The sequence below is a fragment of the Dendropsophus ebraccatus genome, chromosome 15 (assembly GCF_027789765.1).
Source record: "Dendropsophus ebraccatus isolate aDenEbr1 chromosome 15, aDenEbr1.pat, whole genome shotgun sequence".
NCBI lineage: Eukaryota > Metazoa > Chordata > Amphibia > Anura > Hylidae > Dendropsophus > Dendropsophus ebraccatus.
The window spans coordinates 37,264,222-37,336,310 of NC_091468.1; the positions used below are offsets into that span (position 1 = coordinate 37,264,222).

Sequence of the window (72,089 nt, forward strand, 5' to 3'; positions counted from 1 at the left end):
ATGGCGCCCGGCATTACTGCACCGCTACAAAGGAGTAGGTAAAGTATAAGATACAGACTGCAAAGGCAGTCTGTATCTTTATAAGTAGACCTTATGGAGATACAGACTGCCTTTGCAGTCTGTATCTTATACTTTACCTACTCCTATGTAGCGGTGCAGTAATGCCGGGCGCCATCTTGATGACGTCATTTGCGTTCCAGCGGTGCGTTCCAGTCATCAAGATGGCGCCCGGCTTACTACACTGCTACATAGGATTAGGTAAAGTATAAGATACAGACTGCAAATGCAGTCTGTATCTTCATGAGAAAACTAATAGGTTTAATTAGGACAGATATACACAGCGATCTCGCGCTGTATAGCGCGAGATCGCTGTGTATTTACAGAGCGGCGGGCAAAGGCTCATGGGAGCTCTTCCTGCCGCTCTGCATGCCGGGAGCTTCCTGTCACGCGCCGGCTCTTTTGAAAAGAGCCGGCGCGTGACAGTGAAGAGAGACATGAATAAATTAAAAACGCGGACAGAAAATTCCTTAATTCTATTTACAAATATTAATAAAAAAGTAATTTAAATAGAATTAAGGAATAAAAAAAAAAAAAATCTTCCTTGATTGGTTCTCTTTAAGGCCCGTTCACACTGAGCAATTCTTTGAGTGGAGAGCGGAGGCGCACGAGAAATCCCAATAAACAATGGGACAAAATTCTGCCTCTTTTTCTCATTGTGAACAGGCCCTTAATGTGTATGGACTAAGGGTAATAATAATAATAATAATAATAATAATAATAATAATAATAATAATCCTCCCCCCCCCAAATCCATTTTTAAAGGGAAAAAGAGGACATAAAAGCTGAGTTCTCTATTTTACAGGCAATAAAGATATATATGAGTGTGTGTTTGTGTAGGTATATGGTATAATGCATTATAATAAAGTAAAACTTTATTGGTTAGACCTTCTGTAACAATTTCCTTTCACTAATGTCTATTTTATTGCATCTCGGATCAAACACATGGCACACATACATATGACATAGAAAATCTAATGAAACTTGTTTATGGCACATTGTACATATATACATTGTACACAATATCGGCAAATGTCAGGAGCTTCTTCTTTCAGCTCTCGTCAGAGTTTAAAATACCATTTACAAATACTGCACACAGTTCTTTCTCGGTACACGCAGCTTTTTATAATGAGCCTTTAAGGCGATCTCTTCCATCGTATTAGTGAGGCCACAGCGTGGATCACATAAACCAATGTGGCAAGAAAGGCAAACACCTGCAAAGTACACGAAAATGCAATTTAAAAAAAATAAATAATAATAAATAGAATAAATGCAAATACAGATTAAGGCGAAAGGTATAATTTATGCTGCTTTTACTCTTTTCTACAAGTTAAGCTCTATAGGGTAAGTGATAGTTTATTGCCATACACCAGGGGTGGGGAACCTTTTCCATGTCGAGGCCCGGTCGGGCATTAATAAAATCATTCGAGGGCCGCATACTGTGTGCGGCAGTTAGTAGCACCCGGGCAAGGAAAAGTATTGTTCCCCTAGTGCCCCTGCTATTGTAGTTAACCCCCCAGTGGTGCCCCGTGTAGTCTAGTTAACCCCCAAGTCATGCCCCTTGTAGTGTATTTATCCCCCCAGTGATGCCTTTTGGTAGGCCTAGTTAACCCCTCCAGTGATGTTCCTGGTAGCCTAGATAACCCCCCAGTCAAGGTCCTGGTAGCCTAGTTAACCCCCCCCAGTCATGTCCCTGGTAGCCTAGTTAACCCCCATTCATGTCCCTGGTAGCCTAGTTATCCCCCCCCCCCCAAGTGATGTCCCTGGTAGCCTAGTCACCCAACCCCCCCCCCCCCGGTAGCCTTGTTAACCCCCCCCCCCAGTCATGTCCCTGGTAACCTAGTTACCCAACCCCCCCAGTCATGTCCCTGGTAGCCTAGTTAACACCCCCCCCCCCCCTCCCGCAGTCATGTCCCTGGTAGCCTAGTTAACCCCCCCCCCCAGTCATGTCCCTGGTAGCCTAGTTACCCCCCCCCCCCCCCAGTCATGTCCTTGGTAGCCTAGTTAACCCCCAGTGCCTGTCCCAAATAAAAAAAAATAAACATCCCACTAACCTTTTCCTCTTCTCTCCCCTCTAGCCCGTGCCGGTCTTCTCCTGCAGGCGGTGTGCGATGAAATGATGTCATCGCGCGCGGCCCGCAGGAGAAGGAAGACATGTGTCGCTCTGGTGGGGAAGGGGGCGGTACTCACAGCATCCCCCTGTGTCACAGACACAGGAAGATGCTGTGAATGCTGGCTCCTGCCCCACCAGAGCGGCGCACACATCACAGGGGAACCGCGGGCCAGAGGTTCCCACCACTGCCATACACTTTGCCATGCTGGGGGAGTAGGGAGACTAGCCACTGCTGTGGACATCATGACATGCTGCTATACAGAAGTAGACAGATGACAGAGAAGATCAAAGGTGGGACGACTTGTTGGTATCAGTCAAGTAGTCAGTAATGCTCAGCCAATCGCGGCTGAGCACAGTTATGACGCGGCAGAGGGGGGCCGGCATGAGGGACAGCAGGAGCGGGTCGGCCGGCCTCCCGAAGATTACATCCCTGTCAGAAGACGGCGGACCGGGGTTGACACGAATCAGGTACAATATGTATAATGCACTACGCTTCCGGGTCCACGGGCGGGGGTCGGGGAACATGGGGAAGGGGGCCATTCACATACATAACATACATTACAAAGTTGTATAACTTTGTAATGTGTGTTATTTTGTGAATAACTTCTTAGCGCCGCACTACCCCTTTAAGCTTGAGCTAGCCCTGTTGGGAGCTATACATCCAAGACCTCTATATAACTTTACACAATAGGTATACTTACCACTGCAGCAATGTTCTCTTGATACTGTTGTAATGTGAAGCTTCCATTACCTACTAAAACTGTAGTGGCGGCCTGGAGCACCGCTGCACTGAGGTACATAAGAGACGCAGTATAGTGATAAAAAGCATCCTGTAAGAGGTAAAAAAATATATATATTTATATTGAATTAGTTTACAATTCCTATACATTTCACAAAGGGTCATACAGCTTTATTAAAAGAGCATGCTAAAAACCCCTTAATCTTCCAAGCAAGTCATACTCTATAACCATGCAGAATCTCTGACATTCACCATTGTATACTGCCTATACCACAGAAGAACACTATATATATATTCAAGGTTTAAAAAAAAATAAAAAAAAAAATATATATATATATATATATACAGTATATTATATAATATATATATATATATATATATATATATATATATATATATATATATATATATATATATACACACACACAACCAAAGCAAATTTTCCAATTAGAAATCACTGATATGCAGACACTTGGTTCTACACCCCAAAAATAATGATTTATTATTCTGAATAACATGTAAAACAGATGGAACAAACATTTAGAAACAGCAGAATATGTGATATTATAAGTTACTGTACAGTAATGGAGAGGATGGGAAACACAAGGGCTGACAGAGACTGCAGGGAGCATGAAGGAATAAGCAAGGCACATGTGGGCACAGTATAGCAGCACTCTCTGTCTGTGGAGAGGGGGGTTACAGCTATGAAGAGATTACCTCCACAGTCCTGTCCTCTGATGCAAGCCCCAGCCTGAAGTGGATCTGCTATGATTTGGAAGCTGAGGGAGACTTCCTGGGTCAGAGTACAGTACTGTAGACCCCGCTATGCAGACCATGTCCCTCCCCCACTTGCGCTCCCACCCAGTACAGGGAGCTCTTAAACCAAAGCAATGCTCTTAAACCAATTCACAATTTTTAAAAACTGTGAGCTCTTAAACAAAAACGCTCTTAAACCAAGTTACTCTTAAACCAAGGTATCACTGTATATAAATACACACACACACACACAGTGGTACCTTGGTTTAAAAGTAACTTGGATTAGGAGCGTTTTGCAAGAAGTTTTTCAAAATTGTAACTTGGTTTAAGAGCATTGCTTTGGTTTAAGAGCTCCCTGTACTGGGTGGGAGTGGGGGAGGGGCATAGCCTGCACAGGGTGGTCTACAGCACTGTACTCTAACCCAGGAAGTCTCCCTCACCTTCCAAATCATAGCAGATCTATTTCAGGCTCGGGCTTGCATCAGGAAACAGGACTGTGGAGGTAATCTCTCCATAGCTGTAATCGCTCTCTCCCCGGACAGAGTGCTGCTATACTGTGCCTACATATGTCCTGCTCATTCCTTCATGCTTCCTGCAATCTGTCAGCCCTTGTGTTTCCCATCCTCTCCATTTCTGCTATAATGTGCCTGCACTTACAATGAGCTATACACACTGCTGCTATAATATATCTGCACTTACACTCAGCTATACACACTGCTGCTATAATGTGCCTACACTTACACTCAGCCATTCACACTGCTGTATATAGCTTCTGTCACTGTCCTCCTGCAAAGCTCTGTGATTGTCACTTCCTAATTGGTCCATGCTGATCACACACCCCTTCCCCATTTCTTTCATGTGACCACACAGACCTCTGACAGCAGCCCTGCTTCTCTATTCTAGCCTATTGTATCACACTACTGCATTATGGGGATTTTCATCTCCATTCTGTATCTACAAACTGCTTCTGTGTTTTCAGGTTTATGCACTTACTATACATTATACATTTGTTTCATCTGTTCTACAAGTTATTCAGAATCATTACAAGTGACTTCTGAAATAATGGTTTGGTAAGCTCTACAAAAATACAATTTTAGGAAATCACTACCAATGCTACTGTTTGAGGAACCCACCAAAAACTCCCTAAATCTTAGTTTTCTTGAACTGTGGATATAATACAGGACATAGTGAGCGTTTACACACATTCATTTTCAGGTTTTAAGAGGGCGCTAGTCACTTCTTCTACATGCATATACGATTTATACACATGAATGGTGTGGACTGATGTCATGCAAAAAACTACTGTAGACGCAGTCTATTGTGTATATCCAGCTGAGAGGAAGGGCTGACCAAACCTACCTGTCAGGTGACATTATAGTCACTGATTCTTTGTACCACTGTCTTCTTTATGAAGTGCACATTGTTTACAGCTAAGTCAGAGCCAAACCAACTTAATTCGCTGTTTAAGGTGTGTTGAACATAAGAAGCTCTTTTGGTGCGTTCCAGACATCCTTCTTAGTCTAAAAAAGCCTCACCCTTTAGTTGCATGTTTGTAGTCTACTAGTGTTCCACAATACGCACAGTCAAAAAACACACTTTGATTTTAAGATATAAGATAAAGAAAAACTGGTCTACTTAAAACCTGCAGTACAGCTAATAAATAGTAACCTGCTCACCGCTGGTAAGGGGAGGCACAAATGTCTCCTAATAAGTAATAAAACTTGGCTTTCTTGACAGGTACAGTATCTTAAAGCAGACTAATGCAAAATCCACAGAGGTTGAGGTGCTTGGGGCACTTTCTGCACTTAGTAAGGGGCTAGACATGAACAAAACTTATCAGCATCAGTTCATACTGTTCTTGTCCTCTACGGAGTGATTTTTAATGATTAACGACTAACGATAAACGATTGCAAACGAGATTGTTTATCATTAACCTGAAATCGTTCGCCATATTACACAGAACGATGGTCGTTAGATACGATCGTTATTCCTTCTGATCTAAGGAAAACAATGGGCAATGTGCCCATGGGACACAGGGCACTGGAGGGACACTGAGCATCCCTCTGCCATCATCCTCTCCCGCAGCCACAGCCCGCACAGCTCTGGGAGTCTCAACACTACTGGAGAGGATGATGGCAGGGGGACACTGAGGGACACAGGGCACTGGAGGGACACTGAGCATCCCCCTGCCATCATCCTCTCCAGCAGCCACAGCCCGCACAGCTCTGGGAGTCGGGTCGTGACATCACCATGTTATCCAGGAAGTGACATCACCATGTTATCCAGGAAGTGAAGCCTTGATGCAGTAGTAAGTGCAGGGAAAAAATGACTTTATAAGCATTTCCTGTAATAATTGTATATTGGGGATTTGTATAACTTTTGGGGGGCAATACAATAATAAAAAAATTTCACCGAACTTCTCCTTTAACTCTCATAAGGCAAATATCTTGGAATTCCCATGAAAAGTTTGCTCTTGCATATGTATATATCTGCAGTCAAAAAATGTAAGTACAGAGCCACAGATAAGATTCAACTATTGGGGTAGGTTTACACTGAGGAAAAGGTCAGGAATATGTGAGGAATTGAAGAGGAATCCGCTCTAATTTCAGCTTGAAACTCCTCCCGTAAAATATGAACAGAGCAATGTCCCATTGTGTTTAATGGGATTTCCATTCTGTCGTTAACACTGCAGAATTTCCTAGCAGAATTTTCTGCCGCAGATCAGCTCATCGCCCAAAGAATTGATATATCAATTCTTAGGGTAGGTTCACAGTGAGGAATAGGTGAGGAATTAGGTGAAAAATTGAATCTGCTCTTATTTAGCTTAAAATTACTCCCGTAAAATATGTACAGAGCAATGTCCCATTGTGTTCAATGGGATTTCTGCTCTGTTGTTCACAATGCAGAAATTCCGAGCAGAATTTTCTGCCGCTGATCCGCTTTCTGCCCAGATAATTGACATGTCAATTCTTTGGGCGGATTCTGCTAGAGGAATCCTATAGAAGTCTATGGAGGCTTAAATTCTGATTGTATTCTGCTTTAATTCCGCCTGCATTCTGCTCAAATTCTACTCGAATTTTGCTCAAATTCTGCTCCTATTCTGCCAGAGCTGAATAGACGAGGAATTTCAAGCAGAAAAATTTCCTCTACAATTCTTTGAGAATTCCTCATGTTTGAACCTACCCTTTGGCTTCGTTCACACTGAGCAAGAATGGCGGAAATCTGTGGCGGAGAATCCCACCATGCTCAGTGTGCTGCTTTGAGTGAATGAAAGGGAACGCGCTCCTCTGCTGCCGCCGCTCTCCGCTTAGGGAAATGACATGTCACTTCTTTGAGCGGAGAGTGGCACAGTGGAGGAGCGTTCGCCCTCTCATTCACTCAAAACAGGACATTGAGCATGGTGGGATTCCACCGTTCTTTCTCAGTGTGAAGGAGGCCTTTGAGTGGATTCTGCTAGAGGAATTCTATAGAAGTCAATGGGGTTTTAAATTCTGCTTGAATTAGGCTCGAATTCTGCTCAAATTCTGCCAGAGCTGAATAGATGAGGAATTTCAAGCAGAAAACTTTCCCCTGCAATTCCTTAGTGTGAACCCACCCTTGGGCAGAAAAGGTAACAGAGAAAGCTTAAAGTGTACCTGTCATTATGCAAAAAAAACTTTTGACATGTCATGTCTCTCTGACATACCATCAAACAAGTGATCTAACAACACCAAGTGTAGAGAGTAGCCTTTTTGTCTGTAGGTGTGGGACACCCCAGAGGGTCTCCAATCCCAAATGAAGACCATGTAATATCCCAAAATGAAGTTAACCGACAGCATCCAGTATTACAAATTAGATAAAATTTATTCAAGCAACATACACTATGGCAACGTTTTGACCACTGTGAGTCTTTCTCAAGCCATAAGAAAGACCCTCAAGGCTTGAGAAAGACCCACAGAGGTTGAAACGTTGCCATTGTGAATGTTTCTTGAATAAATTTCATCTCATTTGCACTGTTTGATGCTGCCGAATAACTTCATTTCTGGATGTCTCTATGACATGTCAAAAGTTTTTCTTATAATGATACTTTTTAAGGGACGTCTCCAGGCAGCTCAGCCATTCGGTGGCCGTAGCGGAGTCCCGCCTCAGCCGCTGAATGGCTGAGCTGCCTTGAGACGTCACGTCTCGTGAGGCAGCTCAGACCAGGAAGCGTCTGCGGGACGGGGGTACAGAGCGACGCTATCCGGGACCCAGCACTGGAACCGGGGAGGTAAGTGACCTCCGGCATCCATAACCACCCCCTCCCCTATCTGAAAAATATGGCCAGGCCGGAGAACCCCGTTAAGAGAAGAGAAGTGGAATTGGTAACAGGGATTGAAAAAACTTTAACCCTATTAACTGATTAGTAGATGTAAAAAATTACACTTTTCTCTTAATTTTTTACAGCCTGACAGGTCTGGTAATGGGCAGGAGATGCCCAAGAAAACATGTCAGAAAGACACTGTTCTCTATACGTACCTATACTATCAGTCACATCCTGTTGGATTTTAGGGAATTCCCTTGATGGAGTAGCTCCGTTATCTGTGTTGATGGTTCATTTGATTTACAACCATTGGTTTACAGGTTACTTACAGCTCATTTATCTGTCATATACTACACAACCAGCAGGTTCCTTTTTAAGAGATGTCAGATGTTGTGTCCCTGTCAATTGATTGTGAGATTGTCCCACCAGAATCGTAACGGTCGTCAAGAATGTGAACATCAACTGGAGCCTACACTGGATATAACTACATAAGAACAGCTATATTATTTGTTCAGTAGTTCTTCACATATCTTACCAGAGTTGTCCATGAAGATCTTCCTTTATGAACTCCCGCAATGTACAAGAACAGAAGGACGGTTGTAAACGCGAATAACGTAACAGAAACAAACATGACCCATCCTTGCAGTAGTGAAGTAAGAAACAATCTGGTCGAGGCTACCAAAATCCATACTAGACCACCAAAAACCTTTAATGAAATAAAACAAAAAATTAAAAAAACATTTCAGTAGCTTGCAATTCACAGTACATAGGAAGTTCTGATAATATGAATGCATCATATCCGGTATGCAACCACTTTGTAACACAGCTGTATTGCAATTCATGATTGAGCAAAGCATTATTGTGCATGGTAAAGGATCCACACAATGTTAAGTAATCTGTTTACAAAATAAGATAGGATTCTGGTCTTAAAAGAAACCTATCACCGGGGACCCGGGCACAGAGCTTTGGGCGCTGATATCTTCGTCCCGGGACCGGCTCCAGGAACGGGACTCGTTGGAAAGGGTAAGTATCCGGGGGCTGCACCAGGGAGTCGGGCGGGTCTGTATCCACGTCCCTGGTGACAGGTTCCCTTTAAATATGGCCACAAAGGCATATTTAAGGGGTACTCCAGCAAAAATAAATAAATTTTTTAAATCAACTGGTGTCAAAAAGTACCAGAGATTTGTAAATTACTTCTATAAAAAAACAAATCTCAAGTCTTCTAGTATTTATCAGTTGCTGTATGTTCTGCAGGAAGAGTTGTATTGTTTCCACACAGTGCTCTCCACTGCCACCTCTGTCCTTGACAGGTACTGCCCAGAGCAAGAGCAAATCCCCGTAGAAAACCTCTCCTGCTCTGGACAGTTTTTGGACAGTTTTACTGTACATGCACGGGGAAGGGGATATATATAGGCTATATAGGAGACTATAGCTCTATTTTTATTATTTTTTTAAATAACCTATTCCTGGACAATTTCATTAAGAGAAGGTAGCTATGGTGGATAGACGGTTATCATGAGCAGAGTGAATTAATATTTACTATATATATATAAATATATATATCAGTGTACATATATTTACAACAGTCCATACTACATATATTTACACAGTTTAGCCTTGGTCTGCTTATTTCTGACCAACCTTAACATCTAAATGTGTAGTCAAGAATGCAAAATCAAGGGTTCCCTTAAGATATGCACCAATACCTGCTAGTGTATAAAACAATTTGAAATGAAATCTCTGTTGAAGACTTTTTGTCCGGTAATAAAGAAACTATTATGGAAGTGCCCTGTGAAATGTTAGCAAATGCAAATACTCTTGGTCAATCATTAACCTTTAACCCGAAACTGGATTCTGGTTTTAATAGGATACAAGTTACTCTTTAACAAGTTACAGGATCTGCCGCCATGAAGTTAGGGTTTCAAGTCTGTACTGCTGATTTTTCAAAGGGAGCCAATAGAATTGTATGTTAATAGTATTTATCCTAAAAGAAATAGAAATGCTATTTATTTTAAAGGGGTTATCCATCCTTAGAAAAAATGGCCACTTTCTTCCAGAGACAACCTCGCCCTTGTCTCCAGTTTGGGTGTGGTTTACAATTACACTTCATGCACTTCAATGAAACGGAGTTGCAAAACCCCATCCAAACTGGAGACAAGAGGCGTGTTTTCTCTTGAAGAAAGTGACCAGGCATGTAACTACCACTATAGCAGCCATAGTGGCTACTATGGGGCCCACTGCATCAAGGGGCCCGTCCCTGCAATACACTGGGCCTCCTGAGCTGTCATCATACTACCCAGGGAGATGCCTATGATGGGGGACAGTAAGTTCTGGGAGGTAGGATACTAGGGGAGATGCCTATTTTGGGGAACACTATCTTCGGGGGGATAGCAGGGGAGATGCCTACCATGGTGGACACTAGGGGAGGTGTCTACCATAGGGGAAATATCTACTGGGGGGATACCAGGTGAGACGCCTAACATATTCTATCTACTGGGCGGAGGGCTAACAAACAGGGGGATTGCCTACAGTGGAATAGGCAGGAAGAAGGGTGCCCAATCATTGATTTGCTATGGGGCCTAGCCTTTTCTAGTTACGTCCCTGAAAGTGGCCATGTTTTTCTATTGCTGGATAACCCCTTTAAAGTTGTGGCAATTGAGTACAGTTTAATTTCCTAGAATATACTTCAATTCAATAAAAACTGAATAATTATAGAATGTTTTGCCAAAGTATAGTTGTTATTATGATTCTTTTATAATGTATGCTTAGATGCCCCTTCATTAGCTTGTGTATACAGTACATTGCATATGCAATAAACTAATACTAAAGCATATAAGGGCTTGACCATATAGAGAAACTCCGATGATTTTGTCAACAGAGAGAATGAGGGGGGGGGGCGGAATATTTCAACAAATGAATGGTCCTTTGATCTTTATTATTAAGAAAGAAAAGCTACCAATGAAAATACTTCCTGATTGGGTGTTTTCCATTATTGCACAATAACAGTGTAGCAGTTTTTATAGCTGTTCTAAGATAGATTTACGACGGAAGAAATGACAAATGTAGCTCATAAAGTTGGGTCTTATTTACCAATGGTATCTTCAGCATCTATTAGTTATTTAAACTATGTAACACTTTGATAGTGTTCGGTCGGTGCCGCTGTGCTGATTCCACTGGTGTGGTCAATTTTTCTCACCGTGGAGTTGGGCCAACACCCCCACTGCATCTATATTTCCTAGTTGAGTAGATATGGGTAGACTCAATACACTGAGCCCGACTCCAGTGCACCAATCAACCTCTTTAACATAAATAGAACATATATAGAAAACGGTGCAGATCGCAGGAACAGGGTGGCGGTGTGAAAAATGGATCACACCAGTCATAGAAAAGTATTTATTTACTAATCAACGTGGTACATTTGTTTTAATTAAGAGAAAACCTTTTTGTCAAGTATTTAATAAAGACGATGAAGACCCGTCACCTCTTCTGATGTGTCTATTTTAATACATGCTTATATTCCATAAAATTCTAGTTCTTTTTTTATCTCTGTATTTTGTCATGGAGGTGTATCCATGCACACTCCAAAACAATCGCTACAGGTACCTCAGTGTCATTGTAGGGAAACACTCCATTGGTAAGGGAAATGATAATAGAGGTGACAATAGCAATGCTATAACAACTGGAATATAACCATATATAAAGATATAACAATTGTGGATGTTGCCAATGAAACATTAGTTTGGCAAAACATATTTAGATTTCATTAGTGTTTAGCGGCCTTAAGGGAACTGGACAGGTTCGGCAATTTTCCGAACCCAAACTCTCTGCATTTGATTCCCAGCATCTGGAGACCTTGAATGCCACCCTAGGGAGTCTTGGAAAACATGGATACAGCCTATGGCCGGTTCGGAGAAGTTGCAGTATCCAGACAGTTTCCTCAGGTCTGCTAAACACTAGATTTAGTTAATCTCTGAAAAACAACCTGATACTTAAAGCAAAAAAACCACTGGTGCCACATGGCGTAGTTTAGTAGCGGCATTCAAATTTTCAATTGGGATTTCAGTATTCCTTAAAGCGAAAGCAAGTGGGACAACTGGTGCCTCTGGGGTGTTCCAAGAAGTCTGGGGTGTCCCACAGTACTAAAGCTTTAATTCAGGGCCCGATAGTACCCAACTTATAGTTCCACACTGCAGAAGCTAACCAATTCTACTTTTGTTTTTGTTTTTTTGGCTTTGTTGAGAAAATGTAGCTAGACATTACTCCTTTTTCCTCTTCAAGGCATGACTGCATGAGTTTGAATGTAGAGGTGGTCAATAATACTTACTGCCAATGTCCATCAGTCATATACAGTAGATAATAAATGTACAATGAGTTTTCTGAAGATGAGGCATAGACATTAGAGTCCAAAGACACTTGACTGGTACCTCACAGCAAGGTCAGGGTGCTACCAAAGAAAGTTGGTGACCTCCTTAAGAGAACTCTCTGGATTACTATATCTAATAGTCTAAATGAGATTACAGACCATAAATGCAGAGAAAACATGGGCTGTGTGTGCATCCTGAGAGAAGCCATATCTGGGATAGAGAGGGCTATGTGAGAGTTTATTATGTAAGCAGTCGTAGCTGGGTCATCGTGGGCCATTTGAGACTTTAGTCTCGAGAGAGGGCAACTGACCAGCAAAAAGGGAAAGGTTGGCTGCTATGTGGACTACAAAGTATCATGTAATTCCAGTCCTGAGGTTGTTATGCCAAAGGATAGGTTTTTACAATATCATGTACTGCATATGTTGTAAGTTGGAGTCAACCTGTCTTAAAGTGACTCTGTACCCACAATCTGTCCCCCCCAAACCACTTGTACCTTTGCATAGCTGCTTTTAATACAAGATCTGTCCTGGGGTCCGTTCGGCAGGTGATGCAGTTATTGTTTAAAAAATGACTTTTAATCCTACAGCGCTGTGTCTCATGGCCGGGGCTTACATTAGTATATGCATTAGGCTGGCACCACCTCTCTGTCCTTCCTTCCCACCCACCCCATCATTAGGAATGCTCCAGGCAGATTGCTTCCTATTCCTCTTCTGTGTGCATAATGAACATGGGCTGGATCATTAAGACACCTGTGCAAAGCTCAAACAGCAGTAAATTTTCCTGGATCATTCCTAATGCTGAGGAGGGCAGGGAGGCGGGAAGGAGAGGGTGTGCCAGCCTAATGCATATACAAATGTAAGCCCCAGCCGTTAGATACAGCGCTGTAGGATTAAAAGTTGTATTTAGAACAATAACTGCATCACCTGCCAAACTGACCCCAGGACAGATCTTGGATTAAAAGCAGCTATCTGAAGGTACAAGCGGTTTGGGGGGGGGTCAGATTGTGGGTACAGAGTCGCTTTAAGTTCAAGTGATCTATGTAAAAAAAAACTGATACCTTTAACAAGATGAATTCAGTGATGTATTGTTGTTTATTGGTCACTGCAAGTTACATTGAGCTGTTTTAGAAGTGGGGCCATTTAACCAACATGTACTTGGAGCAAGACTGTGTGACCACTTCATGTAGGGCCATATTCATGTTGCACTGAGAGCTTGTCAATGTGCAGATTGAAAAATTTTGAACCCGCGGTGGTTGGGAGTTTGCTAGACTGTGCCTAGAGATCACAGAAACCCATAGAGGTGAAGAACAGACCTATACAAAGCCGCTCGTGAAACTAGGAGAAATGCCTTAGCAAAACAGTCTGTGGCCTCAAAGAGATCCACAGTAATACTGTTGGGTGGGTGAAAGTTGACAACTACTTTGCATGCAACTTGACTATTGAGAGACTTGTAGACTATGGAATGGTCCCACAGCCTCTGTAGAAGCACTACCCAAAAGTGAACAAAGCAAGTTCTGCAATTGTTTTGTACAACTAAACATGACCTGTAACCATCAAGCATCTGTTCCACTAAGAAGGAAATAAAATCTTCTGTTTAGTATTGTTTTTAGGTCATTTCTTAAGGGAAGCCCACTAACCAGCCCTTTCGTCCATCTTCATGGGCAATGATAACCAGCCATGTTCTCATTCCTAGGATCTTACTTGCAGACCTCAGTGATGAGACTTTTTCTTTCCAAGTTTAAATGCTATAAAAGTCTATGATGGTAAAACAGACTGCTCATATGTTGATGAGGTGCAATATGGTTAATAGATGTGTACAGTGTTAATATAATGCACAGATAGGAGAATTAAAAAACAACTATTATCACACATTCACAGTCTGTTAGTACACAGTATAACCTTTGCCCTAGAAAAAAATATTAGTGGTGTTTTGTTTTTTTAATCTATGTCACACCTTAAAGAATGCAAATGACTGAAATTGTATTGTCCAAAAGGCTGGTGCAGCAGATAAACATATAAAAGGTCTAACCAGGCAACATAGTTTTAAAAAAAAAAAGGAACTTGGCAGACGATGAACGTTCAAAATTAAAATCTAAGAAAGGTTACACATCTAAGTTACACGTCCTCTCCTCGAGGCTATCATTAGGCAGAAGCTGCCAGAACAGTACAGCATGCTTTCCTATCCTGCCCAATTACAGCAGAAACCTGACAAACTGAGCAAGTAGAATCTGTCAGATCAGTAATGGCTCCAAAAGGAAGCAGTCTTTGTATGTAAAGCTCCCAAATGTCATTTTTTTCTGGTTAGCAGGAGCGTAACTACCACTGTAGCAGCTATGGGGCCCATTGCATCAGGGGGCCCCATGGCCCACTCCTGCAATACACTGGGCCCCTTGAGCTGTCATCATTTGCAAGCACCAGGTGGCTAAGTGGGCCTCACAGGTTCTGAAAATGTCCCTTTAACTGCAAGCAGTCCTGACCGGTGCTAGCAGTTATGCAGTTATGACTACACTTCACAGCTTAGTGGTCGGGGAGGGGGAAGTGACAGTCAAAAGTTTGCTATGGGGCTCAGCTATTTCTGGTTATGCCCCTGCTGGTTAGCCAATGTCGGTATTATTTCTAATATAGCTTGGTCCTTTTTGACAAGCTACATTTCCTGCATTAGGAGGAACTCAGTGTGAACAGAGTCACTGAGTGTAAGGCAGTCGGGCACCATTTAGAAATAAGTATTGATAAGCGAATAGTGAAATATTCGAATATTTGATATTCGTACGAATATCTCCCGAATATTCGATCGAATATTCAATCCCATTAAAGTCTATGGAAACAAGTATTCGATTATTGAAAAACATCTATTCGACCACTTGGAGGTAAAAAACGGAAGTAGGGGGATTTGAACACTTATCGAATATTTATCGAATATTCGGCGAACTATTCAATAATATTCGATAGATCGAATACCTTACTATTCAGTCGAATATCTATTTGATCGAACAGTATTCGCTCATCACTAGAAATAAGTTATATTTCTAATGTGTTTTCAATAGATTTCCACAAAGGGGGAACATGGCTTGACAAAAGGGAATAATTACTGTAGAGTACAAAAGGGGGCATGGCTTAAAGAGGAAGTCCCACCAAACTTAGAAATGACCGACAGGGGAGTGCAGGAACATAATAACGTGTTTCCATGCCCCCATAGCGCCGCTTTCTTGTCTCTCTGACAGCCACCCAATGCAGTTTTTGGCTAGCATTTGGGTATGTCACATACCCAGCTCTTGCTGTTGAAAAATCACTGCCCTGCTGATGGTTTTCCCATTAAACCATTCTGTGACTGCACCTGTGTTCCATCCTAGTCACTGACTGGCTGAGTGGGTAATCCATCAGTCGGATATGTGACGTTACAGCAGCAGGAGCTACAGGAGGCCGCCGGTTGTCAAAAATCTCTAAGCCAGGCGATTGGGCGTATTAGACGATCCCTGACTCTTAAGATTGCCAGGGGTTTGCCATATATGCTGGAAAATGTTCGGGAGAGCCTCGGGGATCCCTGGCGCAGACAGTGTATGTCACACTAGGAACGGGCCAGGAGACACGGGGAGGCCGAGAACGGGCTCCAGGTGAGTTAACAGTTTTTTTTTTTTATAGTGGTCGCCCCATACAGAGTAGGTGTGGCCATTATTTAGCTTCCCCACCGTATGGGGCGACCATACCCGGTGTATAAGACGACCCCCGACTATGAATATTTTTCGGGGGTTAAAAAGTCGTCTTATATGCCAGAAAATACAGTAAGTATATTTTTTTTTATTATGATCCCATACCCGCCCATTACCTGAGACTTCTTTAAGCCTTTAAGATGCAACACTGTGTCTGGTGCCAAAACCAGAATTCTGGCACAGTTCAAGCCAACTATTAGTTCAGTACAGTAGAATGCAGGGCATTGATATAATGTGACTTCTTTTATTTCACACTGTGTAGTATTCCATGTCGATACATACACTAAGGCAGGGATGCCAGACACACATTCATAGTAACAGCTGTTTTGCACATGTATCCACTGCTGCAGCTCATACACGCGCAAAACAGCTGTCACTTCATGTATCAGGGGTCCCTGTCCAAGTGTACAGTATTTATCAACATTGGATACTTATTTTGATGTCCACGCAGATAACATCTGTCATTTTATACATTGTGTGCATTGGACATCCGTCATTCCATAGACTTCAATGCATTGTAAGTTAAATTGTGGCAATAACGGAGGTCTTTATAAAGGAAATCTATTACCCCCCCGTGTCGGGGCCAAACCCAGCCGACCCCCCGCTAGAGACCCTTATACTTACCCCGGTACACCAAGTCCCGCTCCTGGAGCCGATCACGCCGCCAAGATATCACCGTCGGAAGCCTGGCGCGCATCAGGGATGAGTCCGACGATCATAGAGAATGACGGCTCCAGTCATTCTCTATGGGCATCGGACTCGCCTAAGGGTGGATTAACACACAGAACTTTGGGCATTATTTTGGTCAAAAGTTTTAACAAAGTCAAGAGTGGAAAAAGTATAATGCGAATATTTTGAAATTACTGACCTAAAAACATTTAAAAAATGACTGAAAGAAGGAAATTGAAAACAAAAAAAAAGAGGACTGTAATGAAGAATAATTGCCGGAATTATAAACTAATAGGAGCACAAGAACTAAGCAGAGAAGTAACCCGAGCAGGATAAAGGCTTTGGAATAGGGGGGCTCTATCCTTACTACACTGCACTATAGTCATATGCAGTAAAGTAGACTCATGAGAAATAGGTCTTGAAAACCAATATGAGGCACTTTAATGATTACAAGGCACAAAGCCCATAGATGAGAGAAGGAGCAATTGAGATAAGGGTGGAGGCAGACCATTAATAATGAGACAACCAGCCCAAGGGCAAGGCTGTCAACATTGTAACAAGGAAGGAAAGCAGAAGCTTACACCAAAGTGCAAGCCTGCAGCAGCATTATAGACTTTACAGAAAAAGAAACTTTGTATATACCTTGCTTTACTTACAGTATTAGGCTATGTTCACACAACATAGGTTCCGTAGTAATCACGGTCGTTATTGAAAATCGGCAACAACGGCCGTGATTACTACTCAACTTACATTGCGCTGCAGCTGAGGGAATCCCGGGATCCCTCGCGACGCCACAAAAAAATGACATGTCCCCTGTCAGTGCACACAACCTGTCAGCGTACACAATGGTGCGTGCGGCTCTGGCCGCACACTCCATTGCGTGCAGCAGGGAATTCGGGTGCGGGCACACACTGATCACACCTGCATCCAAATTCAGCAGCAGTGAAGATCATCTGGCCTGTACTGCCATGCGTTTGCGCGTTGTTAGGTGTGATAAGACGTCGTTCGGTCGTTCTCAGTAGCAACGACGGGAAAATCACTAGAACGATCATAAGTTACGATCATCTGTGTAAGGTCGTTCACCATAGCGGTCGTTTGACTTGTTGATTTTTAATCATCAAAAAATTGCTTTGTGGAATAGGACCCTAAGGCCACCTGCAAAAACAATCCTATCTGTATCTTAGTTGATGGTGCTGCCATATACATAGACAGTTATGTCTTGGGCTTGTAAAATATCTTTATGTTACAATGCTGTATACTATGGTAAAATTCACTATGTTATATTACTATACGACCAGCAGCATAAGGCTATTATTAGGTTATTAGAAGGTAACAGGTCTTGTTATAGATCCAACTTTATAGCAGCTGATAATTAGCACCTGACAATGTTAATTTTATGTTATTATATTTAGCTTAAATATTATATAAATACCATTTATGGGATGAATAATGGAGGTGTAAAAATGTTTTATAGGTGTTGTAAACATGAAAAGTCACGAGTTATAACATAGGTTTCCTTGAATTTCCAAGGACATTAAAAATATTTTCATAAAGGGTTAAAACATAATTTTAGAAATTATTTCAGGTAAACCCTAACAACAGGTGCTAGCCATGTTCCCATAAAGACAACCAAAGGGCTTCTATTAAAGTCAGAGCTGTTTCCTCCATGAAGCCTATACCATCAGGTAGGGGGTTATATAGAATTAATAACCACACCTAGGTTGTGCAACTATTGTGTCTGGAATGAGGAAATCACTTAATACTGTAAGTGCAAATGGGGTGGGACAGATCACTCCCAACAGACCCCTGGTCCCTGCCCAACAAATCCCTTTGACTTGATTGACAACACCTGTCCTGCTTGCCACTGATCTAACTAGTGACATAAATCAAGTCACAGGTCTGGGAGAGGGAAGGGAGGGTGTGAGCTCCTTGAGGCAATCCGGCTCTCCCTTTGACATATCCTTTAACCGATGGGTGAAATAATAAGCAGTAAGCAATATGCCCCCTATTATTAACGGCAGCGCTTTATTTATAAGTCCAAAACTCTATGTTGTTTAATATTATGTTATTATATGGGTTAAATTTCCATTTCTCCTTCTTTTCTTCATATAACCTCCAAGACTGAATGATAACATTCTGCCTGCCTCTATGTGCCATATGGGGGAGCTTACTGTATTTAGATGTATACAAGTCTCCTTAAAGTCATTGGGAGCTACAACATATATACATGCAGTAGGCTCCACCTAACAGCAGTAAGCAACTTTTTAGAGGTTGTGCCTTTAAACATTAGTGTAGTGAGGTGAAGTCTGTGCCTAGTGTATCGATGAACGTTTGGCCAAACATAATTGGAGAAAGCTGAGAGCAATGGAGATTTAGGGCTTTCGAGGTCAGATCATCAAATTCTTCACATATCATTGCCTATGTTACCAATTCAAACCAATTTACAAAAATTTACTAAACAAACTGAAATGGTATTGACCATGGGAATTCAGACTGCAGAAAACATAACACACCTGGCCCACTTGCCAGCTTCCAAGTGGGTGTCTCTACTGCTGCCCTTTACTTTACTTCTTTTCAAGATAAGAATAGATCAGCTGCTTAGCAGGCATTTCCAGTCCACACTGAACATCAGCAAAATTAGTAAAAACAAAACCAAGCCAGACTAGAGACGAGAAACTTGGGAAACTGGCCGCAGCAGACTGGGTATGTATACCTGTGGGCTATGTTCCCTGTAGCTCCAGCAACATATAAAAAAGATGCCCCTAAAATGTCATAGCTTAGACCCCACCCAATAATTAAGCCCCATCAAACACAGCAATACCAGAAAGTAAACCTGCAACTCATGCCCAGATCCTAGGATTCTTTCTAATCATGGTCTTTTTTACCTAAATTTCCCTATTAATTATTCTAAATTATGACTGATAACATAGTAGCAGTCTTACAGCTCCCATTTCTTATATAGATCTCTTACTCTCCAGATCCATACCTGACAGAACACAAGTTTATAGAGAGTCAGATATGTGTGCAAATTCACACTCCCCCAGAAAGCAGAACCATCCAGAAAAATATTTTCCTGGCCAAACCAAAGTCTCCTCCAAAAGGAACAATCCCCATTCTGTAGAGATATCCTAAAGTGTTCTTGCCCCTCGATAGTACAGAGTTGGATACTTACTGGTTGGCTAGACAGATCAAGAATAGTTGGGTACTTACTGGTTGGCTAGACAGCTGAGGGGTAGTACTATCAATAAAAACATCACAGGTAGGGAGACTTGCTTTTCAGGACTGGGTCAAATAGTAACTAGTTTTCACTGACAAAGTGTTGACTATCCAGACAGACCAAAATTATTACCAGACAGACCTGATGGGAAAGAGCTTTCCAAACAAACCCAAACCCTCACTCTAGTATAACCCATGGGTTTATCGTTATTACCAATTTTCTAACAATGAATGATGGGAAGTGTAGTTCAGTAGGCACCAACAAGAGAGTAAGTAGTCACTTACCCTTCCTATTGGGGTTTCTAATAGTGTCCAACATAGCTGGCAGCCCAACTAGACAAAATAATCTAAGACATGGGACTTGTTACAAAAACATGTGGGCGATTATATAATAAATAGAGAGAAATATACACTTAAAGTGGTTATGCAGGCTTAGAAAAACATGGCCACTTTCTTTCAGAAACAAAACAACTCTTGTCTCCTGTTTAGGTGGGATATTGCAACTCAATTCCACTGAAGTCATTGGAGCTTAATTGCAAACCCACTCCCAAATTAGGGACATGACTTGTACTGTTTCGGAAAGAATGCCACCATGTTTTTCTGATCCTCGATAACCCCTCAAATAGTAATTTTACTAACGCTATACACAAGCAGTTGACTTCTTTTTGTGGGGAAAAACTATTTACACTACAGTAATATGACGCCTTTAAAAACTTTGAAGACTCTCCCTAGATGTATATGCTCTGTTTATTTACATCTTGCGATATATGCCACAAGGCAACTTTGGATGACACAACTGGGACACCCCCTAAACACATATGTACACTGGACTGGTTTTAAGAGCCATAGGGGAAGAAGCAAGCGAGGCCTCGGTTCCCCTGCAAGTTTCAGTGAACATGTGACAATGCACAGTCCCCATCTGCTTTCTGTTTAATGCACAGGCGTTTGGTCACTCAGAGTGCACCCTCTCAGCATTGGCTAATAGGGACAAGGTTACAAGTGTGGGGGGCTTGTTCTAGCATAATTGGGATATAGAATATAGGAGTTGTCTAATACAAAGATTCTTGTAAGATTAAAATTATTTTGCTTACACCCATACCAATTTATGCATGCACGTCTCTCATTAAATCATAATGACAGATCTTCAAAAACAGGATTTAAAGTCATAAACAGCCAGTTATAAAAACTCAGTTTCTGAACTGTAGATCATTAAAAGGGATAGGGACACAATGTAACTATACACCCCCTCCCCAACCCCTTCCATCCTGCCAGGACATGAGATTAGTCATAATCCAAAGAGGTGTTTAGCAGTCACCCAGCACTGATCCGATAAGTGCAAAATGACACCAGAAAACATGGGTAGTAGCTAAATAAAAACAAAAAAAACTAATAAAAAAGAAAACAGTTTAGTCACCTGAATGTTACAATCTTACAATATAAAGAAATGCCATTGTCCTATTCTTAATACTTACAAATTCAAGTATCATAAGGAAATCTGGGAAAGTTGTCAGAGTCCTAATTCCTGATGGTAGTGGAGAGGTATCGCTGTACACAGGTGGTGTAGTAGTGGATGCCATTGTGTAGAGTCTGGGGACAATTAGGCCGTGTAATACTGGAGGAGAGGCAGCCTGTGCAATACTGAGACTTCTTCAGGATGAAAAGCAACTTATTCTCTCCCTACTCCACCTTAGAGGGATGGTAAAGGTATAATACCACTCCCTTAGCAATTTGGTGCTCACCTGTGAAAGGTGTTGCTAGCTGGCTAGGTATAAAAGCTTGGAATTTCACAGAAAATCTCACAGTGAGTTTGAAGGATTGCAGGTGTATATATAGTTGGAGTAGGGGTAGGGAGATTTGGAGGTACTAACCAATATAAAACTCTATTGCATGACACAACTATTGACATACTGATACTTTACTATTGTACTGTTAGACTACCTCTATTGGGATACTCTAGTACTCTAGCTTTTCACCCCTTTTTATTACCGTTCTTGTTGTTTTATCTTGTTCTATATAAAGGCATATGATTTCTTTATGGGTTAAAAAAAAGTTTTTAAGGAATCTTGCTGAAACTTTTGCCACATGTGAATATACCCTTAGGCTATGCCCACACAGTGTTTTTTAACATGAATTTCTGTATTATTTCATTGACTTCAAGATCGATCAAAAAGTTCACAAATTAAAAAATGTGAAGTAACCCTTACAAAATTATAGAAGGTGGTATAGTAATCTTTCAAAGTACATGTCTCAGACCCATTCATAGCGTTGATAATTTCGTAGTAATTTTACGGGTTTCTGGTGGACAAAAAAATGAATACTTTACGTTATTCTTAATTATTTTAAAAGCCATTAAAAAGGTAGTTCACAAAAAATTCAGGTGTCAGAAAGTGCCAGAGATTTGTAATTTACTTCTCAGCTGCTGTAGTTCCAGGAAGTGGTTTATTCTTTTCAGTCTGGAGAGCAGGAGAGGTTTTCTATGGGGATTTGCTGCTGCTCCGGACAGTTCCTGACATAGACAGAGGTGGCAGCAGAGAGCACTGTGTTCATAAAAGTGAATTACAAATCTCTGGTGCTTTCTGACACCAGTTGATTTGAAAGAAAAAAAAAATTGGTGAACTATCCTTAGTGCTATACTCTTCTATCTGCAAGGGCTTTGATAGAAATTAAATAGAGCATTGCTGATGTGCACACTGCAACACTGGGGGAGACACGGGGATTCCCGTTCTGGAAATTGTGGGGATCCCAACGATGTCAGCTGATCCTTGTCTTTCAACTTGTTAAAAAAATTTCCAACACTAACGATGGTCTGCCTGCCGTCGCTCCGTGTAACAGGAGTGGTAGCAGCAGACCAACGCTATCTCCTACGGGCTCTAAAGATCATTTGGGTAGCCCCACCCCCGTTCTTACCCCCCAGCAAGCGGGGAACGAGGAGCAAGCGAGAGCTGATCTGACAGGTCGGAACTTGCTTGCTCCTCCAGATCAGCCCGTGTAATAGGGCCTTTACTATGCATGAAAGGGGTGGCCACAGCGAGGCTTCTATGGAGTGCCAATCCCTGCCAGTTACATGTAGTGCACCATGCTCGCTTAGAGCCAAATGCCCATGCCCATACATCAGATCAAAATTGCCCAGCACCTTTAGGCTGGATTCACACTACGTATATTTTAGTCAGTATTGTGGTCCTCATATTGCAACCAAAACCAGGAGTGGATTAAAAACGCAGAAAGACTCTGTGCACACAAAGCTGAAATTGAGTGGATGGCCGCCATATAGCAGTAAATAACTGCCATTATTTCAATATAACAGCTGTTGTTTTAAAATAACTGCAAATATTTGCCATTAAATGGCGGCCATCCACTCAATTACACCATTGTGTGAACAGATCCTTTCTGTGTTTTTAATCCACTCCTGGTTTTAGTTGCAATATGAGGACCACAATACTGACTGAAATATACGTAGTGTGAACCCAGCCTCAAAGTCGACTACACAAAGAACTGATACTGCATGATGGAGGTTTGGGTGGCACCCTATCTGAGGCTTTTCTGAGGCATGAGATAGGTGTGCACACACAGCAATAATGTCACGTTCAGGGCCAGTTGTCTCCAGCAGTTTACAGCATCATGTTCTCAAAGCCTAGCAACACCCATCCTCATTGTCGTCACTGTTACTCCAGCAGGTGTTTTCCCAGGCCAAAGGCTCAGGATCTCTAGTCTGTCACAGTACAGCTTCCCTTTAGCTTTAGACTTGCGTTACAGGTTGGCAAGTCACATGTCTAATACTATGGCGGGTGTGGATCTCAGTGTCGCTTTGTCAAACTAGAGGGTACCAAGTCATTACCCTGGTATACACTACCGTTCAAAAGTTTGGGGTCACCCAAACAATTAAGTGTTTTCCATGAAAAGTCACACTTATTCACCACCATACAGTGTAAAATGAATAGAAAATAGAGTCAAGACATTGACAAGGTTAGAAATAATGATTTGTATTTGAAATAACATTGTTCTTACATCACACTTTGCTTTCGTCAAAGAATCCACCTTTTGCAGCAATTACAACATTGCGCACCTTTGGCATTCTAGCTATTAATCTGTTGAGGTAAGATGGAGAAATTACACCCCACGCTTCTAGAAGCAGCTCCCACAAGTTGGATTGGTTGGATGGGCACTTCTGGCGTACCATATGGTCAAGCTGCTCCCACAAAAGCTCAATGGGGTTCAGATCTGGTGACTGCGCTGGCCACTCCATTACCGATAGAAAACCAGCTGCCTGCTTCTGCTGTAAATAGTTCTTGCACAATTTGGAGGTGTGTTTAGGGTCATTGTCCTGTTTTAGGATGAAATTGGCTCCAATCAAGCGCTGTCCACTGGGTATGGCATGGCGTTGCAGAGTGATAGCCTTCCTTATTCAGAATCCCTTTTACCCTGTACAAATCTCCCACCTTACCAGCACCAAAGCAACCCCAGACCATCACATTACCTCCACCATTCTTAACAGATGGCGTCAGGCATTCTTCCAGCATCTTTTCATTTGTTCTGCGTCTCACAAACGTTCTTCTTTGTGATCCAAACACCTCAAACTTGGATTCATCCGTCCACAACACTTTTTTCCAGTCTTCCTCTGTCCAATGTCTGTGTTCTTTTGCCCATCTTAATCTTTTTCTTTTATTGGCCAGTCTAAGATATGGCTTTTTCTTTGCCACTTTGCCCTGAAGCTCAAAATCCCGCAGCCGCCCCTTCACTGTAGATGTTGACACTGGTGTTTTGCGGGTACTATTTAACGAAGATGCCAGTTGGGGACCTGTGAGGCGTCTGTTTCTCAAACTAGAGACTTTAATGTGCTTATCTTCTTGCTTAGTTGTGCAACGCGGCCTCCCACTTCTTTTTCTACTCTGGTTAGAGCCTGTTTGTGCTGTCCTCTGAAGGGAGTAGTACACACCGTTGTAGGAAATCTTCAATTTCTTAGCAATTTCTCGCATGGAATAGCCTTCATTTCTAAGAACAAGAATAGACTGTCGAGTTTCAGATGAAAGTTCTCTTTTTCTGAGCGTTTAATTGACCCCACAAATGTGATGCTCCAGAAACACAATCTGCTCAAAGGAAGGTCAGTTTTGTAGCTTCTGTAACGAGCTAGACTGTTTTACAGATGTGTGAACATGATTGCACAAGGGTTTTCTAATCAATTAGCCTTCTGAGCCAATGAGCAAACACATTGTACCATTAGAACACTGGAGTGATAGTTGCTGGAAATGGGCCTCTATACACCTATGTAGATATTGCACCAAAAACCAGACATTTGCAGCTAGAATAGTCATTTACCACATTAGCAATGTATAGAGTGTATTTGTTTAAAGTTAGGACTAGTTTAAAGTTATCTTCATTGAAAAGTACAGTGCTTTTCCTTCAAAAATAAGGACATTTCAATGTGACCCCAAACTTTTGAACGGCAGTGTAGGTAGTGGTTGACCAGGCAGCCCTAATCCCAGGAGACCCAGAACAGTCCAGTATGGGACACAAGGGTCAGGCAAAGGCAACATCACGTAAACAGGCACAGGTCAGACACAGGATAGCAGATCAGGAAAACGCACCTTCACTATGGAAAAAATCACAATATTGGTCAGCAACAGATGAATGGGTAGAGTGTCCTTAAATAGGTAACACCAGGCAGGAGTTAAGTGGAGGACATATTAGAGATATGTGCACTGGCCCCTTAAGTTACACCCAGATCACGGGTGCAACCCCTATGGGGCAGATCAGGAACTGCAGACATGATGGAGAAAGCGTGATGAAAGCAGAAATGTAACATCTGCTAACAATGTTGGCAGCATAGAATGATGTTTCAGAGATGAGCCTGGCCAAGTGGCCAGGACTAAATTCTGAAATTCCAGGGCTGTTGCTGCTTAATGGCCTCACAGCCAGGGGTGAAAGGTGAACCTTTATAGGGAGCCCATGCAGACCAAGCCTTACTATAAGGGTTTACTAAGAGGCGCTTTTACTTTAAAGGTTAGTGCAGCTAGAGTGGTATTAGAGGGGTACTTTTTCTGTGTGACACTGTTACTTTGAGAAGGGCACTATAGGAGTCATCCAGTCAGCCCTCCTCCCCCCCCCCCCCTCAAAGGGCTAGAACTCAGTAGTGAATGTATACAATTCTATGCATTTCAGCACTGAACAGTGTGTTCCCAATTTCTTTCTGACCAACTGACCATTGTAGTACTAGTAGGGAAGAAATTTGTTGAACAGATATATTAGACAGGTTGGCAACTATCAAAGTACCATGTTACAAGTCTGTAAGTTTTTCATTATGACTTAGTTTACTGCTAATAGTCACTATAGAGATTAAATCACCAGTTTTTAATGCATGCAGTTACCGTCAATAGGTGTGGCTGGAATGACTGAAACCACTTATTTACAGGAATGTCCATAGAATACAATAGTGTGCAGTGACTACAGTGACGATTGGCAATCTAGTACTGTACAAATTGTATCTGGTTCTAACATGATGTATCCATGAAGATAGATAGATAGATAGATAGATAGATAGATAGATAGATAGATAGATAGATATGAGATAGATAGATAGATAGAGATAGATGGGTCATACAATGTCAAAAGGTTAAAGATACCGTGTGTATTGATTTCTTATGTCTGTCATCCAAAGACAGATAGATTAGAAGCTATAAAGGAAACAATTGTCGCACCATGAGACAATCGGTATAGGATAATGGGGGTAGTAGTAAAATGGGGATTACACTCAATTGAGAGCACAACACCTATTAGAGCGTGTATAGCAGGGCCCTTGGTGCTAGCCAATCCACATCAAACGTTCAGGGGTAGAAAGCTTACCTAGTTCCTGGGTAGGATAGTTGTAGAAGAAGTGCTAGGAAGTTTAATCTTTTTTACTGCCAGAAAGGATGGAGACTGTGGGCGCACCAGAGGTTCAAGGAAAAGACGTCAATATTAAGAGAAGATACTATTATTGCCTCATAGGCAACACATTTTGAGGTGCTTAGACCTCTTTATAAAGCCAAAAGAAGAATACATTTTGTACATCTTGTATGACGTATAATGTACATCTTCTTTTCATGTACGTCTGGTGTGCCTACAGTATCCATCCTTTCTGGCAGTGGCAAAATTTCACTTCCTAGCAGTTCCTTTACAATTACCCATAGGCAGATCTCAGGGGGAAAAGGTCTTGGACATGTTGGATTTCAACATGCTTTGTACATACATTGGCCATAGGTTCCCACTGTGAATACTATGCATTTTACTTGCAGAACACCTGTCAAAATGATGGGTGTTCTGCTCCTCAGTGGAGTAATGGCACTTAGCCACTCACTCCTGGCAGTGTCTTCCTCTGTCCTGCAGTCTCTAGTGATGGTCACGGGGTTAAGTGGCAAAGCTGTGCATCACCACTTAACCCCTTTCTTGCTGGGCTAAGGGGTTAAATGAGAAGTCTGGCCATTTAAAAAAAAAATTCAAATGACAGGGTTAGGGGGGAACATAACAATCACTACTCACCTCTCCCCGTGACTTTGCAGCCCTGGATTACCACTCTGGGACTCTCATCAGGCTTCAGGATCTCCTTCACAGCCAATGCTACGACCTGGTTGATGGACTGCCCACTCAGCCAGTCAGTGACTGGGATGGGACACCACTGCAGTCTCTGATTGGCTGAGCAGGGAATCCATCAACTGGGTCAGACATTTTCCCCAGAGTTGTGATGTCATCAGAAAATGCCAGGCAGGGGAAAATGACTTCCGGCAGGGATCCTGGATGCAGCATCCCCACATAACCCGTGCCTGGCAAACTGAGCAGCAGGCATACAGCGTATGCCTCCGGATCAGTGGCAGTACAAACACTGCACTGGCCCACTTTCTGTTCTTGAGTGGGAAACCCTATTCAGAGCAGTGGTTCCCATCATTATGGCAGGAGTCCCTACTTCTGTAAACGTGAAAATCTTCAACAACTCTAGTTTAACTTCAGTAACTATAGTTCAGCTGGCAGTTATTTCCTCAGGCTCCAGAACTGAGGTAACATTGTATATTGTCTATGTTCCTATTCTGCTCCTAATCTTCTTTAATGATACCCATTTATTTCAATGGCCCAAACGTAGTCAGCTAGCGACCACATTCAGCAATTTCCCACGGCAATACAGCAGCGACTAGCCGACAACCTTCAGGCCATCAATGAATAGCGCCGATGGCAATATGCCAGAGTACATATACGTCCACATCCCTTTCTTGGCAGGATACAGACATATACAGACACATACAGGATACAGACATATACATGATGACTAAACGCAGTGTGAACCTGGCTTAACAGAGTAACATTTCTTTTTTAGCACAATAGCAGAGAACAGATTAGATGTTACAGTGGTTATCTTACCATTGGTTACCTTTCTGTTATTGTGGAATTCAATGAATTTTCCTACTGCCCTGATGTAGCATAGCATTGTAGCTATGGTATGCAAAGTTGGTTTAAGATTATCAGTATTCTCTAATAAATACCTTTACTTTTAATGTATTCCTGGTTGGCAGCTTTGCTTTTTAGCCTTTGCATGGAACATAAGGCAAACTATTTTCTTCACATTCCTTTTAGACAAGTTTCTCTGGGTGAAGATTAAACTGCACTTGACCCTTCATATACAACAAGGTGACATTTGTTCTAAAACTTGGGCTTACTACATATTCATGTATAACAATTCAATTGATAAGACAGCCACTGTACACTGGCCATGCCTAATAATCTCCTGCGTAGTTCTGTTCGCTACAATGATCAATGGCAGAAGAAGCAATAATCCAACGTCTCCAGAGTACCCCTTTAAATGTTGGCATTCAAAAGGCAACTAATCACACAAATAACAAGCCCTCATACAGCTATGGTGATGGAATGATGAAAAAGTGATGGCTCTTGGAAGGCAACAATAAAAAAATTATTCTTGGTCATTAAAGGGACTTTTTCACCTCCAAAACACACGCTAAACTTAAAGTGACACTGTCACCCCCTTTGTTCATTTTGACATCTCTACACAGGTGTAAAGGGTAAATTTAGTGTTTTTCATACCTTATTTCATATCATATGTCATGGTGCTTGTTCAAGTAAAAAGTGTCCTTTTATCAACTGCAGATTGTATTAAGTGGGCGTGGCCTCGCGGCATTAGCGCCACATAACCCCGCCCACAACGGCACAGTTGGCCCCGCCCCCTCGCCGGCCGTTGGAACAGGCTGGCCGAAAGGTCTAGACCCCACCCCCTTTACGTTGGACAACCAATGGGCGTCAAGGGGGCGGGGCCAGCCGGGCCATTGTGGGCGGGGTTAAGTGGCGCTAATGCCGCGAGGCCACGCCCACTTAATACAATCTGCAGTTGATAAAAGGACACTTTTTACTTGAACAAGCACCATGACATATGATATGAAATAAGGTAAGAAAAACACTAAATTTACCCTTTACACCTGTGTAGAGATGTCAGAATGCACAAAGGGGGTGACAGTGTCACTTTAAGTAATCAGTAGATTATACATCAGTATACAACGCTAATTCTATATCTGCAATTTTTATCTTTCTATGTACTTGCATTCCTCTGCTATAAGCCACAAATGAAGGGGTCTTAGTAGTCCTCTCCATTATAGTCTTCAGCTAAGTAGTCCTCTCTATGCATCAACATGCCAAGTTTGTAGGCTTATAACGGTGAAATATAAAAGAATAGAAAGCTGCAAATTACAGATCTGGAATCAGCATCCTTTATCCTTATAAATTACTTTAGTTTAGGGTTTTGAAGAGGGTGGGTTGGAGGCGACAGGGTCCCTTTAAGGTTCACAATAGACCTAAGTCTCTAAGAGGAGGGTTAGATGATTTACAAATAACTAAGAATGTTATTATAGAATGCATGTCTTAAAGTCCTCATAAAAATTGTGGTCTTTATCACTGTGTGTCAGACTCGGTAGGCAGAAACAGTAAGAGACAGTGAGCCCTGAAGCTAGACCCACCTTCTGACCCTACCTGCTTGCTGCAACGACCCTAAACGGTCGCGGACAACCACGGTGCCGGTCCCTATACTGATATAAGTCTAAACATGAAACAAGGACAGACGAACGAACACAATAGAGCGAAGTCAACAAGCCAAGTCAGCAACACACAGGCAGCGAGGTACAAAATCTGAAGTCAAGCGGGAAGTCGGTAACAGGCAGAAGGTCAGAAAACGCAGCAACAATAGAGGAAGGATAGGGCAGGGAAGGCAGAACAAGGATCAGGGGAGCTGGGACTAGAACAATCTAATAGCCAGCAAAGGAGTGTGATACTGGCTGAATCTTATACTGGATCAGGAGTCCAGACCAGCCTCTCATTGGTCCGGCCTCCTGAATCCAAAGCTTGTGCAGGTGAGACACTGCAGGCTGAATGGCAGAGCGATCTGCCCCTCAGCCTGAGTGCGACCGCACTCAGCTGTGAGAGCTGGGTGGAACCCGGCCGTGACACGGCTGATGCGGCACTGTGTCCTAGCGCCGTCAGACGGGGCTGAGGCCGACGAGGACGCCGCTGGATCCAAGGCAGGTGAGTTGCTTACACTGTGTATTGGTAAAACTGACTAATTCATGATATTCTAGTACTGAGTATTAGCCACATATAGAGATTTCCCTAAGGTATGTGTCTCGTATGGCCGCTTTAATGTTTGTTTTACACACGCACTTACACACATAGTCAGTGGACAGGTTATTAGGTATACATGTCTAGGGTGCCCCCTCCCCCTTTGCCCTCAGAAAACCCTACATGCTTCTTTACATGGATTAAACACAGTTTTGAAAAAACAAAGCAGCGGCTAAATATTTCCTGCCTGCATGTTCATTATAAAAGAAGTTAAAGGCTCCATAGTAATTTGAATTTCTGCATATTAAAAAGAAAGGCGTAAAAAATTATATATGAAAAATGATATAGTGACTTCCTGGCGCGCTTCGAATCCACTGGATTCAGAATGCATTGGGGGGGTCGCTATTAGAATGCAGTAATAGAGATAAGTATTTCTACATATGCTGAAGCTGTGGACCTGTAGACTTAAAGAGATTGTCCAGGAAAAATTCATTTTACCCCTATCCACCACAATTGATGTGTTTTGCTCTCTCGCAAAAAAAAAAAAAAAAGAGCAATCAAAAAATCATACGTACCCCAAAAAGGTGTCGTTAGACAGTACAACATGTCCCCACCCCCCAAGAAAATAAAATGTGTCAATAGAAAAATAATCTACAAAAAAAGGTGATATTTTTGAATTTTAAGTTGTGACTGAAGATCACGGTCATATTTGTATATATTTTTTTATACAAGTCCATTGAAATCAAGGAAATGTAAATGGTATGCGAATGTTTTCAGATGTTATGCAATATAATTTTCTTACTAATCTATTACTTCATAACATTTCCCATAAATGTTGGATTACACAATGGAAATTTTTTTGTCATCACAAATCTGGAAGACGGTTCCCCAGTTTATTATTTGATACCATGTCATCATATTTCTGGGAATGCAACAAAATGTAAAGAGGTAAAGTGTTTCTCTAATGTGTAAAAAGATTGCAAGTTATTCAGTTTTCTTTTCAAATATTTAAAGGGAATTTGTAATCTGTAATTCACATTCCACACTGCTGGCACTGTTATATAACTGTTAGGTCCAGTAGACACATGATACCTTTCATATATCTGTCTGGACTCCCCCTTCCATACTTTATCCTACTTGGAACCCAGCTTCCAGCATCTTGGGAAGGGGAGCACTTTAACAGCTATCTAATAATGTCAGCAGTTTGAAACGTAATTGCACTTGACAGATTCCTTTTAACCCCTTCCTGTCAGCAACCTGTATATATACGTTCCTACTGCACATACCCCGTCCAGTAAGAATGTATATACAGTATATGTCCCTGCTCTGACAAGGCTCCCTGATGTGAGAGGGATCGCTGCAGTTAGAGCGTTCCCGCTCACATTAGTGTCTGGGGCCGGAGGTGATGATAGTCAGCTGCGTACTGCATGGCATAGCGTAGATCAGTATATGCAATCTAATAATTGCATATTTTACAGTGAATAAAAGTGTAAAAAAAAAAAAGTGTAATAAAAAAAGTTTTTAAAAGTATTTAAAAAAAACCTTATAAATCCCCTCCCAATAAAAGTTTAAAAGACCCCCTTGCCCATTATAAAAATAAAAAAATAAAAAAATAAAAAATAAACATATTACATATCGTAGCGTGCGGAATTGTACGATCTATTAAAATATAACATTATTTATGTTATGTTATTTATGTTTATTATGTTTTCCAGACAACCTTAGAGCTTTATCCAAGTTCAGCAGCCCCAGCTAATCAAATACCGAACGTTCGGGTTCGGATGGACTCGAACCCGAACCTGGTTCGCTCATCTCTACTGTACACCTTTGGTTTTTAAGGCCCTATTACATCAAGTGATTGTCGACTGCATCTGGCTGATTATCGGCCGTTACAGCTGATAATCACTTGGTGTAATAGCTCCTCCTAAAAGGCAATGATCAGCCGACATGCACAATATTAGCTGATCCTTGTCTTTCAATATGTTGAAAAGAACTAGGACGATAGTGACGGTCTGCTGGCCGCCGCTCCGTGTGATCGCCGCTATTACTTATAGGCTCCCCAAAGGAGCCTATTGTCTGGGGAGCCCCTCCCGCAGCTCTTTATGCCCCCCCCCCCCTCCCTATACTCTTACCTGCTCGCAGGCGGCTTGTGCAATAGCGCTGGCAGCGAGCTGGGAACGAAAAGTAAGCACTGATCTGAAAGGCTCTTTAGGAGCCTTTTATACCCTTTAGTCTTGGTTTGTGGTATCTGGAGGCACCACCATGTCCTGTCATGACAGCTAACAGCGAAGTTGGGGGAGGAGGGGGCTGAATAGCAAAAACATTGTACAACCGATCATCTGACATCCTTTCTGGGGACCCTTAGCAATAATTATCATCCCAACATTGTAACGCGTTTCCTCCAGAGAGTCAATGAGGGCAGCTGGTGATCTGACCTGGGTTGTCATTGGATTGGATTGGAATAGTATAGCTGTGAAAATGAACAGCTTTCAGAATCCTTAGTAGCCTGCTAAGTGGTTAGATCTTTGGTGTGCTGGATCAGTGAGGTGGGTTGGTTGATGTTAGACTCTTTGGGGGACATCAGCCTGAGAGGTGTTGGTGCACAGCAGGCAGTGTGAATGAAGTTGGCTGCTCAAGTGCTGTAGAATGGGCTGGTTAATTTATAGCAGAAGAACACTTAGAGATTGGGCCAGAGCCATAGCTCACCCTATCCCTGTGTATGTTCTTTTATAATGCTGAACAGGAGTTAGTAATTATTGCTATATAATATAAGTTCTGAGAAGGTGTTTGAAAGACCCTGTGAATAAAACAGTGACCAGTAAGAGAAGATGTGTATCCTATAGATTGTTACATTGTTTTTTGGAACATTCAAGCTATAGCATTACCTGGAGTGTACAGCAAAAACAAGCTTCTGTGCTTTTTATACCTTTATGCCTTTATAATATAAGGAAAGTTAAATTCTTATGTTTAAACCAACACCTGAACAACAAATCCACATCACACAGAGCCATCGACATTGCAGAACCGAAATGTTGCTGGACCGAGAAGGGAGTCGCTTGCTTGCCTGCCAGCTAGGAGAGATTGCAGACAGCTGCTTGTTTGCCCTGGATTACAGAACTTATCCAGGACTTATACTATGAAAAGGAAAAAGAAGCTTTCCAAGAAATTCCAATCAGGCTCCAGAGTCTGTTGGATAAATTGTCTTAAAGCGACCAAGATAGTTGGGCAGTAGAGATGAGCGAACCTCGAGCAGTTGATTAGCGGTGGCCGCTGAAGTTGGATAAAGCCCTAAGGCTATGTGGAAAACATGGATATAGTCATTGGCTGTATCCGTGTTTTCCAGACAACCCTAGAGCTTTATCCAAGTTCAGCAGCCCCAGCTAATCAAATGCCGAACGTTCGGGTTCGGATGGACTCGAACCTGAACCCGGTTCGCTCATCTCTATTGGGCAGTGATACCAAATGCAGAAAGGATTGTTAGAGATCCCTTCACAGCTGTTGCCATGATGCTTTGGATATGTGGGCAGCTCGTATACTTAGCCCAGGAGTGTTCTGCAAGATAGAAATGTCCTTTAAACTAGGGTCGGGTTATAACAACGAGAGTGTCTATGTGGTGTAAGAGATTTAAGGAGACACGGAGACAATTTGTAAGATCTCCAATTGCCAGCTATTGTGATGCGTTGCAGATAATACTTGTGCATAGTTTCCATTCCATTTACATGAATAAAAGGAACGTCATAGGTAATGTAAAAAAATTTCAATTGTATAAAAGATGAGCGACCTTAGGCCCCAAGATTGCTCGGCCTTTGAAACTCAGTGCCTAGAAAAGATGTTATGCATCCATAGGGCTGCATGGAAGATATGGATACAGTCATAGGTCTCTAAGGGATGTGTCCATGTTTTCCAATCAGCCCTAAGGCTGCATTTATTTTTTGCAGGCATCGGGAGTCAATGGGCGAGCAATTAGGTTCAGGTTCAACCCAACTCTGAACTTTGTATTAAATGGGCAACTCATCAAAATGTTAAATAATAATAATATTTATTTGTATAGCGCCAACAGATTCCGTAGTGCTTTTTTTATATATATAAGTCCAGAACAGGTAATATTTATAATACATTATACAATAAATAAGTAAAATAAAATAGAATAGAATATGATACAGAAAATGGCAAAAAAAAATAACCATAGTGTATCTAAAATATGAAAGGTAAAATTCGGAAATTGTCTTACCTCATTTGAGGTGTGGCCTACAGGAAGTACATTACACTCCATAGGAACGTCCATCCTCGTAATTATTAGTCAGCAGGCAGCATCACCACATTACATAACAGGTCATTACACTAAGAAACATGTCACTGTCCACATTACTCATATATTACAAACATTATATTGCAGCCACTGGGATTTTTGGAGAAAAAAAATAAAGGTGGTTAGTAAAGGGTTGTCCAGCACTAACATAAAGGGGTATTCCCATCATAACTAATATAGTTAAACATTTAAGGCATGTGAAGTTAATTATTTTTGTAAATACTGTGGTGCCTTGGATTACGAGCATAATTCGTTCCGTGACTGCGCTTGTAATACAAATCCACTCTTAAACCAAAGCAAATTTTCCTATAAGAAATTATAGAAATTCAGATAATTGGTTCCAAACCCCCCAAAAAATTATTCTGAATAACATGTAGACAGATGAAACAAATATTTAGAAACAGCAGAATATGTGATATTATAAGTTACTGTACAGTAATGGAGAGGATGGGAAACACAAGGGCTGACAGAGACTGCAGGGAGTATGAAGGAATGAGCAGGGGATATGGAGGCACATACATGCAGCGCTCTCTGTCCGGGGAGAGAGAGGTTACAGCTATAGAGAGATTACCTCCACAGTCCTGTCCCTTGATGTAAGCCCCAGCCTGAAGTGGATCTGCTATGATTTGGAAGGTGAGGGAGACTTCCTGAGTCAGAATACAGTGCTGTAGACCCCGCTATGCAGACCATACCCCTCCTCCACTTCCCTTCCCAGCCAGTACAGAGAGCTCTTAAACCAAAGCAATGCTCTTAAACCAAGTCACAATTTTGAAAAACTGTGAGCTCTTAAACCAAAACGCTCTTAAACCAAGTTACTCTTAAACCAAGGTACCACTGTACAATGTTCATTTCCCAAACCTGCCCCAGAAATCCCCTTAAGGGAAATCCATTGTGGGGTGTGGAGTGGCTACAGGGTCCACACAAAAGTAAGTAAAGGATTGGTTTTTGCTTAATTTACATAGTACCAGCACTTTGATATACTTCGATTGTGGACTGCTGCTATTCATTTGGGTTTATTTGACTAATTAGCTGCCGAAAAAACAATAAACAGCTGATGCTTACCTGCCACACCCTCCTACCCTCGTTGTGCTCCTCCTTCAGACTTTGGGTTCCCACTCACCAATGGCCTGGTCAGCCAATCACTAAGCTGCAGCCAGAGATTGGCTGACTGGGACGTCATTAAGCAGGGACCAAGAGACTGAAGCAGGAGCGCAATGATGGAGCGTGGGCAGATAAGCAAGGGTTATTTATCATTTTTACCTGTAGTTAATTTGTTAAATATGGCTTTTACTACATTCTATGAGCGGAATGAAAATCCACTGAGAGAATCCAGGGCCATAGACTGTAATATTACCATGTATTGCAACAGATTTGCTTCAAAATTCGCAGCATGAAATCCATTGCGAACTTGCTATGTGTGAATGCACCCTTAGGCTATGTTCACACAACGTATATTTTCGTAAAACCACGGCTGTTGTTGCACATTGCAACAACGACCATGATTATTACTTGCCGTCTATGGGATCCCAGCCGGAGCGTATACATATCTTCGGCCGGGATCCCTAATGGCGCTGCAAACAAATGACATGTCAGTTTTCTGCGGCCGCTATTCATTGAATAGCAGCTGCAGAAAACCCTGTCAGTGCACACTACGGAACGAGTGGCTCTATGGCCCTAAAAACCATCTTTTTAGAGACCAGCCGTTCTGTGACCCGGTCGGGTCATGGAACGGCTGGTCTCATAAGTAGTCTGCACATAGCCTTGAGTCAATCTGTAACTCTAAATCCATAGTGTACTATTGTAATATTTCTTAAAATTTTATTTCAGTTCATCACACTTCCCATACACCAAGAGAGGAAGGATATATATAACTGCCATACAGCTCTGGCAACAGCTTATCCCTCTAAAAGCTATAAGGACGGACCTGTCAGGTCAGCACTCGCTTGCTCCTCGTTCCCCACTCGCTGCCGCTGCTATTGCATGCACCGACAGCGATAAGTGCAGGGGGGCCGGGGGGAGCTGCGGAGGGGCTTTAGATCATAGGTAATAGCGGCGCTCTATTGAGCAGAGCGATGGTAGCAGATCGTTGCTAGGCTGATCTTTTGTGTTTTAGCCTGTTCAAAGACAACGATCATCTGACATCGAGCATGTCAACTGTTCATTGTCTTCTATTATGCTACGTTTACACGGAACGATAATTCGCCCGACGGTACGATTAACGATGTCGGAGTAGCGATTTTTTTTCATAACGATCAGCGTTTAGACAGAACGATATATCGTACGGAAAATTCATCTTGCGATTGCTGAAGCTTATCTCACACATTGGTTAAATCGCGAACGACTGTTCACACGGAACAATCTGCAAATTTTTTGCGAACGATCAACAACGATTTGAGAACTTGTTGAAAGATCAAAATGAATGATTTATCGCTCATCGTTTGATCGTTCTCTGCGTTTACATGTACGATTATCGTTTGAATTCGATTGTTATCGTGCGAATTCGCACGATAGTCGTTCCGTGTAAACGCAGCATTATACAAAGCGCTTATTGGCCCTAACGGCTGATATAATTAATCTTAGGTTCATCAGCTGTAGGTGGCATTATTGAGGTTTACCATATTGAACTATACTGATAACCTTTTCCCCTTCATCTTGATTACTAAAAAATGCGAAAACATAAATGAATCAGCTATTGTTCCTTTAGAGTGACAGAATGTATTGATAGAGGAGTTCACATATTCACACACGGTCTGGTATGTTTCACATAGGATCCCAAACCGGTACATCTCGTTTTTTTGTGTGTAATCTGTCAATCCCAGACAAAAGGTGTGCACATAGAAATACATGTGTGAACATTCCTTTCCTATATTTCACCAGTGACATGGAGGTAAGCTAAAACACAAAAGTCAGGGGATGTAATGGTAGGAATACATTTAAATATACCTGCTTCTAATCCTTATTGGCCCTAAAAACCTCATCCAAGAACCAGGGCCTTGGTTACAATTTCCGCTCCCTAGACACTAAGGGGGAGATTTATCAAACATGGTGTAAAGTGATACTGGCTCAGTTGCCCCTAGCAACCAATCAGATTCTGCCTTTCATTTTTTAAAGAATCTGTGAGGAATAAAAAGTGGAATCTGATTAGTTGCTAGGAGCAACTAAGACAATTCTACTTTACACCAGTTTGATAAATCTCCCCCTAAGACTACATATGCCCAAATTTAGTCAATTCAGTTACACCAATTTTGGGTGTAAAAATTCGCAATAACATGTCCAACCTGAATGCCATATGTCTATAGGCCCTTGAACGTTTCATAACACAAATGTTTGTCATTCCTGTCTGATAAAAGCCAATGGCTTCTAAGGTTCACCTTCGACTTTACAATTGTGTCATGTTTGTCAGGACAGATCGAGTCATTCTCCTCAGACCAAAAAAAACTACAATGATAGTATTAATAAATAAATGAAACATTTCTAGGATGACATATTTTCCTTATAATCGCCCATGTAATAGGCCGATTATCTTGCATTAGTTTGTTCGGTAGGCAGTTGATTAAATCTATCTTCAGGTCCATGGCTACGGGAAGAGCTATGGATGCATGAATAGGGCCTTAGGGCCCTATTACATGACCTGATCTGGAGGAGAAAGCGAGAGTTGACCTGTCAGGTCAGAGCTCGCTTGCTTCTGGTTCCCCGCTTGCTGTCGGTGCTATTACACGCACCCACATCAAGTGGGTAAGAGCGGGGAGGCTTCGGGAGCATCCTGTCTGAGGGTCCTTTGGTTCCTGTTGTAAAGCAGTAATCAGCCGACATAAGCTATTACACATGAGCTATTACACAAAGCAATTATCAGTCAGAACGGACGATAATAACTTCGTGTAATAGTACCCCTACATTTTAAAGAGGTTGTCTGGGGTTGGAAATATTTTTAAAAAAGGCCTAGGGCTGTCAAGAGAATAAAAAATAAAGCATAGATAAATGTCCCATCCCACCACTACTCCTTGGTCCTAGTCCCCAGTCCTCATGTCTTCTTTTCTTATTCTTGTGAAATGATTTGTGGCATCACAGGAAGAACCGAGAGGATCCGGGACTGGATGTTGGCATCACCTTGGGACCTCTCTAAAAAAAATTGTTGTCCAAGAAAGATGGTGGCATTAGAAAAAGAAAAAAAATCCCTACATGGTCTGATTTTATCAGTGATGACTGTGGGACTGTGGCCTTCGATAAGTAGATTGGTAACTCCCAGTTGTAAAAGCATTGACATCTGTCATGACACAGAGGGCCCAGTTGGGGAACAGGTCTGGAGAGATGCTCCTATGTGTGCATCACAGGATAAGAACAAACAACAATACAAAAAAAAATACATCAAGAAGAGAATTTGATATCCCTAAACCATTAACACCCAACTGATACTGATTGGTCATTCCAAGCGGGCAGCTCCTGTGGTTTTGTGATGTCACAGGAACTTAGATACAGAGAAGACCGGTGGGAGACAGGGAGTGGTGGTACAGCAGCTGCGCTTGACTAGGATGGGTGTCAATTGTTTATTGTGTTTACAGCAGCCAATACTGCTCAGCATTTTTTTTTGTTTTGCCCAGACAACCCCTTTAACATTGCTGATAAAAAATACAACTAGTAGACTGCTTGCAGACTCTATAAAACAATACAAAATATAATAAATTGTGTTTTCTTAGAGAGAACCATACCATGGATCGACAGATGGAAGAGAAAATAAAGTGGTTTTTATTTCATGAAAGGAGTGTTTGCAAAAGTCTTTTAAGTGTGTATTTGGAGATTAATACTCGTAGGCTGATATGTTTGACGGATAGGTTTAGCTTTAAGAAATCCCTACAGTTGTTTAACTTATTGCGCAATTTACAATCGGCTTAATGAATGAAACCAACAATACATTCAGTTTCTGTGTTAATGAAATTCTATATACTGTACCATAAAATAAAATAAAAAAAAACTCCCAATGAAACATGATCTAGAGCACTATTATTGGTAATATCAAGTTATAGCTCTAATTTTTTGTGTGCATAATATAGCAGCCAGTCCCAACATGGAAGCTAGTCACTGTATGAGATCTCCATTACATGGACACTTATGGGCCAAGCAGGCCTGTGTAATAAACCAATTTTGACTGATCACATTGTTTAGGCTGGTTAAGGAAACCATAGTTTGTTAGCCATGCATCTTCCTGTTCAAGCGTATGTGCCCACTACGAAATCCCGGCAGCCGCTGAGCAGCTTCAATCTTCGGGCGGACAAACCCACATAGTGGATATACGGCTGACAATGATGAAAGTAAAGGACCACTCAAACAATCCAGCAATCATTCTTGCAGCCCTGCCTGCACAATAGTTGCCCCAAGTCACAGGCTCCTTCCAGATGGGCAAGGGTCTGCTTGTGCAATACAGCCCAAACTCACTACTTTAAATTTGTATAAAAGTAGAGATGACTGAATCTCAAGCATGCTCGGGTTCATCCAAATCTGCATTTGATTACTGGCGGCTGAAGAAGTTGGATGCCTATGGCTATATCCATGTTTTTCAAGCAGCCTTAAGGGGTGCTCCAGCGTGGGGGCACTTTTTTGGGAGGACCGGGGAGGAGGTGGCTGAAATAAAAGACGTGCACTTACCTCCCCGGTTCCAGCGGCGGGTCTCGCATCACGGCGCTCCGGTCCCCGATTCCCGTCCGCTTCCAGGTGTCTGACGCCGCCCGAGACGCTACGTCTCAGGGCCGCTCAGCCACTCAGTGAAGGAGGCGGGATCCGAGCGGACTTCAAACGGATCCCGCCTCCTTCCGTGAGTGGCTGAGCGGACCTGAGACGTCACGTCTCTGGCCCGCGTCAGACACCCGGAAGCGGCCGGGAACCGGGGACCGGAGCGCCATGATGCGGGACCCGCCGCTGGAACCAGGGAGGTAAGTGGACGTCTTTTATTTCAGCCACCTCCTCACCGGTCCCCCCCCAAAAAGTGCCCCCCCGCCGGAGCACCCCTTTAGCACTGCATCCAACTTCTTCAGCTACCGGTAATCAAATGCAAAGCGTTCGGGTTTGGATGAACCTGAGCATGCTTGAGATGTACTCATCTCTAATGAAATTAGTAAATCCAATGTAGCACAAGAGGGAACAAAATTTATTATAAATGTTTCCCCATAGAGTATATGCACACTGAGGAAAAGGTAAGGAATTAGGTGAGGAATTGAAGAGGAATCCGCTCTTATTTTAGCTTGAAATTCCTCCCGTAAAATATGAACAGAGCAATGTCCCATTGTGTTCAATGGGATTTCCATTCTGTTGTTTACACTGTAGAATTTAAGAGCAGAATTTTCTGCCTCAGATCTGCTTTCTGCCTCAGATCTGCTTTCAGACTCTGGTAGAGGAATCCTATAGAAGTCAATGGGGGCTTGAATTCTGCTTGAATTCCGCTTGCATTCTGCTCAAATTCCACTCGAATTCAGCATGAATTCTGCTTAAATTGTGCTCCTATTCTGTCAGCGCTGAATGGTTGAGGAATTTCAAGCAGAAAACATTCCTCTACAATTCCTCGAGAATTCCTCAGTGTGCACATACCCCAAGTCTTAAAGCCCCCATACACCTTATACTTTTGTTGGCCGTGAGTATAAGGGCGGGTTCACACTACGGAATTCTCGCGGACAATGTCCGCAGAATTCCGTCAGCTGTCCGCCCGCACGGGCACGCGCTTTTCCGCCGGCCCCATAGACACCATTCTATGGGCCGGCGTATTCCGCGATCCGCTAAAAGAAGTGACATGGCACTTCTTTCAGCGTATAGCGGAATACGCCGGCCCATAGAATGATGTCTATGGGGCCGGCGGAAAGGTGCCCAGATGTGCGGGCGGACAGCTGACGGAATTCCGCAGACATTGTCCTCGAGAATTCCGTAGTGTGAACTTGCTCTAAGGTGTATGGGGCCCTCCCGAACACCAACATTTGATGTCAGTGGAGACAGGGGTTGAGCGTGATGGAAAATCACTGCCTGACCTCTGGGAGAGATAAGCCACAGCCTGAGCTCTCTGGCAGCAGCTTAATCCCCCTCCCCATACAAACAACCGTCATGGGCGAGCATTCCTTTGTTTTCTATAGGGAGGGGAGTTAAGCTGCAGCCTTATCTCTCATAGAACAAAGAGGTCAGGCAGTGATTTTCCATCATGCTCGACCCCTGTCTCCACTGACATCAAATGTTGGTGTTCAGGAGGGCCATACACCTTATACTCACGGCCAACAAAAGTATAAGGTGCATGGTTTTAAGACCGGACAGGAGAGATAACTGATTGCTAAACGATACTACGGTCAGCGTAGTATAAAATCGTCAGACGGAAGGGAAGTCAAAAAGCCGATAGCCAAAAGTCAGAAAACCAGGAATACAATCAGGAAACTTATGCTAGATCAAGTAACTCTCAGTAACTGAGGCTTTATCGCAGGCAAGGAGGGAGGGAATAGGCAGGTGAAGTCCCAGGACTGATTGGGGCCTGGGACTACAACCTCCTGCAGTAACTCCAAGCTGACTGGCAGCTGCAAATAAATACACACAGCTGAATGCCCGACTGGGGAGCGGTGCAGCCCCAGCATGGTAGATAGGAACACCCCTGACGTGCCCCTAGCAACCAACCGGGTCGTTTACTAGAGACGTGCGTCTGACAGACCGCGCGCTCCGGCAGTATCAGGAGGCGAGCGTGGCCTGGCTTCTGAGAAGAAAACAAACTAAACATAGTTATAGTTAAAGGGGTAGTGCGGCGCTAAAAAATTATTCACAGAATAACACACATTACAAAGTTATACAACTTTGTAATGTATGTTATGTCTGTGAATCGCCCCCTTCCCTGTGTCCCACCACCCCCGCCTGTGTACCTGGAAGTGTGTGGTGCATTATACATTACCTGATCCGTTTTGAGGCCGTCCGCCATCTTGTGCCAAACGTCATCTTCGGACGGACGGTCGAATCACTGCCGCCGTCCCCCCTCCGCCGCGTCATCAGCCGCTCAGCGCGATTGGCTGAGCATAACTGTGCTCAGCCAATTGCGGCTGAGCACAGCTGTGACGCGGCGGAGGGGGGGCGGCGGCAGCGATTCGGCCTTTCGTCCGAAGATGACGTTTGGCACAAGATGGCGGACGGCCTCAAAACGGATCAGGTAATGTATAATGCACCACACACTTCCAGGTACACGGGCGGGGGTGGTGGGACACGGGGAAGGGGGCGATTCACAGACATAACATACATTACAAAGTTGTATAACTTTGTAATGTGTGTTATTCTGTGAATAATTTTTTAGCGCCGCACTACCCCTTTAAAGATAGAGAATAAAAAAAGTAGACAAATGCACGTAACGTCAGGGAACACAGTCCTGTAACATCTAGTAGACGCATAGTAACAGTTTATAAGGATAACAGTTGTTGTAATAGTGTATACTGTGGCTGACAGCCTTTATTCTGATGTGTCAACATATAAAAATGTTAATATGGTCAATCATTAAAACAAAGGAAATGTTTGTAAAATGTTATACTGGCATAGCTGACATGTAGATGGGTATGCAATGACTGTGACGCTAATATTTGTTCATGTATACTTCACATCACTATCTCAACTACATGTTGTACAAACGTTACATGACTCAGTCAACAAAGCTATAACAGTCATACTATGGATACAGACCCTCAAGCTTCACAACTGATAATATTTATACACAATACAATTTTTACCATAGAAATAAAGAAACAAATTTACTGTACCAGAAATTTTTATATTTGGATATTTTCTCCCTTAGAAGACGTGATGAAGATGATGCTGTATGTGCAAAACTCACAAGATGTCATTTAAATTTAAAATTTGTGGGGAAAAAAGAACCATTTATATTGCTGACAAAAAGACACATAGTTTGGATGGCGGTTCCAAGTCCAATAAATAAAGAATCTGATGTGTACAAACATATAGATAAATGAGAAATGGATAGAAAGTTGAAACCAAAGCATAACATGCATAGCAGTGAAAGGCAACAGTATTATTATTGTAAGACAATATAGGACAATCAATGCAATAGAGGAAAGTACAGTGGTGCCTTGGATTACGAACATAATTTGTTCCTAGGACCGTGCTTGCAGTGGCGGATTATAATGTGGGCGGTGTGGGCGGCCGCCCGGGGCCCTAGGCTCCGAGGGGGCTCATGCCGTGCCGCCCACATTATAATCCGCCCACGCCGCTGCGGCCCGGCCCGCAACTGCACTCTTGTGACCGCAAGCATTATTTCGCTTCCGGTCACAGGAGTCCCTGGCTGCCTCCGGCTGATGTATTAAGAGCGCACGTTAGAGACGCTCTGTACCGGAAGTCAGGGCCCAGGCGGCACAGTGAGCTGTGTGATGCGCACGCTGCCGGGGAAAGGACGAGACACCCCCGACAGCCGCACATCAGCCGGAGGCAGCCGGGGACAGACCAGGAGCCGAGAGGATCGACGGGAGAACGGATGGCAGGTGAGTTGTGTTTTTTTTTTCTTTACTGACTTCTGTGCAAGGGGGGGGGGGCATCTATAAAGGGGAAAAAAGAGGGGGACCATCTATAAGGGGGGAAAAAAGAGGGGGACCATCTATAAAGGGGAAAAAAAGAGGGGGACCATCTATAAAGGGGAAAAAAGAGGGGGACCATCTATAAAGAGGGGGACCATCTATAAAGGGGGAAAGAGGGGGACCATCTATAAAGGGGGAAAGAGGGGGACCATCTATAAAGGGGGAGCAGAGGGGGACCATCTATAAGGGGGGGAGCAGAGGGGGACCATCTATAAGGGGGGGAGCAGATGGGGACCATCTATAAGGGGGGAGCAGAGGGGGTCCATCTATAAGGGGGGAGAAGAGTGGGACCATCTATAAAGGGGAAAAAAGAGGGGAACCATCTATAAAGGGGAAAAAAGAGGGGGACCATCTATAAAGAGGGGGACCATCTATAAAGGGAAAAAGAGGGGGACCATCTATAAAGGGGGAAAAGAGGGGGACCATCTATAAAGGGGGAAAAGAGGGGGACCATCTATAAAGGGGAAAAGAGGGGGACCATCTATAAAGGGGAAAAGAGGGGGACCATCTATAAAAGGGGAAAGAGGGGGACCATCTATAAAGGGGGAAAGAGGGGACCATTTATAAAGGGGGAGAGAGGGGGACCATCTATAAGGGGGAGAGAGGGGGACCATCTATAAGGGGGGAGAGAGGGGGACCATCTATAAAGGGGAAAAAACAAGGGCCCATCTATAAAGGGGAAAAAACAGGGGGACCATCTATAAAGAAGGGGACCATCTATAAAGAGGGGGACCATCTATAAAGGGAAAAAGAGGGGGACCATCTATAAAGGGGAAAAGAGGGGGACCATCTATAAAGGGAAAAAGAGGGACCATCTATAAAGGGGGAGAGAGGGGGACCATCTATAAAGAGAGAAAGAGGGGGAGCATCTATAAGGGGGGAAAAGGGGGACCATCTCCTATAGGATTAGCACCCTCCTCTCCTGACATCGTCTGTGCTGCTGTGTCCTCCCCTATAAGATCAGCCCCCTCCTCTCCTGACATCCTCTGTGCTGCTGTGACCTCTCCTATAAGATCAGCCCCCTCCTCTCCTGACATCCTCTGTGGTGCTGTGACCTCCCCTATAGACCAGCACCCTCCTCTCCTGACATCCTTTGTGCTGCTGTGACCTCCCCTATAGATCAGCACCCTCCTCTCCTGACACCCTCTGTGCTGTTGTGACCTCCCCTATAGATCAGCACCCTCCTCTCCTGACATCCTCTGTGCTGCTGGGACCTCCCCTATAAGACCAGCAGCCTCCTCTCCTGACATCCTCTGTGCTGCTGGGAACTCCTCTATAGATCAGCACCCTCCTCTCCTGGCATCCTCTGTGCTGCTGTGACGCTGTGACCTCCCCTATAAGACCAGCAGCCTCCTCTACTGACACCCTCTGTGCTGCTGTGACCTCGCCTATAAGATCAGCAGCCTCCTCTCCTGACACCCTCTGTGCTGCTGTAACCTCTCCTATAAGATCAGCACCCTCCTCTCCTGACATCCTCTGTGCTGCTGTGACCTCCCCTATAAGATCAGCACCCTCCTCTCCTGACATCCTCTGTGCTGCTGTGACCTCCCCTATAAGATCAGCACCCTCCTCTCCTGACATCCTCTGTGCTGCTTTGACCTCCCCTATAAGATCAGCACCCTCCTCTCCTGACATCCTCTGTGCTGCTGTGACCTCCCCTATAAGATCAGCACCCTCCTCTCCTGAACTTCTCTGTGCTGCTGTGACCTCCCCTATAAGATCAGCACCCTCCTCTCCTTACATCCTCTGTGCTGCTTTGACCTCCCCTATAAGATCAGCCCCCTCCTCTCCTGACATCCTCTGTGCTGCTGTGACCTCCCCTATAAGATCAGCACCCTCCTCTCCTGAACTCCTCTGTGCTGCTTTGACCTCCCCTATAAGATCAGCCCCCTCCTCTCCTGACATCCTCTGTGCTGCTGTGACCTCCCCTATAAGATCAGCCCCCTCCTCTCCTGACATCCTCTGTGCTGCTGTGACCTTGGGGGGGGGGGGGGCGCAACATCAGGGTGAGTTGGCAATATGTTTATTGGGGGCAGCGGAAGTGGGGTGGACAATGCTTACTGGGGGTAGCAGCAAGGGACCAAACATTATGTTTATTGGGGTCAGTAGGGAGGGGAGGCAGGCAGTGTTTTTTGGGGACAGCGTGGGGGGGGGCAGTAGCGGATCACAATGTGGGCAGATTGACTGGGGGGGGCCCAGGTTGGGTGGACAGCCCAGGGCCCAGGGTACATTTAATCCGCCAAACAGCTGAATATGTGATATTATAAGTTACTGTACAGTATAGCAATCAGCATGTGGAGTATAACGTATAGTAAGTACATAAACCTGAAAAAACAGCAGCAGATTGTAGATACAAGATGAAACAGCAGATCCCCATAATGCATGAGCGTAGTACAACAGGCTACAATAGAGAAGCAGGGCTGCTGTCAGAGGTCTGTGTGGTCACATGACAGCAATGGGGGAGGGGATGTGTTCAGCATGGACCAATCAGGAAGTGAGAACCACAGAGCTTTGCAGGAGGATAGTGACAGAAACTTCTCTATACAGCAGTGTGAGTGGCTGAGTGTGAGTGCAGGCACATTATAGCAGCAGTGTGTATAGCTGAGTGTAAGTGCAGGCACATTGTAGCAGAAATGGAGAAGGCGGGAAACAAAAGGGCTGGCAGAGACTGCAGGGAGCATGAAGGAATGAGCAGGAAATGTGTGGGCACATAAATGTAGCACTCTCTGTCTAGGGAGAGAGGGGTTACAGCTATGGGGAGATTACTTCCAAAGTCCTGTCCCCTGATGCAAGCCTTAGCCTGAGGTGGATTTGCTATTATTTGGAAGGTGAGGGAGACTTCCTGGATCAGAGTATAGTGCTGTAGACCCCGCTATGCAGACCATGCCCCTCCCCAACTTTTCCTACCACCCAGTACAGGGAGCTCTTAAGCCAAAGCAATGCTCTTAAACCAAGTTACAATTTTGAGAAACTGTGAGCTCTTCTTGTAAAACTCTCTTAATCTAAGTTACTCTTAAACCAAGGTACAACTGTACCTAACATACCTTTACCTGCCAGAGTAGAGAAAGGCTGCAAAAAGGATCTCCCGTTCCCAAACATGAGATTTACCAGCCAGCTCATTATTATGACATCAGAATATTTTCTTCATCACCCCCAAAGAACACCCTTCCCTTACTCTTTGTGGTTCTCCACACATGCACACAGATGCTCCCGCATCCCGATTTTAAACCGGAATGACACCAACCGTTCTGTGACACGGCCGGGTCACAGAACGGCGGGTGTCTTACATAGTGTGAACCCGGCCTAATGATGTATTTTAACTCTGACCACTCTCATTATTTATATTAGACTTCTTCTCCTTGACTTCTGATTCATATAAACAACTAGACATCTTGAAGTATGCTATAGTGACATTCCTGTTCCATATCTTTACGTTGTGCCATTCTGCATAGAAAACTCAGTAGACCATGTTATGACTGTACAATACTGATGAAGCATAACAAACAAATCCTAGCCTTGTCTGCTTATTTGTCCCTACATTGTTTGTTGACTTTTCTGCTGTCTTATGACCCTGCCTAGGAGGTATGTGATCGCATTTAGCAAGCTTTAAACTTATACTATAACTTGAATGTATTACCGATATTATCCACACGAATTTAAAGAGTACCTGCCAAGAAAACATGTCAAAAGTTATTCATCATAGCCGGTCTCACTGCTGACACCGGCTGTGATCAGGACATATAGCCACAGACGGAGGTCTATGTAGGTCTATGAGGCTACCTAGATGGAATTAGCAGCTGGCCAGGGAGGGGATCACGCTGCTGCAGCATCCTTTCCCTGGCCATATCTTCTGATCCCAGTGGGCCTCAGTAGTGACATGTATTTTTTGTGACAGTTACTCTTTAAGTTACTCTTTTATTTGATGCAACAGGTTTCGAGGGTGCAATCCCCTCTTCATCAGGCATAATACAGGTAACAAACAACAATCTTTTGTAGTAAAACAGTAATGGATCCATTACTGTTTTACTACAAAAGATTGTTGTTTGTTACTGTATTATGCCTGATGAAGAGGGGATTGCACCCTGGAAACGCGTTGCATCAAATAAAAGCCTGAATTTGACTTCACACCAGTGCCAGGAGTTCTCTTCATTCAGAGAAGGTACAGGGGAACGTGGCCGGTGTTCCAAAAGGGGTGTTTGCGCCAGACGAATCCCACCAACCTCTTCCTTTTACCACTATTGTGATTGACACAGAGGATCCACTTTGGAGAATCGGAAGGTAGAAGGCAGCATCCCCCGTTGATCCAGAGCGCTTATTAGAGTCGTGCCTAATTGTGTACGACCCACTCAGGTGAGCGTGCATTTGCACACATATGCATGTTTCTCCAAAGTGTGTTTTGACCTGCACATGCAGCGCCGTTTGTGTTATTTTTTTCTTTGCATATACATTTTTACCATATTATCACCATACCATCACACTGTTACCATATCACCATACTGTTACCATATTATCAACATACAGCAAATAGTTCATTCGGCTCACCTGGTGGGTGCTCAACCTAGGGATTCCAATTCCCAAACAGCATAGCAAATAGAAAGAAGGAGGTGGGTCGTCACTTTCCAGAGTAAAAATATTAAGCTAAATAAAGCTGGAATTTGTTTTACTCTGGAAAGTGCTAACCCACCTTCTTCTTTTTATTTCATATCACCGTACTGTCACACTGTTCTGCGGACTGGACCAGGGAGCTCCCAGCATCAGGATTAATTATGATTAGGATTAACCATGGGGCTGTGTCAGTACACTAGAGCAAACCATACACTGACCCATTTACACCAATGTTGACATCTGTTGGTGTAATAGGGCCCTTACTGACCAAATCCTGTATACTAAAACCAATAAAACACAGTACCAGATAACAAGTTACAAATAATATCTCCACATAGTGACAAACACCACCACATACTGACTAACACCACCGCATACTGACTTATACCACCACATACTAACTAACACCACCACATACTGACTAACACCACCGCTGCTACTAAATAAATTCCTCTGTACAAAGATCACTATTACCTCATCTAGGCATATAGAGGTGGACGCAGCTCTACACAGGTTCTGTACACCATATACATCACAGTGCAGTTATATCCAGTGACTCACAGGGGACGTCTTCCCTGATCCTGAGTTCTTCCCTTTTTATCCTCTTCTCCATCTGCCCTGGGCCATTATGAGAACTTCTCAGAGCCAGGAATCCACAGAATCTGCCAGACAAACATATTAGGCTCCTCACTCTATCACCATCCTCATCTCTCTACAAACTGCTCACCTGTATTGGCCCCTTTTCACCCTCATTTAGTGGGTAGGCTGACTCTATTTTACCTCCCCTTATAGATGCCCCCTGTGTTAGCCCCCTTATAGATGCCCCCCTGTTAGCCCTCTTATAGATGCCCCCCCCGTTAGCCCCCTTATAGATGGCCCCCCCTGTTAGCCCCCTTATAGATGGACCCCTGTTAGCTCCCTTATAGATACCCCCCTGTTGGCTCCTTATAGATGCCCCCCTAATATCCCCCTTATAGATGACCCCCCCCTGTTAGTCCCCTTATAGATGGCCTCTCCTGTTAGCACCCTTATAGATGCCCCCCTGTTAGCCCCCTTATAGAAACCCCCTGTTAGCCCCCTTATAGATGACCCCACTGTTAGCCCCCCTTATATATGGCTCCCCTGTTATCCCCCTTATAGATGACCCCAATGTTAGCCCCCTTATAGATGGCCTCCCTGTTAGCCTTCTTATAGATGACCCCCGCCCCTGTTAGTCCCGTGGATTCCTGATGTGTTCGCCGGGGTTGGTACTTCCAGTACAGGGAGCATCTCTAACACACGTTCCCTGTACCAGAACTTCCGGACCCTGGCCCACACAGAGCTTCCTGATGCGTGCGTCCGTCTGGGTGCAGACCCCCCCCCCCCCACACACACACACACACACGGAGCAGAGCATCAGCAGGGGCCGGATTGCCTCTTGTGACCGCAAGCAAGACACTGCTTGCGGTCACAAGAGTGCGGCAAGGGGGGCATGGGGGCATGGGGAACAGGGCCTACCAGAGGATCCTCCGGTCTTCTAGTGGCCCAGTCCGACGCTGCACTGACCTGCTGATATTGAAGCTCAGGTAAGTTGTCATTGAGTTGTCAATCTAACTCTAGTTACTATTTGTGGCAGTGCTTTTGGTTTCCTGTTAAATTTTGCAGTTTGTTCTTATCCAATTATTTAATATGGTCAGATCCGTTAACGAATGAGATAAATACAGGTGTGAACCCACCCAACTTGTCAGTGTACAGGTACCATCACTGAATTCTGGAACCACTGTAGAAGACACTTGTTACCCTCAGGTTGTGTTCACACATGCATTTTCATTGCAGTAATTAATCATTTAATTTCTGTCCAGCCATCCTTCATTGAGTTGCTGCAATAAAACTCCAATGTGTGTGAACATACCCTAAATACTAGAAATCTGGCAAATCAAGATTGGCTGCGAATTGCACTGTCAATTTGCTTTGTTCTGCAGAGCGAATTCCCCCTGATTCGTTAAGTAACATTTGCATAAAAACAAAATGGAGGCTGCACATGCTGTCTGCAGCATCACTGGGCGGGAAAAAGGGATTAACCATAATCCCTAGTGCCCGTCCAATCAGCTGCAGGCCCGTCTGTGATGTCAGCACCTCACCCTCTATATAAGGTGGTTCGGTAATGGAAATGGCCAGTTGGATATGTGTGGAGGAGAGAGCAGGATGGCAGCAGGCAGTTAGAGCAGAGCAGGAAGAGACTAACAGAGGGATATAGGGACAGAGAGGAATGGCAGAAATTGGATGATTGACTGGCTGATTGACATTTTATTTTAAATTGTGATTTTCCGATTTTTGACACTTTAACAACAACATGCTATAACAAATTTGGCCTTCTGTAATAGTACCTGTATTGTAGCTACTATAATTTTGGCTGTTTTTATGAAATTCGTAAAGATTCTATTCATGTTTGACCAAAAATTTGCGAAGTTCACGAAACGAATTTCTGCCTGTTTCGCTCATCTCTACTAAATACCATCCAGCCGTCCTTCACTGCATTACTGCAATGAAATTTCAACTTGTGCAAACAAACAAGAAAAGTAGGACCATCCATTTACAACTAAGGCTACGTTTTTGCAGTCCGTTTAACAGATACATTTCTAAATGGTTACTTTTAATGAACAGAAAAAAGTAGTAAACCCAAAATAACTGATCCGCTTTGATTTGTTTTTTTATAATGAAAGTCAATGGAAATGTTCATCAGAATGGATGCACACAATTGCATCCTTTTTTCCATCTGTTTTTTGTTTCATAAAATGGATACCTTAGGCTGCATTTACATGTTCTACGCGGCTGCTTCATTACAACGATGCACATATTCATACAGTTTCCCTGCTCCCAGCATCACATCAGGGATGCTGCCTGTGCGGGGGGCAAGGGGGGGGGGGGGGCGACAGATTGGCCGTGTCACAGAATGGCCGCTGTCTGTAAAGTTCATCCTGGCTGGTACTGTATGAACTTTATTTCTTTTTAATTCCATGCATTCCAATTACCCATAGCAGACAATGTAAAGTGTGTCCGGAGCTGCATTTACATTGTCTGCACTGTCTTGTTCAGCCACATGGAAACCCGCCAGAGTGTATACAGTGTGTATAAACTCTGGCCAGGATTCTATAGCAAATAAAGTGATCTGCAAATTCATTAAATAATGGCTGTGGTTACAAAACTGCAACCACGGACGTTGTTTAATGAATTTATAAGTTGTGCGAACTTAACCTAAGTCTGGAATCACACATGGCAGTTTTTGTGCCAAGACCAGAAGTGGATTCACATGTGATAAAAAATATAAAGAGAGGACGTGTACCTCTCTTTCCTGTTGGACCATCTTCTGGTTCTGGCAATGGCAGTTTTTCAAAAACTCTTGTGTTTCCAGCCTTAAACGAACTACAGAAATGCAGTGTAAACCCAGCCTAATATGCCGAAGAACTGAAACTCTGTTTTTATTCCTTCTCTGTATAACAGATTAAACAGTATTTGTAAAGAAAACAAAAAACAGTGCGCACCAGTCACCAGCTGTATTGTAATAACCAAGGGATAAAGAGCTGTGATTGTGTCTGCATGCAGTAACACTACACAACTGAACTGGCCCTTGACTGCACCATGTCAGATGAACTCTCCTCCTTTATATACTCAGTCTAATTTTAGAAGGACTGGTTGACGCCCTAAAACAGCAATAAAGCAAACATTCAGAGAATTGGCATAAAATAGGTTCTTGAAAATCAACATTCCTATCATACAGTAATAATATTGTTAACCTAAGGAGAATAGGTCTCTGACTACACAAAAACTGTTCAGCCAGTTCTGATTGATAGCAGACGGAAATAAGATCCACCTATGTCAATACGCAGATCGTGTGTTGCATGTACTAACCCATTCTTATTAAAAGAAAGAGGCTTAAGATTTATTTCATACCTTTATCCCTACGTGATGTTCACAAGAGCTTTTTGTATCTGATACCAAGAAGTTAGCAGCTTACAGGGAAACCTCGGTTTCCAAAAATTATATTCTATTAAAAAATACAGTAAAGTGTCACTATCGTTATAACTTTCAAAATGTAAATGAACAGTAAATGTGATATAAAGCAAGTTTGCAATTTACATGCACTATTTTTTTTTAGTTATCATGGAAAACACAGCACTTACTGTTTTCTGACTCTTTTTTTTTTTTTCAAAAAACAGGAAACAGAAAACAGGAAGTCCTGTGTATCCCAGGCCATCTGAGCTCTCACAGAGAGAAGGTAGTCATGTGATTGATGGACACATTGAGCCGTGACTCTTTGTACTGGACGGAATTCCTGTATTTAGGGTGCCTTCACACATATCGTATCGCTGCGTATTTATTGCTGAGTATTTATCGCTGCGTGTTTGGTGCGATTTTTACATGCGAGTTTTGATTTTTACATGATTTTCATGTGAAAATCAAAACTCGCATGTAAAAATCGCACCAAACATGCAGCGATAAATACGCAGCGATACGGTACGTGTGAAGCTACCCTTAGTCTGTTTTTTTCAACCAGCACAAGTCAGAAAATCTGCCTTCAGGAAACTGGACCTGGATTTCTGCTAAGTTCAGCTTTGTTTTACAGCATGATAAAAACAAAAAAAAAAATAATGAATGTAAATTGCAAACTTGCTTTATATCCCATCTACAGTTAATTTAGATTTTAACGATAGTGACACTTTAAAAGTTACAGTATATAGATGTCTCTATATAATGTATTACCATGTATTTGCAGTGGTGCCACACTGGTAGTTGACATCCAGGAAGTGAAGAAAACTGGCCTCCCTGCAATCTATTCTGTCTTCTGCTCCCTATGCCCCCCAGGAGACAAAGATCATGTGACCACTGTCTCCCATTTAGAATGCAGATGTGAAAGGGTGGAGAGGGGGTCCACGGGCAGAGAAGGGTGGGCATGTGTGGGAAGGGACAGTAGGGTGCTTCATTTCTCCAAGGATGTAAATTTCATATGACTTTACTTACACCTCGAGTCTCAGTGATGAAAAAGTTATATATGCCAAATTTCAAGATGATTGAATATTTACAAGTTGCACACACTTTGATAAGTTTTGTAATAGCAAAAAATAAGATTTTTCAATGGCAATTATTTCTATTGGGAAAACTGGAAATCACACACTTAAAATAATATTAGAACTAGACACTAAGATTATTAGGTAGTATGACAGGCAAAACGGGTGTCCTATTAATCAACTGAACAATGAAATCCCTTTTTTTGTTCGCTTAGTGATGCTCGACCACCCTAGACAACCCTCAACAAGAATTGTTTTTGTTGTTCGTTCCAGACCAATTTATTGAACTTTTCATCAGAACAATTCCTCTTTCTGCAGTATCATAGACCACCTGAACAGCATTCACATGGCTTCTTGGAGAATCCCAGCAATATTCTATCACATCAAGGATTCCAAACAATTCAAAGAACGTCTTTGTTTTATTAGTAACAAAATGGCTGTGGTCTTTTCCTTCAAAAACTAGGTTTTTACCCTCTTTGCAGGGTTGATTTCTAAACTATCATAATTTCCCAAAAAGCCAATCCTTTGTTTATTTCTGACCAACACCAAAGGTGTCTCTTAGCAACTGTGAGAGCACTTTATTTGACGTCAACATCTGGCTAAGTGTATAGAAGCTGTAGCATATCCAAATGATTCTTTGAAGCCCATTAACTTACAATTGCCTCGAGCCAAAAGCGAACATATATGAGGCTGACAAAATGTATATAGATGAATATATATACAGTGGTGCCTTGGATTACGAGCATAATTCGTTCCGGGACCGTGCTTGTAATCCAAATCCACTATTAAACCAAAGCAAATTTTCCCATAAGATATCACCGATATGCAGACAATTGGTTCCACACCCCCAAAATAATGATTTTTTTTTATTCTGAATAACATTTAGAACAGGTGAAACAATGAGAAGCAGCTGAATATGTAATATTATAAGTTACTGTAGAGTATAGCAATCAGCATGTGGTGTATAATGTATAGTAAGTGCATAAGAATGAAAAAAACAGCAGCAGTTTGTAGATACAGAATGATGATGCAGATCCCCATTATGCGGTAGTGTAGTACAACAGGCTAGAATAGAGAAGCCGGGCTGCTGCCAGAGGTCTGTGTGGTCACATGACAGCTATGGGGAAGGGGTGTGTTCAGCATGGACCAATCAGGAAGAGCTGTGCAGGAGGAGACTGACAGAAACTTTATATACAGCAGTCTGGATCTGGATCCTGTATTATCAAGTGTAACATATTCTGTAAAGGCACAGCTGTATTTTCTGCTGCACACCAGTACTTTCAGAGTAAACAAGAGATTATTTATGGTAAAGAGACTCTGTGATTCTTCGCCCTGTGCCAACACACAGTATATACACACTCCTTGGGACATTTCTCCTTTCAGTGGGTGGCAGTGCCAATAGTCCAGGAGGGTCACAACTCCACTCCGGCCCACCATAATAACAGCCCAAGGGACCCCTTAGCAGCCCGGCAGGTCATTGACCACAGGGGAACAAGGTGTATCCAGCCCTCCAAAATAAAAGCAGGTGTGCCACCATACCTGTGTGCCCAACCGGCACTGACGTCACAACACCTTAGGGCTACATCTTAGCCAACCATCACCGGAGTGGCGTCACACTCTACCTTCTGGCAAGTGACCGGCTGTACCTCCGCCATAGCACCACGGGGCGCACCACAAGGGTATTGCATGAGGGGAAAGGTTATGGGGGCAGGATAAACAGGACATTCTGAGCATACACTGCAACGACTACTGGGAAGTGTAGTCTGATAGCAGTAAAGGGGACGAGGAACAGCAAGAGAGATGGAGCAGGCAGAAAACTTCATCAGAGGAGGGGGACCACTGTACAGCCAAAGTCGGGGGAAACATAGATAAGAACCTTGCCTTGCTTAAAAGTTTTTGTTTTGTTTTTTAACAAGGCTGCTTAAAGTTCCCCTTTAAATCCTGCAACTTCAGCCTGCTATCTCTGCTAGTGCCAACTCACACAATCAGGTTAAATTGCAGTTTGTAACTGAATCATGCCAGTTTCCAATAGTAAGTAATAGAAGAATTTCATTGCAGTATTGGAAATGGCAATGCAACTGCAACACAACCTGATCATGTATTTTCACTCCTAGATTAAAACATACAGGCCTCTCCCTAGGCCTCAGGGTAGTCAGCCTCTCACTATCCTATAGTCTCTGGACAGCCTGTTCTTTCATTCTGCTGTAGCATCAATCATAATGTTTGAATGTCGGCGGGATGTTCTTCCTGTGTAATTTTATGTTTGGCTTTCTTCAGGCATAATTCAGAGTTGTACAAAGAATTCTAGTTTTGATTCCTCTGTCCACAAAACATTACCAGAAAAGCTTTGATCATCTAGATAGACTAACCTCTCCCCGAGTGGATATGGTTTCATAGGTCCTGGAACAGTAGAAATTACTTTATTGTTATAAATATAACACCCAGGTGGTGCAATTATTTTGCAGGTTTAGGCTAGGTTCACACTATGTAACTGTGCGGCTGTATTTGCGGCTGTAATTGTGCGGCGGTATTTTTGGTGGTTCATGCGTACGCTGGAAAGTATAGGATATACGGCTGCACAGTGCACACTATGTATGAATCTACGGCCCTATCGTAAACGGACCCGTAAAAAATGAACAAGACCATTGTTTGCGGCTGGAAATGCGGCCGTGGATTGACAGGCGGTCGGTACGGAGTACTTCAAAAATAGCCGGCAATGATGCCGAATGCCGATGCCTCTAATAGTTAATATATTAAATGAATAAAACACATTTTCTTTGTAATAAAGTCCCTTTCGTTGTTCAATAATTTAATTCTAACGAATCCATCATTGTGCAATTAAATATACTGTCAAAATAAATATGTATATAAATAAATGTATATTTATATATATATTTATTTTTTGACAGTATATTTAATTACACAATAATGGATTCGTTAGAATTTAGTTATTGAACAACGAAACTGATTTTATTTTAACGAAAATGTGTTTTATTAATTAAATATTAATTAGTACAGGAAGCTCCAGTAAGCCGTTAATTCATATTGCCGGCAATAGAGCATTCTGTACTAATCATCACTTTACTTTAATTAAAACATCAAATGTTTCTTCTAATTATGTTATCACAATAGCATTATTAGAAGAAACATTTAGAGTTATATGTGCGCTCAGCTGATTGGCTGATCGGCTCAGCGCACATATATAGAGCCGGTCCGCAGCACAGTGACTTCATTGTGCTGCGGACCAGCGAAGAGGACACATCGGGGTGAGTATAGAGCTCTCCCCACCCCCTCCCCAGCACTGCACCCCTCCCAGCAAGGGAGGGGGGTCACTTAACCCCTTTTTTGCTGGGATGGGTGCAGTCTGACATCAGTCTGGCCCCCAAGGGGTTAAGGGGGATACAACACATCCTCCCTTAACCCCTTGAGGGCCAGACTGTAGGCAGCGATCTGTAAAGATGCTGCATACTGTAAGGAGCACAACACCGCTCACAATGATGGGTGTTGTGCTCCTGTTTGTGTGTTTTTTGTGTGTTTCTCCCTTTTTGTTTTTCAGATATCGGTATCCTGTGGATTACATCGGATTCCGTGGACTACGTCGATGACCAGCGGTTGTTTGTTGTTTTTTTTTTTTATAAAATGGTCAATGAGGGGTGTGTGGGTGTTTTTATTTGAATAAAAAAAATTTTTAACTTGTGTCTTGTCTTTATTTCTTTACTTTATAGACTTAGTAGTGGAAGCCGTCTAATAGACGGAATCCATTACTAAGTTGGGGCCTAGTGTTAGCCGGTATAAAACACTAACCCCCTATTATTACCCCAGTACCCAATGCCACCAGGGGTACTGAAAAGAGCCGGGTGCCAGTGGTCCTGGAGCGTCAAAATTGGCGCTCCTGGACCGGGCGGCAGCAGGCTGGTAAGATTAAGGCTGGGGAGGGCCTAAACCAATGGCTCTTCCCACCCTGGTGTTACCAGGCTGCTGTCGTTTGGTTTTTAACCCGGCTGGTTATAAAAATAGGGGGGACCCTATGCGGTTTTTTTTTATTATTTATTTATTTTAAAAAAACCGCATAGGGTCCCCCTATTTTTATAACCAGCTGCCGCCCAGTCCAGGAGCGCCAATTTTGATGCTCCGGGACCACTGGCACCCGGCTCTTCCCAGTACCCCTGGTGGCATTGGGTACTGGGGTAATAATAGGGGGTTAGTGTTAGCCATTTTATACCGGCTAACACTAGGCCCCAACTTAGTAATGGATTCCGTCTATTAGACGGCTTCCACTACTAAGTCTATAAAGTAAAGAAATAAAGACAAGACACAAGTTAAAAAAAAATTTTATTCAAATAAAAACACCCCCACACCCCTCATTGACCATTTTATAAAAAAAAAACAACAAACAACCGCTGGTCATCAACGTAGTCCACGTAATCCGACGTAATCCCCAGGATACCGATATCTGAAAAACAAAAAGGGAGAAACACACAAAAACACACAAACAGGAGCACAACACCCATCATTGTGAGCGGTGTTGTGCTCCTTACAGTATGCAGCATCTTTACAGATCGCTGCCTACAGTCTGGCCCCCAAGGGGTTAAGGGATGATGTATTGTATCCCCCTTAACCCCTTGGGGGCCAGACTGATGTCAGACTGCACCCATCCCAGCAAAAAAGGGGTTAAGTGACCCCCCTTCCTTGCTGGGAGGGGTGCAGTGCTGGGGAGGGGGTGGGGAGAGCTCTATACTCACCCCGATGTGTCCTCTTCGCTGGTCCGCAGCACAATGAAGTCACTGTGCTGCGGACCCGCTAATTATACGTGCGCTCAGACGGTCAGCCAATCAGCTGAGCGCACATATAATTCTAAATGTTTCTTCTAATAATGCTATTGTGATAACATAATTAGAAGAAACATTTGATGTTTTAATTAAAGTAAAGTGATGATTAGTACAGAATGCTCTATTGCCGGCAATATGAATTAACGGCTTACTGGAGCTTCCTGTACTAATTAATATTTAATTAATAAAACACATTTTCGTTGAAATAAAATCAGTTTCGTTGTTCAATAATTTAATTTAAACAAATCCATCATTGTGCAATTAAATATACTGTCAAAAAATAAATGTATATATAAATATACATTTATTTATATATATATATTTATTTTAACAGTATATTTAATTGCAAAATGATGGAATCGTTTAAATTTAATTATTGAACAATGAAAGGGACTTTATTACAACGAAAATGTGTTTTATTAATTCAATATATTAAACATGAGAGGCATCGGCATACTGCAGAGGATCGCAAACCCCGGTAATAGCGATTCATGTAAACTGTGTTCCCTGCTTTCCCAGATGCATCCAGAGGTGTTTGCATCACTTTCTTAAGATTTTATTTGTTATTTTTAGTTGAACCAGATTTCCAAGTAAATGACCGTGTGTTTTCAGCCGCATGTCTATTTTTTCCCACGCCCGTAGTTTCATCCGCACATTTACAGCCGCATAAAAAATACAGCCGCACAGTTACATAGTGTGAACCTAGCCTTAAGATGGCTCTTGCATGCCCAGAGCATAGGGGTATTGTACGCCATGGAGAAGCCATTGTACAGTGTAGGGTTCGCCCCGAGCATAAGGCTACCTTATCGTGGTGGGGTGGTTTACACTGTTTGCAAATGGTAACCAAAAGCCTCATTATTTTTGTGGGAATTTTTTTCAGCAGTTGGGGGGCGTCTTTTAACTATTTTCATGTCTGTAGTGGGTCTACATCTTGCCATTGCGGTGAGCTGTTGCATTTTTCTGTGTTTTTGTGTTTATAAATAGTAAGGGTCATCCTTCTGTTTGTCTTCTATGCTATTTTTCATTGTAGCAGTTGCCTTGCAGATATCAATTACTCAGGATCAGCTGATCCCATTGAACCTATGTTTTACGTTCTTTTTAAGTGACGGTAATGCTTTAAACAAAATGGTCTTCTGTATTCTGCTGATAAGCTGAAGAATAAAGCAGAAGATTAGAAGTGTTCATGGTAATAGTATATTGTATGCACACGTTCTACATGTGATGCTATCACATACAGAACAAATGAGGGCCTCTCATTACATGCACATTCCTTAACACACCTTGGTTTACCTGTGAGATTGTTAAATGTAAACATTACAGTGATTATATAAGGCCGAGACTGCTAACAACATCTGACAAAAGGTGAAATGGGGATATCTGAAATATTATGCATATTAACCCCTTCACGTCAGCAATCTGTATATATACGTTCCTATTGCACATGCCCCGTGCAGTAGGAATGTACATATACGTTCCTGACTTGAGGGGGCTTTATGATGAGAGTGGGATCGCTGCAGAGATAGTGATCCCGCTCTCATCTGTGTACAGCCCCGGGGGTAATGAGAGTCAGCTGCGATCCCGGTGGGGGAGATGAAATAAGTAAAATCAGACCCCAGACCAGCCCCCCTAGTGCGCCGATCACTATCCCCCCTCCCCGCGGCGGCCATCGGATCCAAGATGGCCGCCGCCATCACTGTGAACAGAGTATATCTGTTCACAGTGATCACAAGTGAAAAATGAATGAAAACCCCATGCTCTCCGCCACCGGAGGTAGCGGAGAGCATGGGGCAGTCATCGGGACCCCCCTGTGGGGTCCCGGTACAAGCGATCAGCGGTATATACTATATACCGCTGATCGCTTGTGCCATGTGCTCCAGGCACTTTTTATCCCCTGTCACCATGAATGATTGGTGACAGGGGATAAAAAGTGATGTCCCCCCACCCCCCAAGTCGCCCCCCACCCCCCCTGTCACCCCCGTCCCCCAGTCATCCCCCCTACCCCATATACATTACCTGATCCTGGAGCTCCTTCCTCTTCGGTGTCCTGGCTGATTATGAAGTGCGCATGCGCTCCACAACCAGCCAGCTCTGAAATGATTACTGTGAAAATATCACAGTAATCATAGTAATACAGTGAAAATGAATGTATAAAAGTACAAAAAGTGACAAACACACAAAAAAATAAAACACACACTTTTTATTATAGTAATAATTGCAGTTTACTCCCAAATTACCCCTAACCCCCCAGATTACCCATAACCCCCGCACGTTGCCCATAACCACCACACATTGCCCGTAACCACCGCACATTGCCCGTAACCACCGCACGTTGCCCGTAACCTCCGCACGTTGCGAGTGACCCCCTCCAGATTGTCCGTAATCACCCCAGATTGCCTGTAACCACCCCAAATTACATGTACCCACCCCAGATTACCTATAAGCACTTCAGTCTATCCGTAACAATTCTAGATTGTCTGTAACCCCCCCCCCCCAGGTTGCCCGTAACCACCGCAGGTTGTGCATAACCACCCCAGGTTTCCCGTAATGATGCCAGATTACATGTAACCCCCCAGATTGCACACAACCACCGCAGGTTGCCTCTGACCACCGCACCTTGCCTCTGACCACCGCACATCGCCTCTGACCACCGCAGGTTGCCTCTCACCACCGCACCTTGCCTCTGACCACCGCACGTCGCCTCTGACCACCGCACCTTGCCTTTGACCACCGCACCTTGCCTTTGACCACCGCACGTCGCCTCTGACCACCGCACGTCGCCTCTGACCACCGCACGTCGCCTCTGACCACCGCACCTTGCATCTGACCGCCGCACCTTGCTTCTGACCACTGCACCTTGCCTCTAACCACCCCAAATTGCCAGTGACCCCCTCCAGATTGCCCGTAACCACGCCAGATTACAGGTACCCACCTCAGATTACCTATTAGCACTTCAGTTTATCCGTAACCACAGCAGGTTGCCTGTAACCACCCCAGATTGTCTGTAACCACCCCAGGTTGTCCGTAACCACCCCAGGTTGGCCGTAACCACCCCAGATTGTCCGTAACCACCCCAGATTGTCCGTAACCACCCCATGTTGCCCGTAACCACAGCAGGTTGCCTGTAACCACCCTAGATTGTCTGTAACCACAGCAGGTTGTCCGTATTCAGCCCACGTTTCCCGTAACCACCCCAGGTTGCCTGTAACCACCCCAGGTTGTCTGTAACCACCCCAGATTGTCTGTAACCACCCCAGATTGTCCGTAACCACCCCAAATTGCCTCTAACCACAGCAGGTTGCCTGTAACCACACCAGATTACCCGTAACCACCGCACGTTGCCCATAACCACCGCACATTGCCCGTAACCAGCGCACGTTGCCCGTAACCACCGCACGTTGCCCATAACCTCCGCACGTTGCGAGTGACCCCCTCCAGATTGTCCGTAATCACCCCAGATTGCTTGTAACCACCCCAAATTACATGTACCCACCCCAGATTACCTATAAGCACTTCAGTCTATCCGTAACAATTCTAGATTGTCTGTAACCCCCCCCCAGGTTGCCCGTAACCACCGCAGGTTGTGCATAACCACCCCAGGTTGCCCGTAATCATGCCAGATTACATGTAACCCCCCAGATTGCACACAACCACCGCAGGTTGCCTCTGACCACCGCACCTTGCCTCTGACCACCGCACATCGCCTCTGACCACCGCAGGTTGCCTCTGACCACCGCACCTTGCCTCTGACCACCGCACGTCGCCTCTGACCACCGCACCTTGCCTTTGACCCCCGCACGTCGCCTCTGACCACCGCACGTCGCCTCTGACCACCGCACGTCGCCTCTGACCACCGCACCTTGCATCTGACCGCCGCACCTTGCTTCTGACCACTGCACCTTGCCTCTAACCACCCCAAATTGCCAGTGACCCCCTCCAGATTGCCCGTAACCACGCCAGATTACAGGTACCCACCTCAGATTACCTATTAGCACTTCAGTTTATCCGTAACCACAGCAGGTTGCCTGTAACCACCCCAGATTGTCTGTAACCACCCCAGGTTGTCCGTAACCACCCCAGGTTGGCCGTAACCACAGCAGGTTGCCTGTAACCACCCTAGATTGTCTGTAACCACAGCAGGTTGTCCGTATTCAGCCCACGTTTCCCGTAACCACCCCAGGTTGCCTGTAACCACCCCAGGTTGTCTGTAACCACCCCAGATTGTCCGTAACCACCCCAAATTGCCTCTAACCACAGCAGGTTGCCTGTAACTACACCAGATTGTCTGTAACCACAGCAGGTTGCCCGTAACCACCCCAGGTTGCCTCTAACCACCCTAGGTTGACTCTAACCACCACTAACCGTAACCACCTCAGACTGCCCGTAACCACCTCAGACTACCCGTAACCACCTCAGACTGCCCGTAACCACCTTCAGATTACCCGGAACCACCCCAGACTGTCCGTAACCATCCCACATTACCTGTAGTCTAATTTTTTTTTTTTTTTAGTAACTGCGCTATTCTTATAACTATTACTAGCTGCGGTTTTGCTCCAGCAAATTGGCGCTCCTTCCCTTCTGAGCCCTGCTGTGTGCCCATACAGTGGTTTATGCCCACATATGGGGTACCTTTGTACTCAGAATAACCTGTGTTACAGATTTTGGGGTACATTTTTTCTCCTGTTCCTTGTGAAATTTTGAAATTTCAAACTAAACCAACATATTATTGGTTGTGAAAGTTTTCATTTTTACTGGCCAATTTTGTATACTTTCCTCTAATACCTGTGGGGCAAAAATGCTCATCCTACCCCAAGATGAATTCTTTGAAGGGTGTACTTTCCGAAATGGGGTGACTTTTGGGGGGGTTCTATTCTGTAGACATTACAGGGGCTCTGCAAACGCACCTGGTGCTCAGAAACTTCTTCAGTAAAATCTACACGGAAAATGCTAATAGGCGCTTCTTCCCTTCTGATCCCGGCTGTGTGCCCATGCAGTGGTTTATACCCACATATGTGGTACCATTCTACTCAGGAGAACCTGCGTTACAGATTTTAAGGTGAATTTTCTCTCCTGTTCCTCGTGAAATTGAGAAATTTCAAACTAAAGGAACATATTATTGGAAAAGAGTTTTTCATTTTTACTGTCTACTTTTGAATACTTTCCTCTAATACCTGTGGGGTCAAAATGCTCACCACACACCAAGATGAATTCTTTGAGGGGTGCACTTTCCAAAATGGGGTGACTTATGGCGAGATTTTACTCCGCTGGCACTACAGGGGCACTGCAAACGCACCTGGCGCTCAGAAACTTCTTCAGCAAAATCTGCATTGAAAAAGCTAATTGGCACTCCTTCCGTTCTGAGCCCTGCTGTGTGCCCATACAGTGGTTTATGCCCACATATGAGGTAGCTTTTTACTCAGGAGAACCTGTGTTACAGATTTTGGGGTGAATTTTCTCTCCTGTTCCTCGTAAAATGGAGAAAATTCAAACTAAAGGAACATATTATTGGAAAAATTTGAGTTTTTCATTTTTACTGTCTAATTTTGAATACTTTCCTCTTAACACCTGTGGCGTCAAAATGCTCATCCTACCCCAAGATGAATTCTTTGAGGGGTGTACTTTCCAAAATGGGGTGACTTATGGAGGGTTTTCTCTCTGCTGACACTACAGGGGCTCTGCAAATGCACCTGGCACTCAGAAACTTCTTCAGCAAAATCTGCAATGGAAAAGCTAATTGGCGCTCCCTTCCTTCTGAGCCCCGCTGTGTGCCCATACAGTGGTTTACTCCCACATATGGGGTACCGTAGTACTCAAGAGAACCTGCGTTACAAATATTGGGGTGTTTTTTCTCTCATGTTCCTTTTGAAAATGAGAAACTTTAATCTAAACGTATATATTATTGGAAAATTTCAATTTTTCATTTTTTTACGGCCTAATGGTGAATACTTTCCTCCAGCCCCTGTAGGGTTAAAATGCTCATTATACCCCTAGATTAATTCTTTAAGGTGTCTAGTTTCCAAAATAGGGTCACTTATGGGGGTTTCCAGTATACAAACCTCCTAAATCAACTTAAAAAAAGAACTGGTCCCTAAAAAAATCAGTTTTGGAAACTTTCACGAAAATGTGGTAATTTGCTGATAAATTTCTAAGCCCCGTAACACCCTAAAAAAGTAAAATATGTTTATGAAATGAAGCAAGAATAAAGAGGACATATCGGTAATGTGACTTAGTAACTAATTTATGTGCTACGACTTTCTTTTTTTAGAAGCAGAGAATTTCAAAGTTCATAAAATGCTAATTTTTTCAATTTTTCATGATATTTTGATGTTTTTCACAAAAAACACACAAAGTAGTGACCAAATTTTGCCACTAATATAAAGTGCCATATGTGACGAAAAAACTATCTCAGAATTGCTAGCATACGTTAAAGCATCACTGAGCTATAAGAGCATAAAGTGAGACAGGTCAGATTTTGAAAAATGAGCCTGGTCTTTTAGGTGCAAAAAGGCTTGGTCTTGAAGGGGTTAATTAGTTCATAGGTCATATGCCAATGAGCTGCCAAGTGTCTGGGAGGTATTCCTGAACTAGGCAAGTGATGTACCGTGATAGTATTAGTAAACATAAATCCACCATACAATGCCGCAACCTACTACTATCACTTCCGTACCATTTCAAAGACAGAGGACACACTGTTGCCCAACTCAGGTTCCAAGTTCTGGAGAAAGTGTCCCTACCCAGTATACCCAGGGGAGATATAAAATTTCCTTCTCCACCAGTTGAGTGTTCATATTTACTACCAAGTATACATGTTGTTGCTATTTATGCCGCCCAAGCACCCACTGGATATCCAGGATACATACCGCTCCATGGAGATACAGTGTTGCAGCCTGATCCTGGACATCGCCCGTATCTCCGCACTGCACATCCGCCTGTCAAGCGCTTCCCCAGACAGCAGCTTCTCACGCACAGGTCTTCCACGGGACTGATATTTAGATCGGAGCTGCCAATTCACATGGACTTTTGATGTATAATGTCTCCCTCCTTCCCCTGATCCTCACCCCCACAATATTCACTAGTATTTCTATTACTTTGATTGTGTGTCTTTGTTTACTGCGGGACGTCACTGTGACGTCTTCACTTAGCCATTCCTCTTGTATTTGTTGGTCTTTTTTCTATTTAAACCTGCTTGTGACTACTGTATATTGAGCTGATGAAGGCTATGTAGCCGAAACACGTCCTCCCTTCTGTATTTATTGTACCAATAAATTAAGCAGCAATTCACCGTAGTGTGTGCCGGGATTTATTCTTCTCATAAACAGTCAGGAGACCCCTGGAGCTGTCAATCAAGTGCAGAGAAGAGGTGTTTGGGAGACATTTGAGAAGCTAGGATACTTTCATGGTTTAGGAAAGTTTAGTACCACGTATCAAGGTGGAGATTTATCAAAGTGGTGTAAAGTAGAATTGGCTTAGTTGCCCCTAGCAACCAATCAGATTCCACCTTTCATTTTTTTTAAGAATCTGTGAGGAATAAAAGGTGGAATCTGATTGGTTGCTAGGGGCAACTAAGACAAATCTACACCAGTTTGATAAATCTCCCACTAAATGTTTATTTCTTGTTATCTTAGCAGTATGATCCACAACATAGATTGAAATTGATTCTACAGGTCCTATTTCGCCAGTGGTCAAAACTGGAGACCAATTCCCTTTAAATCCCAAGAAGTATACTCCTATGCCACTCTAGGGAGTCCTGGAAAACATGGATACCACCATATGCTGTATCCATGTTTTTTTGGCAGCCCTAGGGCAGCAGCCACCGGGAATAAAACGATGAGCTTTCAGGTTCAGAGAATGTTGCCGCACCCGTTACATTTTGATAGGTGTGTTCAACACTAATCACAGCTGATCCAGTAATAATTACTTAATTGTACACACACCAACAAATTCAAGTCTAACCAGTAAGAAAATCACTCATAACACTAACAATAAATGGATGAATAAGGTAGGTTTCAAGAATGCCTGAAAAATGCATCGCCCTGTGCAATGTCCCTGTACCCATATCCCAGCCTAGAGTTGTTGTGTGGCTGAGAAATGTCTTACTTCCAGTATGAGGCTATGTTCACATAACGTATGTTTTGCATAAATCAGGGCCATTGTTGCAATTTGCAACAATGGCCGTGATTTATACAACACATACGTTGTTGTATAAATCATGTATAAATGTATAAATCCTGGCCGGAGCGTATTTCATTCAGCCGCACCAAAAACTGACATGTCATTTTTCTGCAGCCGCTATTCATTGAATAGTGGCCGCACAAGACATGTCAGTTCACACAATGGAGTGTGCGGCTCTAGCAGAATGCTCCATTGTGCGCAGCAGTAAATTGAGATGCGGGCGCACATGGGTGTATCCACATTTGAATTCACCAGAAATAAAGATCATCTGTCTGGTACTGCAGTACCGGCCGGGATGATCTTCAGTAACAACGGCGCCTGGTAACAGAACGGCTGGTGTTATATGTAGTGTGAACCTGGCCTGGAACTGTTTGGGAAAAGCATGTTTCTTGCATGTACTGCTATTTTACTGGTAACACTGCTAAAGATTGTTAAACCAACAGTTAAATGTTTTCACAAATTAACAGAAGATAACCACTGAGCAGACATATTTTATAAAAGAGCAAACTTATATCACGCAGTATAGCAATACATTCTGCAGCATAACGCTCTCAAGTTTAACGCTGAGGTATATTTGCACTGAACCACAATGGGCACGTGGTTTGCACCTAGCTTCACAAATGTGTGTAAGATATATATATATATATGTGTGTGTGTGTGTGTGTGTGTGTGTGAATATGTGTGAATGTAAGGGTCAGTTTATAGAATCTATATGTGGTGGTCGCATTGATGATGGATGGTTGTTATCAGTGTTGCTGTGCAGCTCAGCCCAAGATGGTAGTGTCGTGATGCCAGTGCTAGTCCAGCACACAGGTATGAAGGTAATACCTGCTTTGTGTTGTGGCTGGCTGTACTCCCCAAAATGGTCGGTGACCTGCAAGGTTGTGATTGGTCTTGGGCTCTTGTCACAGTAGTTCTGAGTGGCAATTGACTCACCCGGACTATCGATACCGCCATCCACAGAACGGGGAAAAATAACCCAAGGTGTGCGGGTAGTTTTTACATGTGCTGTGAGGAGGAAAGGATGACTGAGTCCCAGTGATATAAAAATATAACAGCTTTGCTGTACAGTCTCTTAGTAGTACACTTTTGCAGAAATTAATAAATCTCTACACAGACTTTAGTGCTTGAATTTGTTTGTAGAATTCACCGACTACTCCAACCACAGTAGACCTAATAAAACTTAACCTTTAATAAAAATCTTTAAAAAGGGTACCTAGAACAAGAACCCATCCAACAAAATAGTCACACAAAAGTCCAACAAAAGTCAAACAAAATTAGTGCCAAACTAATAACTCCATGGGCAACAGGGTAATGGTGATGAAAGGAGGGGGCAAGGGGTATAGTGCATGCTGCTCTCAGTGTAGCGGCATCTCTCCCTGCCTTTTGGGGAACCCACCTCCTTAACAGGGTGGCCCCAACCACGATGACGAGCCCTTACCTAGTATAAGTGCCCAGGAGAAAACAACAAACTGGTGAACTGCATTCAGTGTAGGTGCTTAACCAAAACTATACATATATACAAATGCAAATGCATCAATCAAAAGTATTCGGTATTACATGTTCAAAGAATATATACCGATAATATTATGATATAGCTTGTTTCCAACGCGTTTCACCCATCGGTTTAGAACGGGATCATCAGGGAATTAATGCACTCAATCGTGTATATCTAGTAATATCAAGTAAACTTATACTAGGTAAGGGATCATCATCGTGGTTGGGGCCACCCTGGTAAGGAGGTGGGTTCCCCAAAAGGCAGGGAAAGATACCGGTACACTGAGAGCAGCATGCACTATACCCCCTGCCCCCTCCTATCATCACCATTACCCTGTTGTCTATGGAGTTATTAGTTTGGCACTAATTTTGTTTGACTTATTTGTAACGCCTGGAGTAGTGGATCCACTGGACCGTCACTAGCGATGGCACTAACCTCACCAGGGAGCGGAGTCTAAGGGGCCGCTGGTTTTCACCAGAGCCCGCCGCAAGGCGGGATGGACTTGCTGCGGCAGGCGACCCCCAGGTCGCTACCCCTGGCTTGGTTGCTAGTGACGGCAGGCGAGGCGTGGCAGGAGCAGTAGGCAGGAGATGGTACTGGCAATGGTCTGTAGGTGAGACCGCACGTGACAGGCTGAACACAGGAACCAAGGTGTAACGGGGAAGCAGGAACCAGGAACAAGGAGTGGGGACCAGGTAGCGGACAGGAATCGGGAACAAGGACTAGGGACCAGGTAGCGGACGGGAATCAGGAACAACAGGGAGCTGGGCCAAACGCTAAGGGAAGCATGTAGAGGCTCCAACACGAGGGACAGGGCATGCTGGGATTTATAGGGAGTGATTGGGTGCAACTACCAATTAGGGACGGACTGGCCCTTTAAATCTGAGACAGCCGGCGCGCGCGCGCCCTAGGAGGCGGGGACGCACGCGCCGGCCGGCACAGACGGAGACCGGAGCGGGACGAAGTGAGGCGCCCCCCGGGGCCGAACAGACCGCAGCGCCGGGTCCCTGCACAGGGACCCCGGCAGCTGCGTGGGATAGAGGGCGGTCCGTGCTCCCCCGCCGCGGCCATGACATTATTATTTTGTTGGATGGGTTCTAGTTCTAGGTACCCTTTTTAAAGATTATTATTAAAGGTTACGTTTTATAAGGTCTACTGTGGTTGGAGTAGTCAGTGAATTCTATGTTATAGTTACTGCAGGACCATACTGACTACTGGGATCAGGGCCGCCATCAGGAATTTCGGGGCCCCATACAACCAAAGTGTCTGGGCCCCCCACATTAATAAAAAAAAAAAAATTGTGTGTTCGACCCACGCCTTGCTGGGAGGTATAATTTGGTTCAGATCAATTCTAGAGAACTGGCTCATATACCCCATTTTCCCCAGTGGCTTAAAATGTAACCTCTGTTATACAGTTATAAAATTATAGAAATTAAATGTGAACAAGGTGCAATTCAAATAGACACTTACTTGTATAGCTGCCTCTTGTGCTCTGTATGCAGTGCATTATACTCACCCTTGCAACGTACAATTTATAGCGTGTCTACAAGCCCAGCGGGGCTCATTATGATGGAGACTAAAACTTATACAAGAGTGGGGTAGGGGTTCCCCTGTATTCAGAATGCTGTTGAGTACTAGGCAATGCCCGGTTTGGGGTTATTGAATTTCGAGGGTCTGGGGGGGCTGTTTGATTTGTATATGTTCACCAATATCCCCCCCGGTAAGCTCACTAACATAGAATATGTTGATAAGGCTAATATAATGAGGCTGTTCCATGTTAGTGAGCATATACAAATCACCCCCCCCCCCCCCCCCGGCAGACTAGTTTAGCTCACCCAAGACAGTGATAGCGAATACATGGCGGTGAGAACGCTTTCTAGGAGATCCTGTTTGTGCAGCAGAGGTGCCTTTATCCTGCTCTGCATAGACCCTCGAAAATTCAATAATCCCAGATGGGGCATTGCCGAGCACTCAACAGCATTCTGAATACAGGGGAACCCCTACCCCACTCTTGTGTAAGTTTTAGTCTCCATCATAATGAGCCCCGCTGGGCTTGTAGACACGCTATAAATTGTACGTTGCAAGGGTGAATATAATGCACTGCATACAGAGCACAAGAGACAGCTATACAAGTAAGTGTCTATTTGAATTGCACCTTGTTCACATTTAGGTTCTACAATTCTATAACTGTATAACAGAGGTTACATTTTAAGCCACTGGGGAAAATGGGATATATGAGCCAGTTCTCTAGAATTGATCTCACACACAGACACCAGCACACATGTATACAGACACCAGCACACATGTATACAGACATACAGACACCAGCACACCAGGGCACGATGAAGTTTGAACTTCTGCAACCTGGAGAAATCACCTGATATCACCTGCAGTCCTATGTAACACCACATAACACAGTGGTATCTCTGAGTACAGATAATGTAGTAGATTTCACCTCCAGTCCTATGTAACAGCACAGATAACACAGTGATATCTCTGAGTATAGATCATGTAGTAGATGTCACCTGCAGTCCTATGTAACAGCACAGATAACACAGTGATATCCCTCTGAGTACAGATAATGTAGATGTCACCTGCAGTCCTATGTAACACCACAGATAACACAGTGATATCTCTGAGTACAGATAATGTAGTAGTCACCTGCAGTCCTATGTAACACCACAGATAACACAGTGATATCTCTGAATACAGATAATGTAGTAGTCACCTGCAGTCCTATGTAACACAACAGATAACACAGTGATATCTCTGAGTACAGATAATGTAGTAGCTGTCACCTCGGGGCGCCCCTACTAAATGATGTTCTACAAAATAAGAAAAGTGTCATACAGGGACTCACAGGTGACGTCTTCTTTGATCTGAGGCGTTACTTTCCCTTTTCCTCTCCATCCGGCCCAGTCCTCCATGATGATTCCTTCCAGATATGTTTCATCCCCTTAGAACCTGCGAGACAAACAATTTAGGCTCCGCACATTTCTAGCAACTTCCTTTCCTTTCTCCCCCCTGTAGGCTCCCATAGTAACTGCGCTGTGTGGGATGCCCCCTGTATGTAGGATTCCCAGCTGTGCCCCCATGAGCTAATAATGCCCCTAGAGGTGGCCCCCATGAACTAATAATGCCCCCAGAGGTACCCCCATGCACTAATAATGCCCCCAGAGATGCCCCCATGAGTTAATAATGCCCCCAGAGGTGCCCCCATGAGCTAATAATGCCCCCAGAGGTGCCCCCATATACTAATAATGCCCCCAGAGGTGCCCCCATATACTAATAATGCCCCCAGAGGTGCCCCCATATACTAATAATGCCCCCAGAGGTGCCCCCATATACTAATAATGCCCCCAGAGGTGCCCCCATACACTAATAATGCCCCCAGAGGTGCCCCCATGACCTAATAATGCCCCCAGAGGTGCCCCCATATACTAATAATGCCCCCAGAGGTGCCCCCATACACTAATAATGCCCCCAGAGGTGCCCCCATGAGCTAATAATGCCCCCAGAGGTGCCCCCATATACTAATAATGCCCCCAGAGGTGCCCCCATACACTAATAATG

The 72,089-nt window shown here is 43.6% G+C and overlaps 1 protein-coding gene across 1 annotated transcript; it reads right to left on the reverse strand.

The window, feature by feature from the left end:
- Positions 1-471: 471 nt before the first annotated feature.
- LOC138774045 (myelin and lymphocyte protein-like) lies at positions 472-21,566 on the reverse strand. Its single transcript, XM_069954589.1, has 4 exons — positions 21,375-21,566; positions 8,483-8,653; positions 2,872-3,000; positions 472-1,271 (listed from the first exon to the last, which is right to left on the reverse strand). The coding sequence occupies exons 1-4, from the start codon at positions 21,477-21,479 to the stop codon at positions 1,194-1,196; spliced, it is 483 nt and encodes a 160-aa protein (XP_069810690.1). The 5' UTR covers positions 21,480-21,566; the 3' UTR covers positions 472-1,193.
- Between the last annotated feature and the right edge of the window lie 50,523 nt (positions 21,567-72,089).

Bases quoted from the DNA above. Each gene is read 5' to 3' on its own strand.
- LOC138774045 (XM_069954589.1), bottom strand. From the start codon at position 21,479: ATGGCATCCACTACTACACCACCTGTGTACAGCGATACCTCTCCACTA. The intron at 8,654-21,374 runs GTAAGTATTAAG...ATTTCATTAAAG, and splicing joins TCCTTATGATACTTGAATTT to GTTTTTGGTGGTCTAGTATG. The intron at 1,272-2,871 runs GTAAGTATACCT...TGTACTTTGCAG, and splicing joins AAGAGAACATTGCTGCAGTG to GTGTTTGCCTTTCTTGCCAC.